Below are 72,089 nucleotides of genomic sequence, written 5' to 3' on the forward strand. Positions count from 1 at the left end.
ACGACTTGTTTCATACCAACTATAGCCGTATTCCGCCATATTTCTTTCAGATACCTTGTCTCATTGTAACGATATATACCCCAATGCGCTCGTTACACTTGAATTATTTTTTGGTTTGGGTATCGACTTGTGCACATCTCCGATGGTAAAGCATATGAGAACACATGAGGAGATCAAGACATTTCAAAACCAGAGTAAACAACATTATGTTCTAATTCGTTTCACTCAAACGAACATAAATTATTTACAATCAAAACAAGAACACTTGTCTATATAGGAATGGAAGCGCTTGCTTGCCAGTATTTATTAGACGTATACATTTACAAAACACAAGTCTTCAATGGTACCGATTCTCTACCTTCCTTCTACAATATATCAAAAATATAATTAATCACACATAAGAGTACGAAATGCATTTAAACACAATGCTTTTATATGTCCTCACTTAACTGATTAAAAAACGTAATATAATGTATGTATGAACACAATTATGCTTCCCTCGCCGCCCAGGAAAACCATAGATAAAAAACAACATCGATTTATGTTGAAAAAAACTATGGAAACCTGTAAGTCCGCAGCAAGTGCGAGGTAAACAAAATGAATGGCGGACTCATTCTCACAAACTTACGTAAGGGTCATATATTATAATGTACATTTAATTGACTAGTTTAAGTAAAACCTATGCAAAATAAATGTAAATTAGAACTATATCTGTTAACACATTTCGACTATATGTAGCTACTATGTACCATTTACACAACAATCTTACATTTATATCAAATTTTACATAAAATTATCTAAAACGACTGAGCAAATTGTTTCCCATCTTTGACAATTAATCTGTTGTGTACAAAACTTCTAATTTTATTGTAATTAAAACAATTACTTTCTTTATTAAACAAAATGCACGTAAAAGGGTGAAGTAACTAAGTGGGTGGGTGGGTGGGTGTGAATGTCGCAAAGCAAAGCCTTCGAATGAGTTAAAAACGTGATTAAAGTGAATACCTGTTCTACAGGTATCGACCTTTAAATACTGACCAATAGCCACTGTCGCTTTTATTAGCACATAATAAACAAAAGCACGTGTTCCTAGTACATATGATAAATAAATCAATAATCATATTTCTGAATAATTATTGATTTGAATCAAAAGAAAAAAATGCAAGTTTGGTGAGAAATTTAGATGCACGAGTACGTATTTTTACAGTGCGCCAATTTATGCAGAATAAACTTGAAATAAAAAGCAGTAAAATCTGCAAACACATTTTGAAATTATATCATTTGAATGGAACAAAACAACCAACGTCTTTGATTTGCAGCCCCTATGCAATTGGTGCATATCGAGAAAACGCCTCGAACGCTATAAACGTACCCATACCTGGTCATAAGATTACTGCATCGGTTCGAAGATGTGCACAAATCAAGTGATATACACCCTGAATTCCATTTATTGAAAAATGTATCACAAAAAAGAAATAAACTCCACAAAAGCTCAAAAGTAAACACACTCTCATTACTCCGTACAAACTAGCACGTCCATACACTTAGTCCGTGCTGATCAGATTTTGGTCAGGGAAAATACCACAAGTGGAAAGAGAAGTTGTTTGATATTTGCGCGGCTGAAAGGGGGGGGGTATAATTGTGCTATAATTGTGAATTGTCTATCTACATGTAGTTCTAATATACATTCTATACAAAGTCATGTATATAGTCTGCAGTTGGTTTGCGTCGCAAAATTCATTTGTCAATTATAACTGATTATTTTAGTACTAATCTATGGGCAGCGGAAAGGGCAAAAATTACCATAATCAGAAAACAAACAATTATTTTAATTTCAATGATCATAAAAACTTAACAAATGATATACAATGCATAATCAACAGACCTTTTCGCAGAACAAGTATACATTAAAGCATAACAAACGAACAAGTACGTAACAAACATACATGAATGCAAAACCAACGATCATCTTTGCAGTACAAACGTACATGTATAAAAACACGATAAACGAAAAAAACTTAACCAACGTGCACGCGGTAAATCTAGTCTTCCCCGCTCCCGGCTCCCGACGGTATCGAATTTTTTTTTAATTTCTTTTTTGTCGGTGCACAGAAACTCTTCAAACTTCTCAGGCACATTTTCTTTTTAAATGAATTCAATAATATGTAAAAACTTAAACAAATTTGCGTATTTATTACTGAATCAGCAGTATCACCTTCAAAAAGCGGTAAATGTAGTACTCCGTTATAATTATGAAAACCAAAAACGGACATCGAAACAGAGAGACGTAAGTGTCGTAGATAGTAAAGGTGCATGGACACAGATTTGAAGTTAATATTTTCTGTATAATATTACGACATGTATATTTTAATAGCATTTCACACAAAAAATATATTAAAAATCTTATTTCATCTAAAAGTTATTAAAACTTCAAATTTTTAGACGGGTTTGATTGACACATCCTTGCACTCTCACAAATTTTAATTTTATTCTTAATACTTAGGAAAAGTGGCAATCTTGTTTCAATAACTTTAAGACGAAATAAATTAACTTCAAATCTGTGTCCATGTATTTTTGAAGATATTTAAGGTATTGATATTGAGAAGATATTTCTTCTCAAAAAGATTGAATTAGTATTTCAGTGATAATTGGTGGTGTTAATAAAAAAATGAACAATTAAATTCTATAAAAATTCATAACATCAAAATGATTTGATTTCAAAAAAGATTTTTATCAAATTCTTCATAAAAATAGCTAAATTTAACATTGTACTTATGGTAAAATAATGCAAAATGAAAGTACTGCATTATTATACATTGACATAGCATCGTTTTTAAAAGGAGGGGGTAACCAAAGAAAAAAATTCAATCTAGCTGAAAAAAAGATTTTTAAAACTTAACAAGCAATAACAAAAAGGAAATTTAAATGATATAGCCCAAACTCGAAAATCTCGTGTGTGTGTGTGTGTGGGGGGGGGGGGGGGGGGGGGTTAGGTTCAACTTCTTTCAGTGCCAATTTTTTTCCTAATATACATGTAATACATAACCCTTTTTTTTTTACCTTACTCTTAAAATTGGGAATTGTTGCTACGTACCTGTCATATGATATGCCACTGTAATGTAAAGTTATCATAATAGATTCTTGTAATATTTAAAGAATTGGGGAAAACCAACTTATGCAACAAGAACAACAAAAATTGACGAAACGGCCTTCAGGAGAATGAGATATCTTTCTACATTTTAATGTAAATTCTTTTCTTTCATTTTAAATTTTTAAGATGAATTAACACCCCCCCCCCAAAAAAAGTAAAAAATTTAAGGGGGATCCGAGGTAGAACCACGTCCATGTTGTATAGCCTGGGAACATAAACATAATGTGGCAAAGAGTTCTATACAAAAAAAAATGTGGGGGGGAATTTCTATGCATAAAAATTATCTAGCATGTAAATGAGGGTTTTCATTTATTAAAAAATATAAACTGTACCTCAGTTTGTTGTTTTTAATCGCGATTTTTACGAAAACATTTGTGTCCCTTTTTCAGGGGTTTTCGCATTTATAGCTGAGTACTAGATTTACCGCTTTTGGCAGATGATACTGCTGATTCAGTAATAAATACGCAAATTTGTTAAAAATTTTATATATTAATGAATTTTTTTAAACCTAGAAATTTGCCTGAGAAGTGTGAAGACTTTCTGTGCGCCGACAAAAAAAGAAATCGGCAAGAAAAAAAAAAAAGAAACGGGACCGTCGGGAGCCGGGAGTCGGGAAGACTAGATTTACCGCGTGCACGTTGGTTAAGTTTTTTTCGTTTGTCGTGTTCCTATGTACGTTTGTACTGCAAAGATTGTCGTTGGTTTTGCATTCATGTATGTTTGTTACGTACTTGTTCGTTGGTTTTGCTTTAATGTATATTTGTTCTGCGAAAAGGTCTGTTGATTATGCATTGTATATCACTTGTTAAGTTTTTATGGTCATTGAAATAAAATAATTGTTTGTTTTCTGATTATTGTAATTTTTGCCCTTTCCGCTGCCCATACTAATCTCAAATCTAAACCAAGTCATTTGATGTACGGTAATTATATACTTCAAATCTTAAAAGCAGTTAACCAGAATACAATTTTTTTATGTGTACATAGATCTATACGTTCTTTAACACACAAACACACGAAGAAATGCGATCCCCTGTTCAGATTGACATTTAGGCATTTGATTTTTAGGCAGGGGGGGGGGGGGGCGTGCAAAAATAATTGACATGACCGTTATCTAAATATTCTTGGAAGACAGACATCTCTGCCGAATTCAATTATGAAATTTTTTTTTAAATGTGTCACTCCGACCACAAAGTATGCGCATTTTGAGGAATGTATAAATGTTTTATATTTATGCTGTTATAGAGAGTCTTTCGAGATTTCAGTATCCCTGCCTGATAGTCTAGCTATTTTTTTTTTATATAAAAATAATTTCTGTAGGAGTATTTAGAAGATAAATTTAAAAGCTAGGGTAGGGATTCTTGACACTGGTTGAATACGGATAATTAAGCGGTTAGCTTCGCTAACCGCTTTATGGCATGTGTCCGATTTTTATCGACACCGGAAACTAATTCCATAAGGCGCTACCTATCGACAACGGAAACTTCAACAAAGCCTCTACCTAGTACCTATGATTTGTTTCTAACACATATAACATATGTTAAATAAAATCAAGACTATCAAAACAACATAATCTTACGGTTTTTTAATTTTTTTCTGATTTTGTTTGTCAATGAAATAAATTTATAATTGTTGTATTAAAAAAAGTTTATGTATAGGAGCATTTGGTGTCGAGATTAAATTTCCGTGACATCAGCTGATGGCGATCGGGCCCTGTGACGAAATTCGAAGTCAGCATGAAGTTTAGCTGATAACATTATCAACTAGGGCTGTCACGGGTACCCGAAATGACCCGGAACCGCGGAACAATTAATTCGGGTGGGGTACGGTTCCGTTTTTCTGGAATTCGGTTCGGTTCCGATTTGTATAATAGAGTAGATTTTACTATAAAATGCGTCAAAAACGAGAGTTTTGTTAGTAAATTGTCATTAAAAGGCAGGGTTTCAGATTGGCGTCGGCCATTTGCCAATAAAAGTTTACCTGCCATGTTGGCCTATAAGTTTGACATTGAACAGACACAATAGCCGATTATCTTCTGTATGTAAAGGCCAGTCGTATAATATTTTTCCTCCATTCAGATCCGATTGTTTTTCTCTACTTTCTGCAACTGCCGATTCAATCAGCCAATGACATTTTGGTATAAATAGATCTTGACAAAATACTCTATAATTTTATTTCCAAACCCAACTGCAAGGAGCATAAAGTAGTGATGAATGTTTCAAACATCGAAGGAATCCATGCCATGTTGTTATTTTTACCGCCATGATTGAATATGGGGTCGGACTAATAGCAGGAAACTGACAATGTTGCAAGGTTTTACTAAGGGAAAAAAATAGTCTAGGTAATCTTTAAACGTAATTATACATTGAATATCATCAGAGATACAAGTCTAATTTTTGGATTACTATTTTTAAAAATTGTAATCCCAAGAAATAAATAAATTTACATGTAATGAAAGGTGGGACTAATATAAGTTAAATACCCATTGAATGGAATTAAAAAAAAACAATTACCATTCTGTTTCAATAAATTAATTTTGTTTAAAAGAAACAAAATAATATTCCCACCTTATTAAAAGGAAAATTAATATACAAGTTTGAATATTTTATGTAATAAAATGACTATTTTGTAAAAGTCTGACAGAAATCTGAGTTAGTTTAACTTTTCTATTGGCCTATAATTTTAGGAAGTTTAGGACAGAATGGCCTATAACTTTTCTGGTAAATATGCCAGATGTCCTGTAGTTACTTATTTCAATCTGAAACCCTGAAAGGTGATTTAAAAATAATTTGGTACAGTTGTTGTCTAGTCAGGAGGCTACTTTAAACTAGTTATAATGTTGCAATTTCTAAGATTAAATGAGAATATTCTTTTTATTGTTGAAAATAATACAAATCATGAGCTTTTCTTCCATTACCTACCCGACCCGAGAAACCCGAAACCGAACCTCAAAAAATCAGAACCGACCCGACCCGAAAAATTTTGGAACCGTGACAGCCCTATTATCAACGCGTTAGATTTAAACTTTAGGAAGAAATGTATAGCGAGAAATATCATATTTGAACCCAATGTTACACGAAAACCAGTAGGCATTTCCGATTTATGTGTTAAATTGAAGCCTGAATCGAACAGGTGGTCAAAATGGCGTTGGACACCTTGTGTATTTATATATAGAGGGGGTAGAATGTTTCGATATTTGGCTAATTTAGAGACTTACTGATAAAAATTCAGGTGCCTGTGATTAATTATAAGGCACCCCTCATGAACAATAAATATTTGACCGAATTATGCTACTGGGCACAAGAAGGACGGGTTAATTACTGGCTAAAGGGGTTGAAGGTTATTACCGACTGCAAAACATCGGAGAATCTCTCGATCGAGTTTCATTTTCCAAAATATTTAGGCATCCCTTTAATTAACTTAAGTAATACTAGTACACGAAGAAAACCTTTATATAGAAATACTGAATACATCTGTAAGTTGTACAGCTATGGATTACTTCCATAATGAAACGTTTGTTTTCTTCTCCTTTTTTTCTCAATTGAAATTATTTGAAAGATGATAAAAGCTTTGTTTCCAGTGATAAATTCTGTACTCAGTCTAATTATTACAAACGATTTTAAACGATCACATTTTTATTTTAAAAAAAAATAATGGGAGCCTGAAAATACTAAAATTAATTTTAAAAAATTGGAGAAAAAAATTTAATCGGCATTCGATCCTTTTCTAAAAATCAGCCGATATAAAATATGCACAGAAAAAAGAGGCATGAAAAATCTTGACGATAAGCACAAATTGAAAATTATATCTAATGAATGATTATTTTTGAAAGTTTGCTAAATTCCTATGCAAGGTATAAGTTGTTAAAATACTTTTTAAATTTGAGTTTGTCCAATTCGTTAATTATCATTTTGAGCCTTTGAGAAAAAGTAAAAATTAAAATACAGATGCTTACAGACATATTGATAGAAATTCGCATACTTGTTTTTACTAAAAAAAAAAAACCAATGTATTGCTTATGCGACATATTGAAGAAAGTGACAATGATACCTAGGTAATTCTTGCAATGGACAATTAAATTGTTTGTTATACACTGACTTCTAGTGAACCTTTGAATTTTTAAAATACTAGTATTGATGGATTAAACAACAACTTTCCTTTTCACACGTTTTTTTTTTTTTTTTTTTTTTTTTTTTGATATACAATATTTCATGAAAAATATTTGCCAAATACTCAGTATATGTTCGTTTATACATATCGTGCAAGACTCTTTTTTAAATAATTGTCATATACCATTTACTTATTCGAACATTTAATTGTATGAAAAGTCAATAATGTACATTTCTTAAAACTTTATTATCTTGTTTACTTGTCTTTCTTCCTGTGAGAGAAATAGTTCATAATATTAATAAACAGATGTACTCAGTGTCTGTATCAAAATGCAGAAAGAACAGTGATCGGTCTCAAAAGAAAAACGGATCCTTGAAAGTTCCGGTGCCTAGGAGAAGTAAGCATCCCCAATGGCAGGTCACACCTGCTGACCCGCAGTGAGCCTACGAAACTGAAGCTCTCTGAAATTAATTAATTCTCTGCTCGTCCATCCGTTTTTCTCAGACTAGCCAGCTAAAGATCTATGTACAGTACTCCAAATCAATTAATCTAAAGAATTTGAATTATCATTTTATTTTATTTTTGAGTTGTTTGCTATAGTAGCCTTTACAGTTACCTAATTTCAGAATCAATAGAGCATGAAAGCCAATTAAATTTGCAACATCAACATAATTTTTTTTTCGTTCTGAGCACTTTTGGACGCCACCAATGGAGACAATTAGGGAGAAATTTTTGAAATTGAACAACCTGTCTTTCAAACTGAAAATCTCAGGTTGATAACATTTGTGACATCAGTCTGGGATCTTATTGGTTATACCATTTAGTTAAGTACTACAAAAATTCAGTGTGTCTGCTTCTTCGCTGATGACACTGGAAAAAGATATGCATGCCTACTTTAATATCATCATTCAATGCATTTTTTGTTATTGTACACTGTACATATTCGATGAAAGCATGCTAACCGCTTTTCAGTACTTTCAGTACTTTGATTTTTATTTACTCTTTTGTATACTGAACTCTCTCTCTCTCTCTCTCTCTCTCTCTCTCTCTCTCTCTCTCTCTCTCTCTCTCTCTCTCTCTCTCTCTCTAACCATCCCTTAGGGCAATAATAGGTATAAGATCCTACGCACTTTGTGCTGTACCATTTATTAAGCCTTAGGACAGATCAAGGATTTTTTTTCAGGCGGGATGTCGAAATTTCATAAATTGAATAATAATTTTAATTTGGACAAGAAGTTAATCCAAACGGCCAAATTGAAAGAGAAACTAGAGGTATTGTGAGCAATGAGCTCACTAAATGATACCCCCGCCTCCCATATGGTTATAATGGCAAAGTCCATATTTTGCTGTTGTCGCTTAAACCCAAAATACGTGTCGGATCAAAAAGTAAAATAGGAGGTGCACAATGGTAATATGTAATAAACCTAGGATTCTGTGAAAGTTATATTAAATTTCACTTAGTGGTATAAGAGGATTTGCGGATAAGAGATGGGTACCCCAAAGCGTAACAGACCGACGGACGGACATAACTATTACCACATACCCTCCCACTTTTCAAGCGGGGGATATAATAAACGTGAAATATACATCACAGGAATGGGTACATTGGAAACTTTCTCAAATACCTTCTCAAACGCATTGGCCTCGGAAGCAAATTGAAAGTGGGGGGGGGGGCTAAGTGCAAAGAAATTTTTTTATACATTCAAAAAATCTGACAAGCTTAAAAAAAGGGGGAAATGTCCTTTTCCAAAACACGAATATCCTATTTCGTGTGGAGGAAAGGGGGGAGGTAGGTTCGAACTTCAGTAACAAAATTTTTCTCCAAACACCCAACACTTTCCTCTTTTTTAATCTATACTGCGACTTGTCTGTGGAAAGTGGGGGGGGGGAGCTAAACCTAGGCAGCAATGCTCAATGTCTATACTAAGTATATATTTGTAAAAAAAAAAAGCCACCGCCCGGTTCCGACACCTATGCTCAAACGTACGAGTCGAACCTGGACCTGGACAGCAGACAAGAGAATTTTTAAAAAGCTAATTGTAGGTAAAATGTGGAATTCTCACGGGGGGTTTGCTCTCTCTTTCTATCTGCTTTTTCTAGTAATCATTAATAATTTATGTCTAGAAATTTAATTCACATTAAATTATATTTTCATTATCATTGTACCACAGAGTCAAACTAGTTTATTATACCCCTAGCAACAAGTTGCGTGAGGTATAATGTTTTGGACCCATCAGTCAGTCCTTTTTTTTTTTTTTTTTTTTTTTGGTCAGCGCAACTTCTTATAAACCACTGCACAGAGTTTTGTCGAACTTTCGAGATATTTATAGGAGTCAATGTGTGTCTAGTTTGCACATCACCAGGAAATTCCGAATTCATTTTTTCGGGAATTTCCGCACTTTTACATTTAGATTTTGGCCATGTCTTGATTATAAAGATGAGCAGTTTGTCAGCGCAATTCCTCATAAACCGCTGCACACAATTTCGTCAAACTTTGCAGATATTTAGGACACAATGTGCATAGATGTGCATATAACAAGGAAATTACGATTCCGTTATTTTTTTCTAGGAATTTCATCACTTCGACTTTTGGGGGAGCGTGGGGTATGTTTTCATTCATTGTGCATAAAATTATAAATAACTTTAAATCAAATTATATTAGGTTTAATAAAGCCAATACACAGTATTTATTTTATAATAATTAATCATAAAGATATCAATCTGTTTCAGATGTTTTTCTTAAATTATTTTTATGAGTGTTAATATGCATGCATTTTTATTACACCCCCCTCCTATCACAGGAAAATACCTTCAAAAGGTGAATGATTCGTAATAATGCATGCTTTATTATAAATTAAATGAAGTTAAACCATGTAATCATAAATTCTATTTGCAACATTTACAGACAAGAGTAATGTTTAGTTTTGAAAAAATTACTTGCATTTTTTTCAATCAAACCCACTGAGCTTTCAGCCTTTGATATTTTCCCTGACCAAATAAAATGATCGGCATGGGCCACGTGTGTCCAAGCATCTTTTACTGTTGAGTTAGCAATGGATTACATGACTTCTGAGATGCATTTTTCAATAAATGTAAAATAGGATAATTCTTTCGACATGTGCACATCCCTGTAACGATAGCAGTATATTAAGTTAAATGTTTTATCACTGCGTTTGACGCGTTTTCTCGACCTGCATGGATTGTTGCTGTACATGAATGTATTCTGTGTTAGTGTATTTTCTATATTGCAGCAAATTCATTCAAAAATAATTTAATTCTCGGTTATAGTTATATTTTTTTTTTGTTGAATTCTTACTTTTCAAACATGTGTTTGGTCAGTTTATTCAGTTTATGGACTTCTAAAAACTATGCTATCGGAGATGTGTACATGTCGACAGCCAGGCTAGAAAATCACTCAAGTGAAACAATTCTACAAGGCTATATATAGCAGGTACGGGTGGTCAAAAATCTTCGATAAAATATGGCGGAATCGAAGAAATATAGCGGACAAAGGCGTACAGGAATGTAGTAAGTCGTACAAAGATGAAAACTGTTGCCTTTTTAAGAGTTCATGTCAGCTTTAAAGTCTGCATAGAGAAATAATTTATGGTTCTTATATTGAGATGTTTTTTGTAAATATACCTTTATATTTACATTCGCTGTTTTTTACTACTAAGCGAACTGTGGAATTGATTGAAATACCATTTTCGTTTAGGCCTATACTGACGCGTAGAAATATACATGGAGAAACGCATGCTAACGTGACGTCACAAAGAGGCAACAACGACGTTAGTAATGAAAGTACTGAAAGTACTGGGAAGCGCTAAGCATATTGAAATTTGAAATTCATCAGATTTTATTTAATTCAAATTGCCTATTGTATTGGAATTTAAGCAATATCTTGAGAGTGCAGCTGCACTAGGGTGAGCACAGTTGTTTGATACATAATCAAACATGCGAGTCTTCCCGATGAGATATGAAATTTAACACGTGCTGTCTTATGCTTTTTTTTTTTAAGATTTTACATTTTCTTCTTCTGTCAAAAGATCAATCAATTTTACATACATGAAATTACAAGAAAACATGTTTCCGTTTCTTCAAAAAATATATACAAATGACAGAAAATTTTCCAAATATGTATTTTTCAAAACTATTTACATGTACAGAAAAAAACATATTTTCTTTCTCCATTGCCTTATAGGAGTCTATAAGAGGTTTATTTGAGTATAAATCGACGAGTTTTCCCACCAAATTAAGACTATAAAATTAATGTAGCATCTATTTGCTGGAAAATGTACACGTCTGTATAATATAAATTATTTTGAACACTAGAAAATGTCGCTGAAATTCCTCTAATTTATATGCAACAACAACTAAAATGTTCTGGTGATAATTTTTAATAATAAATTAATTCCGTGTTTACGAATACTACAAATTTAAGATTGGCTGTTGGTGACTGTACTTTAATTTGAGAAACTGTACTTGGAAATTAAAGATTGATTAATTGATTGTATTCTGTTTTACGTCCCTCTCCAGAATATTTCAATGATATGGAGACGTCACCATTGCCGGTGAAGGACTGCAAATTTAGGCCTATGCTCGGCACTTACGGCCTTTGAGCAGGGAGGGATCTTTATCGTGCCACACCTGCTGTGACACGGGGCCTCGGTTTATACGGTCTCATCCGAAGGACCGCCCCATTTAGTCCCCTTTACGACAAGCAAGGGGGTACTGAGGACCTATTCTAACCCGGATCCCCACGGGATGGAAATTAAAGATGTTATTTGTTTATTGCGTCGATGAAAAATTCCTTATTGATAACATTATTATACCCCCCGCTTGAAAAGTGGGAGGGTATATAGTGATCGGGATTTCCGTCCGTCCGTCCGTCTGTTACGCTTTTTCTCTTATCCGCAACTCCTCTTATACTACTGAGTGAAATTTAATGAAACTTTCACAGAATCTTTATTACATATTGCCATTGTGCACCTCCTATTTTACTTTTTTATTCGACACGTATTTTAGGTTTCCCATAGCAAAACATGGACATTGCCATTATATGTTTACCTAGATGACGTCACATAGAAGCTTCTGGATAACATTTGATAGGACGAGTTATTCCTCTTTACACATTACCGTAAAACAATATTTAGCAACACATGGATATTATGCATGGGAGGCGGGGGATATCATTTAGTGAGCTCATTGCTCACAGTACCTCTAGTTATTTATTACAGTTATGAATAAAACAACTCAAAAATATCGAATACTAGTATTCTTACTAAATTGTTCTTAGTATATCTCTTTTTTTTTTTACATATTCAGAGGCGATTTATAGATTTACGATTTTATAGAAAGGATTTTACAAGAAATACATCAATGGAGTGTGTAAGATATTCACACAATCGCTACGAGCATCCAGTATTTATTAATGATAAATAAAACTTAGACTATTATAACATTTTGTTTTGAATGGCACCTGATCCTACCTCTGATGTTTTACAGGTCCGTGTTTGCTCTGGTTCTATTTTGTATTGTTTTATGGACATTGGATCTTGAATACTGATCGCTGTCTCCATATCATTTATGCTAAAGCTGTGAATTATACATTCTAACACTTTCACATTCATCGCACTGTGCAGCATACTTATTGTCGGCATCATGTTTGTAACAACGTCATGTGACAAAAAAGACTCTATGTCAATAAAATGAGCATCTGTATCTAGTTAACGTCCTTTTTAAGTATAAAGATAATATTTTTATATTTGTCTTTTTCGTTTGGTGATAAAACATTCAGTTCTATCCTTTTATCTTTGATTTTTATATACATGATTTATAATGTATTTGCAACAAAAATTGTCTTCTCTGTTGATCGCACAATATGTGTGCATCTGATTTGTAAATATATATATTTTTTTAATACAGATTTCGTGCTTTTCTTGTTTGGATTAAAAATTATTATTAAAACCCGTAAAAGTATCCCTGGACTGTTGCTGAAATACTTTACAATGCTTCAGTATTTTTTTTACGGACGTTTGATGCTCGACACAATTATATACCTGTTTATGTAAGCTTTTAACTACGACACAAAACGTGTTTAGAGGGAGAAAAGTATCCAGAACACTGTTGTGTAAATTGACAAGGAATACTGAAAATAATTGCGGTAATTTTTCTGCTATTTCCATGATAAACAATTCAACAGCCGAGGAAAGAAAATACTGTATATTAATCTCAAGTATCAATAAATCTTGAAGGTATACAACATTGTTTTATTCCGTTTTGTTATTCTTATGTAGTCCTCATTAAGTTGCTAAGCAGTCAAATCGGCAACATGCACACAACTTTACATGAACTATTTATTCCTAGTTTCCAAATACATTCCTAATATCACCGGGTACACTATTTGCTCACAATTTCGTCGGCGCTATCCATGCCCATTGCTTAGAAAGTTTCAAGTTTTTGCATTTTCTCCGTATATTGCGCACCGCACACACAATTTTAAAGCACATTATTCTGAGAAATTAATTTTCCTATCGAGGAGATTCGTTTAAAACACAGCCACCACGTGCCCTAGCTACATGTACCTACATGTACAGCTGCAATCTGCCCTTCTTTGCGAATTATTAAGGTCTTCCGTTTCCAACGGAAGACCTTCTACTGATTCTGCTGATTAAGATTATTAAGGTCTTCCGTTTCCAACGGAAGACCTTCTACTGATTCTGATGATTAAGATTATTCTTATTATTCTTTTTTTTTTTTCTTCCTAGACGCCAACTTTGAGACCTCATATCTTACTTATTTCTCAATGGATTTTGCTCAAATTTTCAGACATTATAGACGATAATAAACTCTATCAGAATGCTGTCTAAAATTTCAAAAAGTCACTTCCGGTTTTGAGTTATTTCCCTTTAAACGAAAATTTATAGGCTTTCATTTCCAGACAAAGGCTCAGAGACCACAAAAGCTGGAGCAGAAATTTTACTGGTTTTAGATAACAGAAGGATTGAAGTTGTGCACATCGGTTTTTGTTTTTCGATTTCTGTATTCAAAATGGCGCTATACAGGGGTCAAAAATTAGAACGCCTAAAAGAGCGAAAATTAACACATATTTTCCTTTTTATCTTGAAAACTAAAAATATTTTGTTAAGACATGTAGAATAAAAGTTGTGCATAATTGCACGAGCTTTCATTTAATATCATTTAAAAGGGGCTGGCCCCTAAAATTAGGGATCTAGGGCCCTTGAAAATTTTTGCTTTATAACTCAAAAAAGGTAAATATTTCGGAATGACTGTCGATTATGAAGGTTTGCTTTAACATCTTATTATCTCATGAAATTGTTTTGTTCGAGTCTTGTTTTAAATGAGCTAGATACATGACCCATATATGTACAGGTAATTCTTTTCACTCAGCACGTAAACGCGAGCTCCTCAAGCGTGTAAACCAAAACAAACTTACTATAAATGATAAACATGGCTACATTGGATGCTTATATTTTTTAGAATAAGGTTCTTTAAGTGTTTTGTGTTTTTCCCCCAAATTATGATTATTCACTGACAATTTTCCCTTTTATTTCATTTTTTTTTTAAATTGTATAAATCAAGTCTACTAAAAATGGAAGAAAAGATAATCTTTTCTTCTTATCATATAAAAACAAACAATATAGTTAGAAAATAAAACATAACTGTAAAGCATATACTATTCACAGCCATTAAGTGCACGCCTTTTACATTCACCTTGTTTGTTTACGATTATATAACGCGCCTCCCTCGATAACGCGGGGCAAAGTCGGTCACCGGGAATCAATCAGCGTGTTATCCAGCGACCCCCAGTCATATACACAAAAGAAACCACAGAATGGATAAATTTAATTAATGTGTTGAATCTTTCAGATTATTTCATAGTATCTTTGACTGATTATGTCGCTAGTGCATTTCATTCAATAATTTATTTGCTGAATTAAATGAAAGTTGCATATAATTATTTTTTTTTATAGCAAATGTTTTTCTCGATATCGAGGTCATGATCTGTTTCACCTCAAATACCATCGAAAATATGCTCCTTTGATTAATTTCTACTAGTGATAGATTTTTTGTATCTTAAGTTAAATGTACATGTATGTAAGTCAATATACGTTCTTTTGTCGGCGTCCTTAAAATGTACAACTGTATACGTCCCAAATATACAAATATCGAGCGTTTTATCAGAATACATCAATACAAAATCCCACATTCACACGCGCGTCCAAAGTATGTAGATTGAGACACACATGCGTAACTTATTCCATTGGACAACTAATTAACCTTGAACAAATAATTATTTTCTATTAAACTTGTAATTTTTTGCGAGCAGGTTTCCGTTTATTTTTTCTTATCAGCTCTCGTAATGCTTCATTAAGGTTTTACGGAGACATATAATGTACATGCATGCAAGTACAGAACATGCACATTTTATAATTAAAGTATTATGCATATGCAAGAGTGCCCAAATATAGGCATGTAGAGCCTAATCTGCGTTTGAAATACAGACATTAGAGTGAACTAATTATAGGTCCGCAGAGTTGATTATGAGTTGTTTTTATAACGGGTAGCCCATCCTGTCCAGTCATCGTCACGGTTTGTAACCTCGTAATTACACAGGTAAATACTAAGGTGTCAATCTATATATTTTCACCTATATTTTCCCCCTAAAAAAATAAATTACCGACAGATGTATGATTTTCTCCTATCATATATTAATTGACAGTATTTATGAACAGCTGTTAAAACACAGGCCTGTGTAAACGGTAAATCAAAAGAAAGGAAATCTGGGGTATGAAAAACAGAAAATATATATAATGCCTCATTCTCTGAAGATTACGTTGTCTTCAGATAACTAAAATACATGTACCAGTAAATTAATGTCCGTCGAATTTTATCTTAATGATAACATTTACTGGTGTGTACCTGTACACGCAGTGTGTCACTTTTTCTAAGCCTTCGCCCAAACGAACAATTGAGCAAATCTTGAATGAATTAATTTACACTATCCCTTCTACATATCCACACACATTCGCCTATACCTAAAATCTAATAAAAATCAGATTTGTGACCATTTCTTTATTTTATCAAGATCGGTTGTAATTAAGAGATCATGTAGGAGTATTAATATTAGTGTCCACTATTGCAAACAGTGATGTATCGTCCACGAATCGAATTTCATTATGTATGCCCTGTTACGACGCACTTTGAAAAATTACACACTTTGAAAAATATTTTCAAAGTGCGTTAAATTTGGGACCAAATCAATGCACTTTAAAAAAATAAAATTTCTTTTCAAAGTGCGTTAATATCGACCATATAAATGCACTTTGATAAATGTGTATGGCTTGGTCAATATTCTTGCAAATCTTAGATATGATATAAATAATTGAACCTGTTTGATAACTCTTCGGTATGGTCACTTTACGATATGAAAGTGAGCGATTTTGATTTTTCCTTATATGTACTTTGAAAATTCTTTCTCCCTTAATTATTTTACTGAACTAATTTTTTTTTTTTTACAGTTTTCATGCATTTTATGTAAACTAAAATTTACTGAATAATTTTAACGTCATACCAGTTATATTGTTGTGAAGCATAAGCATCTGTACGAGGGGGGGGGGTGTTTCACACAAATGTTTTGCAAATACATTATATAGGCATTAAAAATTGGGGCTTACCTTGGGGGTGTATCCTATTTCAATTTAAATTATTAAAATCTATAAGTCTAGAATTTGTTTTATGCATTTTTTTCAAAGTGTGATGCCACAATGCCCTCAGTTATGTCATTACAGTTTACATCCACCTCTGTTGCCTTGTGTCAAAAGACTCAAAACGTTTTGCACCCGAGTCCTCGTTCACACGTGCGTGGCCGCAGAGAACCGCGGGCATGTCGGTGTTAAAAATACATCGTGTACTCCGATAGTTAAAAATGGAAATAATTGTAAGTGTACCAGTAAGTGACGTTTCCAACTCAAGGGAAAAACCCGAAAAGAATATTTCAATTGCAGAATTTTACGGGAATATGCTTGTACCTGCAAGTTTAATTATATACATGTATTCATTTTTACATGTACAAAAGTGGCCAAAATATATGCACACTTTTGAGAGATATTTCCAAACCTTAGTCTAGAACAGATGATCTAACCCCTGTGCCACATGGGCGGTGCTCAGATTTGAAGAATTAATTCAAGACATTTTTATCAAACTTTAGTATGCTGATACACTTTAACCTTGCACTTTCCTGTGACCTTTACCTCACTTGTCTTTAATTTGCATTTTTCTTAGTATTAAAGAAACCATTTGAGATATTTTTATGTAAGCTTATGCATTATTTGAAGGGGATTTTATAATCTATATCCATTTTTTAAGATTTCAATTTTTAAGAAACTATTCAAGATATTCTCAACAAATGTCATACATTAATACAGATTTTAATGTTGCATTATGTACTAATATACACTTGGCGATGCATCCATGTCCTGTAGACATATTTCTAGTTAAATCCTTAGCTAAATCATAGTGTTGAACCTTATAAATTCTTCCGATTTGATACTGTATATGCTCAGAAAAAATAAGGCTGAACATATCCATTCATTCAGACAAGTCAAGGTTACTGACAGAGAAACTGTAAATTCGCTACAGTATTTGAACCTGTGAAACATTGTTGATACATGTATAATGCAGGGTGGGACATGATCTTGACTCAAGTTCAAGGTCACTAATGATATGATGTTTTGGCTGGATTCATGGACTAAAAGAATATATAAAAAACATGTGTGTACTTTTCCAGTCGGTAATACACATACCGTATGATCCCTATTAACCACCCCTGCCCCCATAAGCGCCCCATAGGTCTTTTTTCAATTATTAGAAAAACAAGGGCCCCCTCTACAATGATTAAAATAATCTAGAATCGTATCAAAAGTCTGCCAAAATTTGAACAAAGTGAAAATGTAACTTGTCTATTATCCAATTTCTCAGTGAAAAATGAATCATATCGCATAAATTGGGTAGATTATCCTCACTTAAAGTAAAGTTCGACATTATTTTAGCTGTTCTTTAAAATTTTTGAAGTATAAGAATGACATTAAATATTAATTTGAAGAGAATACCAAAATAACCACCTCCTTCTCGAAATTTTCTAAGCGCCCGGGGCGGTTAATAGGGATTATACGGTATTAGATTTTTATAACAGAGTTTGTCATTGCATGACGCAAGGTCATTTAGAAAGTTCAAGTTCACATACATTCCTTTACAGCATTTTTCAAGGCGAAACATTGCTTGACGCAAGGTCATTTAGAAAGTTCAAGGTCACATACATTCCTTTACAGTGTTTTTCATGGTGAAACATTGTAAGTTTCTTCCTTTACAAGCCTTTAGGTTGCTTACTTGTATAACTTTATAATGTGGCTTGACCTAGACTCAAGGTTACATCTTCCTATCCGTAGCTCCAACGGAAGACCTATTCGTTGCTTTGCAACGAGCTCGGCTCTAGTTCTTATTATTCTTTTTTTTTCCTTTTCCTAGACGCCAACTTTGAGGCCTTATATCTCTCTCATTTCTCAATAGATTTTTGGCTCAAATTTTCAGAGTTTATAGACGTTACTAAACTTGATCAGAGTTCTGCCTAACATTTCAAAAATTCACTTCCGCTTTTGAGTTATTTCCCTTTAAACGAAAATTTATAGGCTTTCATTTCCAGACAAAGGCTCGGAGATTGCAAAAGCTGGAGCAGAAATTTTACTGATTTTACACAACAGAAGGATTGAAGTTGTGCATAGCGGTTTTTGTTTTTTGATTTCTCTTTTCAAAATGGTGCTAGATAGGGGTAAAAAATTAGAACACCTAAAAGAGCGAAAATTTACACATATTTTGCTTTTTATCTTCTAAACTAAAAATATTTTGTTAAAACATATAGAACAAAGTTTGTGCAGAATTACAAGATCTTTCAAATGATATCTCGAAAAAAGGGCTGACCCCCTAAATTAAGGAATCTAGAGGGGTCAAAAGTTTTTTTTCAGATATCTCAAATTGTATTGAGAATTTGTGATACGTCCAAGAAGCAAAGTTGTTCAAAATGTCGAGTTTAATCTATTGAAGTCGTCAAAATACGTCCGGGGACGTCACTTCTGGTCAAACCGGAAGTAGTAGGAAAACGCGTTTTTTCGCCGTTCTTGACAAGTTTTTGGGTAACATATGTCACTGGAAGCATTAAACTTAATTTTCTGTCCGTCGACATAACTTCCGGTCAAACTGGAAGTTGCTAAAAATAGCTTATTTTTAAGGTTTTGATGCAAAATTGAAATTATAAAGTGACTGGAGACGACTTAGCTCATTGCTTTCTTTTGTTGACGTCACTTCCGGTCAAAACAGGACGGAAGACCTACTCGTTGCTTTTCAACGAGCTTTGCTCTAGTTTACATAATATTTTTTTTAAACCCATATTACAAATATAGAGTACAACACAAAGTGTAGACAGTCCTTAAATGCATTCCAGTCTGTTATTAATTGATACTGAGATGCGAAAATCAACTTCATTGATAGCTCTCTGCATGGTGCAAGGGTGATAACAGGGAGACTTGTTTTTAGTTACATTGATTAAAATTAGCTTCTACGCGTAGAAGAAATAATGGTTTATTTGGATATACGTTATATAGAAGGTACATGTGTAAGGACATTGTAAATTAATTTTGTGCGAAATTTTCTACTAAATAACTAAATTCCAGTTCGAGTATTCAATACTTATCAAAATATCATCTCGGTTTTAAAAATATGTATACTTAATTGATCACAATACATTAAATGTACATGACATATAATACATGTACACCGTTTTTGATTACAGTGTATAAGTATTTGCGCCATAGTTGCAGCAATTGTTAGAACTTTACATGGTACACATGTGATGAGTGCCGACACGATTTAAAATGAACAACAATGTAGAGATCAACATGAGAAAAACCGTCCTCATCTACTTACAGCGGGTTTTCATACAATGTACATGCATATATTTACCTACTAATTAACTCCTATTGTTAGAACTGCACATAACTCAGTACTACACTTAAATAGCCAAAAGAGAGACGAGGATTTCCAGTTGCATATTTTTAGAAAAACCTGAGGAGTTATCTAACTTGCTTAATGGCGCTGGATCGCGAACGGAAGTAGATTTACGCTGACAGATAGCGCTTTGCGCTGCGCTTAAAAATGCAACGATATAAGGCAGCAAAAATTCAAACATTGAGCATATTTTTGATGCTTTAAAACATGTAAAATGTAAATATAAGGAATGTTTCTAAGTTTAGTGTGAATTATTGATATGTAAATCACATGCATCGACTTGCAAGTAGACTAGCATGCTTCATGAAATTTGCCTACGTTACAATGATTCAAACCAAACTTGAAAACAGGGGATTTTTGCAATTACAAGGTACCTAATCCCCCTATAGTACGTCTAGGGATCCGATGTAAGGGTTGGTGGTGTTGTCTCTATTTCCCATCCTTTTTCCTGCTCATGATTTGTATTTTTTTTTAATTTTCAATAACACAGTAACATAGATTTAATCTTATCTCCGTAACCCTATAAAGTTTTACTTATCTTTCAGGGTATTATGTCAAATTATCCGGTGAAAACTATAGTAGATCCAGGCGAGGCCTTTGACAACAATACTAGTATCTTATGTTACTCTCTAAAAAGAGCGCCGAGGGAATACTGCTAAAATATAAATACAAATAGAGGATTACGAATGGCAGGGAATTAGCTTCAAAACTAATGCACGGAGAATTAGTCCATTAATAAAGTAGACGGTACAAAAGGAAAATCTAGAGGATTACGGATAACCGGGGAACTAGCTTCCGATGCAGGGATTAGCTCATTTAACTAACGGACGGGGAATTAGTCCATTCACTGAGAATTCTAGGGAATTATTTTTATATAGGAAGAAATCAGTAGAGGTATAATAACATTATTTGAAACTATGTGTATTAAAACATGAAACCGGAAAACATTAAAAATATATAAAGAGTTAAATGAAAACATGACATGAAAGGAAATTTTGGTCTCCAACTCGGATAACTAAATATAGCTAAATAATTTTACCACTGCGCTACGAAAGCTAATTTGCTTTAACATGTACTTATCTCAAATGCGCTTTAGGTCTGTATGCTTGAAGTAATATAGCATTGAAAATAGGTTTCTGAAATAAAATATGGAGACAACGAACAGTTTTTGAGCTCAAAAGTCCATGACACATAACACATCAGATTCCATTGAAACAATACACATCAGAAGTAGAGCGAACGCGAACCTTTTAAAAATAAGTTGACTGGTAAAATAAATAAATATTATTATAACAGTAACTTGATCTGAAGGGTTGTATCACGTCGAGTTGACAGGCGCGGATAATCGGATCTAACGAGACGCGAAGCGTCGAGTTTGATCTGATGATCCGCGCCTGTCAACGCGTTGTGATACGGCACTTTTGATCAAGTTACTGTTATAATGATAAATTTATTATATACTTCCTCATAACTAGGAGAATATATCAAAATAAAACTTTAGAGATCCATTGTAATACATTTATCCATAAAACAAGGCAAAATAAAAAGGGACTTTTTAACGCGCAAGAAAAATGTTATGTTTCTGTGTACTAAGTCATCAGTTTCAGAGAGTGGTGATATGGATTCAGAAAACCACAGTGTGGTAATCCAGAAAGTCGGATCACAACGTCACGTGATTGAATAAATTCAACAGTAAAATTGAGTGATACACATTAGGTATATAATAATGTGCTTTATTATAAACCTAACGTGTATCACTCAATTTTACTGACGATTTTATGCTTTCACGTGACGTCGTGATCCAACTTTCCGGATCCCAAAACTGTGGTTTTCTGAATCCATATCACCACTCTCTGAAACTGATGACGTAGTACGCACAAACATGACGTTACTTTTCTTGAGCGTTAAAAAGTCCCTTTTTATTACGCCTTGTTTTATAAATAAATATGTTACAATTGAACTCTAAAGTTTTATTTTGCTATATTTTGCTAGTTATAAGGGGGTATATAATATATTTATCATTATAACAGTAACAGTAACTCGTTGACAGACGCGGGTCATCAGATCAAACTCGATGCTTCGCGTCTCGTTAGATCTGATGATCCGCGCCTGTCAACTCGACGTGATACGACCCTTCGGATCAAGTTACTGTTATAATAATATTTATTTATTGTCAATAGCTTTCCTTGTTTCAGAAATTGTTTGTACGTACCTGAGTACTCTCCCTGACAAAATTTTACTTTATATAGAGGATATTCAATGTTTTGTACTTGAATATGGAATTTATTTCACGAGGGGACAGGATTTTTGATATTTTCACGAGTGCGAAGCACGAGTGAAAATATCAAAATTCCTGTCTCAAGAGTGAAATAAATTCCATATTCAACTACAAAACATTGAATTTTCTGTTTATTACATTTTTAAAATAAAATTCTTTGATTTTTCCTTTGCCTCTGTCTTTTTGTTATACAGTCATAGGCTCGTGACGTCATAGTTGAGCGGTTGAGACGTCATAGCTATGTGAAGTGAAAACACTATAATTTAATTTTGATTTTATTCTAGTCTTTCATTGGTTGATTACCAAAAAGGAACGCAGATTATTTCTTAATAACCTGGTTTGGTATGGGGACACACCCACTTGACAACCAGCTGAATCTTCTGTATCCATACAATCCCCCATTTCCAGTCCTTGGAATTCATGGGAAATTCTAGATTTAATAAATGTACCTTTAACTTCAAACAGTAGCTCGATCTTACCTCGTGTACACAAACATCATGGCTGCTAGATCTGTATATCAGTTATTACCTCCCCTTGTTTCATATCACTTCCTTTACTAGGGATGTATTATTGAGCGGCAAATTTGAACTCATAAAAAAGCAACACAATTTTACACCCACAGTTGTTTAATCATTTTAAAATTAAATTATAAGGAATGACCCTAATTCTTGGCCAAATTATTCGATGATAACCTAGTTTCGGTCAGTTTACGCTTTTTTATAATCCGCTTCGCGGATTATAAAGCGTAAACTGACCCAAACTAGGTTATCATCGAATAATTTGGCCAAGAATTAGGGTCATTCCTTAAGTAAACATGGATTTAGCAACATATTTCTGGTAATTTTAACAGTTTTATTCGCTGTTAGAGTGGTTTATTTATTTTTATCTATCTTATATTAGGTCAAGGAAGATTTTTTTACAGCAATCTTCGCTATGGGAAGGGAAATCGAAAGTTTTCCCGCCGTTCTGATATTCATCACACTGTGACAGGATATCATTTTGATATCCTTTCACAGTGTGACAGAATATCGTTTTTATTCAATGAATAAATTACAGTATTTCACGGGTAAAAATGTAATAAAATTCATTATTATACCTCTACTGTAATTACTCTATATAAAATTAATACCATAAAACTGTATAATATTTCCCCGATAAAAGACTATTTCCCTCAGCTGAAGACTACTCCCTAGAAAATCAGGGCTATTCCCTTGGACTTTTCCCTCATGAATATTAATAAGTAATTTTAACCAATCAAAGTGTTCAGTGGGCGGAGCGTTCAAGGAATCTCTAGTCTGTGACGCAATGTTATTAGCAATGTAACTATGACGTCAAAAAAATTCGGCATGTGACGTCAAAATCATACTCGAATTCTAGTAATATGATGACGACGAAAATTCTTCGAAATGTTAGTGAAACTACTTTTAATTTTTTTTTGTTCTCGGACACGATACATTAGTTATCTTTTAAACTGCATGCATTGTGATTATGCCTCTACAGTGTATTATTTTTTATGTCAAAAAATCTGCTTAAAAATTAAAGATTTCGCCTGTGATTGTTTCGATGCAATAAAACAGATATGGAATGGGTACGAAGGAAATTTATGGTCCCCCGAGGGAGGAAACTATTTCCTATAATTTTCTATAATTTAATACTCATCATTATTTCTTTTCATGTAAAGAGTATACAGAACTATAAAAGAACTTTTTTGACAAATTAAAATATATTTTATTCATTAAGAAATGGATTGAACAGCAGGCATAAATGTCTATGATAATTTTCTCCATAAATTGAAAAATTTTTGAGAATGAGTAAAGTACTACGAAATCTAACTCTTGATTCCCGCCTACATTCTGCACCCATTAAATTCAATTTTAATGGCAATTTGGTAATTAAATCTTTGTTCAATACAAAGAACAGTTCTATGGTAATTGATTAATCATTAATTTTTCATTTCAGCGCTAGATAGTAAATTATCATTAATTCCAGCTCTTGAAAAAAGGGGGGTAAACGATATTTTCTAGTGAAATCGAACTATCAAGAATCACCATATTTTGAAATAGTCTTAAATATGATAAAATGTATTTCATATCTTTTCTTATGTTTTACGCAAAAAAATAAAACATATATAAATTAACTAAATACAATTATTTAGTTGTAAATAGCTTTTAAATTTGTAAAAAAATCATAGGTTTTTTTCGTTGTTTTTTTTGTCTTTGTCCCCCCCCCCCCCCCCCCCCCCCCCCCCCGTGAAACACAAAAAGCTTTGGCATAAATTTGTAAAATGACAGTCCATATTACCTGTAAAAAGGAATTTTTGTTTCACGGGGGGGGGGGGGAGATGTTTTAAAAATATTTTCCGTTTTCCGTTGATTTCTATAGTGAAAAACACAAGTTTTACCAAAATTATAGAGTTATCTCTCTTTGGTATCCCAAATAAGTAACGTTTTGTGAAAATTCATATAAATATCTATAAAATTTTTGAAAATCATTCGAATATGTTAACTTTTGAGAATTGACTTAGAGGTAGGCGGGAGAACAATACTATCGTTCGTAGTTCTTACATACTGTCGATACTCACGCTTTACTATGGGGAGATGAAACGTTAAAAGATGTTGAAAATGATTGCCTATTTTCTACTGTACAAACTTTTCTTAAAAAGTCAGGACGATTTGGTTGATACAATAATTACTTCTTGCAAATTTTACAGAGCATTTGTATTACATAAGGAATGTATATTATTGAATGAGTATTGCTCTGATTTTATACTATGCTTTTTTGTATAAATTCATTTTAAGATGAAACCCTTGTATGTAAAAACATGTACGTTTGGAATGATTCATATGTAGGGAAAGGGCGTATTAAGTTTTTAGAACTTTTGCCCAATCCCAATTGTAAAGTATATACTGTAAACAATAAATATGTTCAAATCAATGTAATAAATTACTGTAATAATTGACATTCTCAACATTATAAATCATCACATGAGATGATTGGAGGTTGAATTTTATTTTCATTTTCTAAAGAAAAACTTTTTTTCTTTTTATAACTGATTTGTTTATCCTGTCGACATGTATATGAAATTTAATTGGAAAAAATGTTTAACCACCTACCTACCGACCATTTATTTTTACTCTGAGTCGGAACAGGGCAAGCAAACATTATCTTAAAGATTGCTTTGGCTTTCTCAAAGGTAAGTCAACAATTTTGACAGAACTTTTATTTTCAGCTGACATAGAGTACCACGACGTTGCAAAAGAGAGGAAATTCCCATTAAAAATATGTTGGAAAAATAAAATGCTTTGAATAATACCTTTTTCAGCCATGGTCAATGGTTTTGGCACCCACTGGCCTCGAAACAAGGTCTGTTCTTTTATTTCTGACAAAGCTACAAAAATTATGTTGACAAAAATCATTGAAGCAAATAAAAAAAATCCTTTTTCAATTAACATTAGTTAAAATTTATCAAAACTTATCAGTATAAAATACCCAGCTCGCATAAAGAAAAAAACTTTTAATGAAGTATTATGTGAAAATGATGGGAAAAAAAATTATGCTAAAATTTCAATGAAACAATAACAAGTTGTAATCAGAGCAAGAAAGGATATGGAGATAACGAACAGTATTCGATCTCAAAGTCCATTAAACAATACAAAATAGGAGCAGAACAAACACGGACCTACAAAACATCATAGGTGGGATCAGGTGCTATGGAGGAGTGAGCATCCTCTGCCGACCGGTCACACCCGCCATGTGCTCCTTGTCATGATTAGGAAATAACGGAAAAATCCGTGATCAATTCAGTGTATAAATAATAGAATTACAATTACTATAAAAAATGTCAGTCAGCATTTCACTCAATGATAAATTGTATTTGCTGACAAGGTTATTGTATCGACCATAGAACTTACGAAATGATTACTTTAAACGAGACTGCTGATATTCTTGTTTCATCAACTTGCTTATCAATAATTTACCTCGTTTTAGAAATTGTTCATACTTAGCGCATGCTCTTGCGTATCGAATCAACTGAGATATATAAACTCCGTATGCAAGTGATGAAGGTATATAGCTGCATAAGTAAGGGAAGTTCACGAGCAAAAAAAAAAAACCTCTGGGCCTTAAAACAGAGGCGGAATCAGAAGCCGTTGAGGAATGAACATCCCCTACCGTTCGGTCCTACCTGAGTTCTTGTCAAGATTAGGTAAACGGAAAATTCGTTACAATTCATTGTGAAAGTAATGACATATCGATCAATATTTGTTTGGTGGACACCATTAAAGAACTAACTTGAGAACAATGACAAACAAACATGCTCTGATTGGGTACATTTTGGACCTTTTTAGACTATAAATGATGCAAATGATAAATTTTCAAATGCTAAGAAATTTTCTTCAATGCTCAAACCTCTGCCTCTCTGCAATTATCCTTCCTAATCTTTACAAGTTTTTTGTCACTTTTGATCCAATTGTTGTGAAATTTGAATGAAAAATTTTAAGTCATGCAGTCAAACTTATTAATTTTACCCAATATATAAACATGAGTTTAGTTGTAATGATTCTATTTCGAGTTTAATGAAATACATTTAATCAAATGATAAATGAAAATGAATACATTGTAATAATATAAAATGATGAAACGTCAAAATAAATATCGTAAACTTCCTTATTTTATGAAGTTTAATGACTGACTACTGACGCTAGAGCAGGTACTGAATACAGTGTATGATAACCTTTAAACCCGGACATTACTTACAGAGATTAATTTCAGTTTCCAGTATATAAGTCCACATAGAGAATTAATTTATGGTCCTTATATTGACATTTTTTTGTAAATATACCTAAATATTTATATTCGCTGTGTTTTTCTACTAAGCGAACTGTGTAATTGGTTTGAATACAATTTTCGTGTACATTGACGCGTAGAAATATACACGGAGAAACGTATGCTAACGTGACGTCAAAATGAGGCTACAACGACGTTAGTAAAAATGCAACTATATAAGGCAGCAAGAAATTCAAACATCGAGCATATTTTTGATGCTTTAAAACATGTAAAATGTAAATATAAGGAATATAAGGCATGTTTCTAAGTTTGTGAATTATTGATATGTAAATCACATGGATTTGCAAGTAGCGCGTCATGAAATTTGCCTACGTTACAATAATTCAATCCAAACTTGAAAACAGGGAATTGTTGCTATTACAGGGTAGGGGAGATCCGTCTAATTCTGGACACGGGGTTTCCGGACAAATAATACAGTCTTTCTCTTTTTATTTTTCAGTAATTCTGTATGGTTGATTATAAATAAATGAACTACATTCGGAGAGCAGATTGTTATTGTTATCTTTTTTCAGAACATTATAATGATTCTAAGGTATTCTGAATGCTATGATTATGTCAAAAGTTAGACTTTGGACTTTTAGTTCCCTGGAATCCATAAGGCGGCAAAATTTGAACAAAATAAGGGCAATTTGACAAAGAATTAAAACAACATCAAAGATAAATATTTATTTCCATTTATTATTTTAATTTTTTTTTTCATGTAAAGAGCATATGTTTAAAAAGAAAAAAATATTATGAATAATACAAAATAATGTAAATTTTTTCATTAAATTTTATCAAACAATGTGTTTTGATTTCCCCCACTGATTTTTTTTTAGGTGGGGGAATTCTGGACGCCCGGTTTTATGGGTAGACAGACATCTCGGCCCAATGACACTTCGGCCCGTGACGGTTGACTCAACCTGGACAGGTAGGCCCACAAAATTATTGACACATCGGCCCATATAAAAGACCCAAGAAAAATAAGTCCAGTGTCTGAATTATTGTTTTTATTTAATAAAATATTCTTTCTAACGATTAAACGACTTTCTTTATAAAAATCAAATTGGGAAGGGGAGGGGTCTATAATATCATTTCTATGCAAGTCCCTAAACCGCATCTCTCTCTCTCTCTCTCTCTCTCTCTCTCTCTCTCTCTCTCTCTCTCTCTCTCTCTCTCTCTCTTGTGAAAATGTGCAATATGCATGCTAAGTAATGTAAAACTGAAGCATGCTTGGTCTATCAAAGTGACATGCTGTTTAAATGCATTTCCTCACATAAAAATTTGTTCGAAGTACATATTGCTCTATTGTCTGGATTTACCCCGTCTCTGTCTGGACCCAATGATGTCCGGACTAACACTACATCACCACTTGGATTCATTCTGTTATCAACAAAAGATATTTCACTGTGTTTCTTTATGATATTCACTGCATTTTGTTGCCAAAAAGTGATTCCATACTTTACCACTTGAAATCAGAGTGTGTTGAGTGTTTATTTTTGTTTGCTGGTCGTTACATGTTAAAACAGGACAAAAGTGTCCAGAATTGGACCGATCTCCCCTACATATGTTAGATTATTCACTACTTTATTTTTACATACCACGCATGAATCATTAATAATTGTAAAGCCGATTTTTAAAAAAAAATACATTAATTATTTGAAAAAGTTAATCAAATGCCTAGAAGTATACACCATAAATTTAACTTTATTATGGATCAAATTACATTGCAATAAAATATTGTGATTTATATTAATATTAAATCTGTGTATGGGTTATGATAACTTAATCGTATTTGGTAAACGTCATTCTTGAGTATTTATATAGCGGGGATATCTTTTTTTTTTTACCTGTTAACACAAACAATTCATGAGAGAAATTGTTACATGAACTGGTTATTTGTAGATTACTTTCCTGCAGTCAGTATATTATACGTGTCCTATCAATAAGACCACTATCATCATATTTTCAGTAGTTCAAATCGAAAGTATGAACAGAAATAGTTCTAATTTTAGGGTTCACTTACTTAGGAAAAGTTAATATATCTACACACTTTTCAGCTTTTAAAAAATACTTAGTCATAAATATTAAATCCACGTAAGAAAAAAGAAAACATACTTTAGACAATTGTTTGTTCTCCCTCTGCCGAACGACTGGCTAAAAATAGCCCAACACAATTTTTTTTTAACTTAACAATTAAATTTTATTAGATCCATTAATATGAAAACATATTTAAAAAACAGCATTGAATGTTGAAAATTTCAATGAAAAAGGAAAACATTTCCCCACCTACGACACAATTTTTCTATTTTGGGTATGGAGAAGGCAAACAAACATTATATTTAAGTACGCTTTACATATTTCACTTTACCTTTGATGTCTCCACAATGTGAGGTATTATAGTAGTATAGCTGTGCATTTTAGCACCAGCCTAAGCACCATCTCCATTGCGCATGCGCCAAAGTTCTGTTACCTTCTACTTTCATTTTCACTGTGTCGAGGGGAGTGTTTACATACCTGTATCTTTATATCACGAATTCACCACTGATATATGTAATTGAGCTTTATATTTTATGAAAAAGGACGGATAGAAGCACCCGTGTATCTCGGCTTCTGCCATGTTATTGATTTGGGTTTCACCGGGCAAACCACGAGCAGACAAATGCTGTAACATAGGTAAGATATTGATCATTTTTTAAAAATGTTTGAATTGAAATATAATAAAATTAGACCTAATTTTAGTAACCATGGCAACACTGTTAACCAAAAACTGTAGGAGGAGTAGCATTTTGAAAAATTGTTTACAGACAGATGGACAGCTAGACAGACGGACAGCCGATGGACACCTTACTATCACATAATTAAGCTCTTCTAATCTCTGACCATTTGCGGAGATTAATATTTGTTAAATTCCCGAATATTTAATGCACATGGCCACAAATAAAAGTTGGTTTACAGTAATTCTTGAAGCACCTTAAAATTATTTCCATCCTCTCATATATATCATAATCAAACCCAAAATGAATATTGTTTACAGTTTTCTACAGACCAATTGCCATATTTATGTTGCAAATTCACCTCTGATATGTATAATTAAGCTTTATATTTTATGAAAAAGGAAGGGATTGATGACCCGTGTATCCCAGGTTACACATTGATGCCATCCATATACCCATCATGAATTTGGTTTCACTGGGAAGTGTGCATACCACAAGCAGAAAAAAACTGATTAGTAACTATAAGGTAAGATATAGATTAAGTGTAAATGTAATTTAATTCATTTTAAACAATTTTTTCTTCAGCATGGGATTTGAATGCCCTGGAATTTCCTTATAAAATATCAATTCTCTAGCATGATCAAATCGAAATATATAATACTTCAAGCACTTTTTTCCAGCGTCTCATATAAAATCAGACCAAAAATGAAATATCAGTTTACCGTTTTCTACCGACCCATGTTGAAAATTCACTATACTAACATATATGTATGGCACTCCAAATTCACAAAAATGATCTAAACCTAGTTTCACATTTGATAAACTAGCTTTATCGACTGTAAACTATAGTTTACCGACTGTAAACTATAGTTTACAAACCGTAAACTATAGTTAACGATTTGTTAAGTATAGTAAATTTGTTAAGTATAGTTTTCATCTGTAAAACTATATTTAACGGTTGTTAACTATAGTTTACGAATGATGATCTAAGTTTGTCTGTAATAAGCGTGAACAATAGATTTTGTTGATAAACATAGATTCACGTTTGTAAACTATAGTTTACAATTGGAAACTATTGTTAAGAGTTGTAAATAATAGTTTCACAAATCGTGAAACTATATTTATCAGATCGTTAACTATAGTTATCGGTTTCGTGAAACTGTATTAATCAGATAATCTATGTTTTGCAATCGCAAATGATTGTTTTTAGAGTTTTGTATAGTTTACGGTTGTGAAACATAGATTATCGCATTAACTATGGTTTACGGATGTAAAATATAGATTAACATTGTTAACTATAGTTTACAGTCCGTAAACTATAGTTTACAACCGATAAACCTAGTTTATCGATTATGTGAACTATGATTTGCTCATTTTTGTGAATTTGGCGTGCCATATCTGTCTGTTATAAAACATTAACAATAGATTTTGTTGATGAACATAGGTTTACATCTGTAAACTATAATTTACGATTGTAAACTATAGTTAAGAATTGTAAACCATAGTTAACATATCTTGAAACTGTATTTATCAGATAATCTTTGTTTTGCGATCGCAAATGATTGTTTTTGGTGTTAAGTATAGTTTACGGTAACCATTGTGAAACATAGATTATCGTGTTAACTATGGTTTACAAACGTAAAATATAGAATAACGTAGTTAACTATAATTAACAGTCCGTAAACTATAGTTTACAACCGATAAACCTAGTTTATCGACGGTACCCAACTTTGGCACGCTAAATTCACAAAAATGAGATAAACCTAGTTTCACAATTGATAAACTAGGTTTATCGACTGTAAACTATAGTTTACAAACTGTAAACTATAGTTAATGATTCGTTAGATATAGTTAACGATTCGTTAAGTATAGTTTTCATTTGTTAAACTATATTAAACGGTCATTAACTATAGTTTACGAATGCTAATTTAAGTTTATCTGTCTGAATATAGCGTTAACAATAGATTTTGTTGATAAACATTAGATTCACGTTTGTAAACTATAGTTTACATTCGTAAACTAGAGTTAAGAGTTGTTATTTATCAGATTGTTAACTATAGTTTACGATTTGTAAATTATAGTTTACAAATTGTGAAACTGTATTTATCAGATAATCTATGTTTTGCAATCGCAAATGATAGTTTTCGGTGTTAAGTATAGTTTACGGTTGTGAAACATAGATTATCGCGTTAACTATAGTTTACAGATGTAAAATATAGATTAACCTTGTTAACTGTAGTTTACAGTCCGTTAACTGTAGTTTACAACCGATAAACCTAGTTTATCGATTGTGAAACTATGATTTGCTCATTTTTGTGAATTTGGCATGCCATAAACTATAATATGATTATCATTAGCTCATATTTGTGAATTTGGCATGCTTAACATAGTTTCACAATTGATAAACTAGGTTTATCGACTGTTAACTATAGTTTACAAAATGAACTATAGTTTACAATTCGTTAAGTATAGTTTTTATCTGTAAACTATATTTAACAGTTGTTAACTATAGTTTACGAATGCTAATCTAAGTTTATCTGTTTGTAATAAAAGGTTAACAATAGATTTTGTTGATAAACATAGATTCACGTCTGTAAACTATAATTTACGATTGTTAACTATAGTTAAGAGTTGTAAACCATAGTTTACAATCGTGAAACTGTATTTATCAGATAATCTATGTTTTGCAATCGCAAATGATTGTTTTCGGTGTTAAGTATAGTTTAGATTATCACGTTAACTATAGTTTTCAGATGTAAAATATAGATTAACTTTGGTAACTATAGTTTAAGTCTGTAAACTAAAGTTTACAACCGATAAACCTAGTTTATCGACTCTGAAACTATGTTTTGCTCATTTTTGTGAATTTGGCATGCCATATATATGATTAAGCTTTATTAATTATATTTTATGAAAAAGGAAGGGGTTGACCCTGTACCCCATGTATCTCCATGCAGTTTGTTCACTTATGCTAAGTTGGTTTCACCAGGAAGTTGCATGCATACCACAAGCAGAAAAATTTGATTTGTAACTAATTAAGGTAAAACATTTAGCATTCGGTATATTTTAAATGAAATATTATAAATAACCATGCAGGTTTGCTTCAGTGTTAGTATTTGAATACGTACTGACTGGAATTTCCCTCTAAATATTCTCTAGCACTATAAGCATAATTCTTTAAGCACTTTTTTTCCTGCATAGCTCATATCATATACATGTATATACATGTATATATACAGAATATTTTACATACATTTTTTATGATAAGGCCTTTTATTGGTACATTTTTTTGGTAAAAGGGTATTTCTTTAATTTGACCCTTTGCTTTGAGTTTGGCCCACACCCAAAAAACTTGAACTTTTTCATCCTTTGACCTTTGAATTTGAGAAACTTCAACCCTCTCCAAAAGCTGTCCTGGACATCAGTGTTACACATACATGTCTTGTTTTTGTCCACAATTGTACCAACTTGATTTTAGCCGTCACCTCTGAAAAAGGCTCCATGCTTAACATGTAGTACAATGATCTTAAAACTTCAGTACCCTTTATATGTCATATTAAAACAAGCACCCCTACTTTTTTGTTGAATTTATCTTAAAGGAAATAAAAACTCTCTCTTGAGTTATTTATAAATTCTTCTCTAGTATCTAAATGCATTTATATCTTATATAATAAATTTAACATTTTTATACAAATTATATTATTAATAGATCAATAGACAAAAAAGGATTACATACTGTTCACAGAAGATTACAATCTCAAATGGATTCTGATGATGTTAAGAAGAAGGTATGATTGGATTTTATTTTTCAAATCTTGAAGGTATAGTGTGTAATTTAACAAAGTTATGTTTAGTTATATGTAATTTTTTATTCAATTTTTTTCTTTACAACAGAGGGTTCAACCTACAGTAGACAAGTGGAGGAAAGGGTTTATGGTGCAGGGAGAATGTGGGTTGGACTTCTCAAAACTGCCAGTAAAGAGACGCCACTCGAAGTCTTCAAGTGGTTCAACCAAAAACAAAGTCAGAAAAGCTGTTAGGTTTTCCTTTCATGAGATAATTCTCTTACTTTATAAATACACTGTGCATTCATTTGCAATATTAAGTTGTGAATTAAAAGAATGGAAAAATTAGATAAGAGTTCTTTTATTTAAAAGTGTTTTTATCCACATTATTAGGGCACAATTGGTGGAACTTCAACTTACATCCCTGCGGCAAATAACCAGCAAAATGTTGAACAACAAATCTTAAATACTGATGAAAATCGTGAAGAGCCCCTCAGTGGTGCTGTCCCCTTAAAATTTGATGGGGAAATAACAGAAGATTGCAAATTATATTTATTTGCAATCTTTCAAAGCAGGGGGTGTGTTTTTTTGGACACAGAATTGGAAGTGTGTGCCCTAATGGACTGGGATTCCAATGAAAAATCACTAAGTGTAAAGATTCCAGTTTTGACTTTTTTTAATTCACATTTTTTAAACAGATTTTTAAATCTAGTTTTGTATTTCCTAATGTTTCCATGATATATGAATCATTTAATCTTTACATAAAATAAAGACACTTTGTTCTCTATTTTGATTGCTGCATGCAGATTGAATACAAAATATAAATGTTTTTTTTTTCAAGTTAAAAATTGTTTAAATTCAAATTTTAGAAATTCAGAACAATAATTGTCCAAAAAATGCCACACTTGGGATATGCCTGCTCTTGTGATATAGACAGGCATACTTTCATGAACAAAGTTTCATCTTGCACCTCTGAAGGTATGATTCCAACTCGCTTGTTTCTAAAGTCAAATTATTTATTCCATGTTGAAAAGTGACAGAATAAACTAAGTTTTACTGCAGTTCTAATAAAAGAAATTTACATCATGAAGGCCAGAACTTGATTAAAAAATAAAAGGTATAACAAAGCATTTCTGTACTGTCTTCTTAAGTAAAATTGGTTTGTCAACCTCTCGATCCAAACTCTTTGCCTTTGGTTTATTATGGCCAAAGGCAAACAAACAGTTTGGTTTTTGGGTCCAATTAACTTTAATGCATAATGCCCTTGAAGCCATTTTCAATGTACATTATCATATTATTAGGCCTATTATTATGTATATCTATTTAGATGTAGACGAACTGTATTCAGGATGTATACATGTTGAGGCAGCCAAAGAGTTTTGCAGAAAATTCAAAGATCTTTACGGCATTGAAGAAAATTCTGAGGAGATGACTAGTTCAGGTTGGTTCATTCATAATTACATATTTGAAAGGCATAAGGAAACTCTTAATATTGAAGAAGATTGCTTGTGGAAATTTGGAAAAGTACCTGGAATTAATATGATTATGGTTTATATGTTGAGTAAATTAATTTAAATTAATTTAATTTATCTATACTGTACAGTTTACAGTACATTTTTAACATAAGTTACCTTCCATGGCAAGTCATTTTTTTTTATTTGAAAAGTAAAATTCATCTTAAAATTATAGAGATATTTCTTACCGGGTATTTTAGAGAGATATTTCTTTAAAAATATAGATATCTCTCAACTTAAAAAAGAGATATATCTCTGAGAAAGAGATATCTCTTATACTTAAAAAGATATCTCTTTCCCTTACTAGTGAGATATTTCTTTTTCTAAGAGAGATATTTCTTCCACTTAAACAGTCTATATCTCTTTCTCCTTGAGAAATATCTCTTTTGTAAACACAGATATCTCTGAACTTTGAAGAGGTATCTCTTTCACCTAGAGAGGTATGGCCGAAATATTGCTGACTCGATCAATTTTAAACAATAATAATAATGGTCAATCAAAACAATGAAGACTGTTTTAATATTATATATTTACTAAGAATAATTTATGCAATCGATTTCTAACATTACTTTATATATATTTATCACTATGTGTTATCTTAATGTGTCTGATTGTAGAGGATCATCGTTACAGTGAAGAAAATTCCTGTACGCAAGAAAAAGTATGTTTTAAGCAAATTAGTATTACAACACATTCCTGTATATAAATATGTGCTTTAGTGCCAATAAAGAATTGAATTGAATTGAACATTATAATTACAATCATTAGACTCAAATTTTTAATCCATTTTATAGATTTAATTATGTGTCTCTACATCAAATATTTAGGATTGCAGATTGTAGTTAATTTTTACACATGTATTGTATACACACATAATTTTGCAGTGTAATTATCTCTTAAATTAAATACCCCCGGTAATTTAGTTTTTGATAGTAATCACTATTTCTCAAAGATCTATTCTTTGAAGATAAACTGAAATTGTTATCTTTTGTCAGACACTTTGTCAGAAGTTGAACTGGGGAATGGAGAAAACATATGCCATCAGGACAGACAACCTTCATCCTCCATATGCCATCATTGGGTTTTCCTATGGAAAACTTAGATGCCTCTCTTGTCAGAACAAATGCAAGCACTTACAGGAATTAGAAAAAATATTCCAGGATGCAGACTTTTTTGACAATTCTGATATGTTCGAACTATTTTCAGAATTGTCAAAAACACCAGAGGCATCTAATATATATTCATTAAAAACCCTTTCCAGCTCTGCAATTTCTTTTACGTTAACAACAGCACAAAAAGAGAATTTTTGTAAGAACATTGCAGATATCTTTATTGAAGAAGATGGGGTACTTCAAGTCATTCCGACAGAAATCTCCTGTTGTCAACATTGTAGTGCCTCATCCGATCAAGGGAATTTAGTTCCCATGAAAGAGATATCATGGATTGTCTCAAGATATGGATTCAGGGAAGCTCAATGTAAGTTTTTTTAGTTTATGTCCAATGATTTATTTAAGAAATAAGGTATCACTTTTAAACATCTATTGGGATATAAATACGGGTTGGTCAGGAGATTAAATTCCATATAGCCCGAAGGGCTTTATGATGAATTTAATCTTGTACAGCAACCTGTATTTATAGCCCGATAGATGTTTTAAAATGATACCTTAATACTTATATTTACATTTGTGAATTATTCATACTTTATATTTGCACTTTTGCTTTGTGACTTTTAACGTATGAAATGCGCTATTTTTCAAACCAAACGCCATGTATGTAATCCACTGAACACGTGTTGACCCTTTATGACATCACAGAGAAATTACGTGGAACATTTATCCACACACACATCTATGACCTCTTGACCCGTACTTGTCTTTATACAGTTATAGAAACGCATTGTTTTCAGTAGTGTTATATAAAGGAAAACATTTGCAAATGTAAATATTAGGATATACATGTTTATTAGACAGTGTCTAATGATGAAATTTATATCAGTGTAAATACATGATTACTGTTACTTAAATTAATAATTTTTCTTTGTCACACAGGTTTTCATCAATGTTGTTCAACTTGTGGAAATCTTATGCCATATGATGGCCAGGGTAATTGCCTGCTGAACATGGGAAGATTTCTTGTTCATTATGAAGTGCTCAGAGACTATATGTTCCAGTTTTTTCATTCAAGGTATAATTGAAAAATTTGTGCAATTTTGGAAGAGAGTAAAAATGGGTAATTGAAATTATGCTCCTCGCAACACATATACATTTATATCTATGTGAATGTCTCTATATGCATGACTGTGTTTTTGTTTATTTGTGTTGTTTGTTTAATATATATACATATTTTAAGCTGTATTTGTTTTGAAATTAGTAAGATATAAGCTATATGCTGTATAATTTACATGATACTTTTTTTTTATTAATTTTTGTATAACTTATTTTGCAGATCGACACTCTCAGCATTTTATAAAACAATGTCATGTCATCAAGAAGATGTGGGAAATCAAAATTTTACTACTTCATTTTTGTATTCCCATTTTCGATGGAGTTGGTATTGTTTCATGAGATTACTAGACATTGAATATAGCAGAGGTGATGATTTTCATATAAATAATGTATGAACGAAAGAACTTTTATAGAATTTTCTTTTCTGAATATTAGAATATTTCCTGTTTTATTTTCATCATTGATATGCAGGTATTGAATAATGTTGACCAAGTTTTAAAAATTGTTATCAATTGAATGACTACTACATGTATTTTACTAAATATATAATATGAATATATATATACTTTATAAATATGATTATTATTTGATGAAAAGAAAGGTTATTGGGCTTAAGTTATACAAAATAGATTTTTTTATCATCACTATATGATTGATTTTTTTAATGAATTCATTATAGTACAAATACATAATTACATGTAATATTTGTTTTCTTTATTAGCATTTGTGTGCAAGGCTCCATCGTGTGGGAAACAGCCAAATATTTTGCTCTTTGATGGAACATCTTTGGCCTTTCAAAGAGCATCTTTGCCAGTTGTTTTTGAATCTGAATTGAACAGTGATGAGCCAATTTTCAAAATATTAAGATAAGTATCACAATGAAGTAAAGCTAGTTAAATAAGCTTTTTCCTATTTGTAAAACTTTTTTTGTGATTTACAAAAGAATGAAATTTAAATAATTGATGTTTTGTTTAACAACAATTTGTTTCTTTTTTCTTATACTAGATACAATGACCGAATGCTAATCCCAGACAAGACAACAAGGTCTTACCTAAGATCCTTTGTCAAAAGTGATGACATATCAAGAGAAGAACTGGTAGTTCTGAGGCAGAAGATTACTGATGTGTCACCTTGTCTCCTCCCTCTTCTTCCTGATGCAGAGATACATGATAGGGAAGGTGAAGCCTAATATTATTATTATTATTTGTAGAAATAACTTTACATTTGAAAATATTTTCTCTTGGTATAACATGATTCAAGGAAAATTTGATTACCTTACCTATCACATGTTTTCTGATTTTCAAATTTGAAAAAAAGTTTTGAATATCATATCTTCGTCAAACTTTATTCCAAACTCAGAAAATTTTCTTGTAAGCCTGTACATGATATGTTTTTATTATTAAATTATTATCTATGTATTCATACAGCAAACCTTGTTTAGTATGAACACAGATATAGCGAAATCACATATATATTCCTTATATACGAATTCCTTATCCTTAATTTGTTATAGCCTTCTTATATGGATACATTGTATAACGAATTCAAAAATATAGCAAATTAATTTTATTATCTCGGTGACTTCGTTATAACTGAGTTCTACTGTTAATAAGACAATGAAGGGGGTATGATGTGAATGAATTATTATGTAATTTAAATTTAAATACTGGTATACATTTCTTAATTTTTTAATGTAATTTCACAGGTGAAAGATTCAACTGCAATCCAGAATTCAAAGATTTTCTTCTTCTTCTCTCCTGTGACTCACCACTGTGTGCTACATTCCATTATTCCAACCTTCATTTAATTGCTAAAATTCTTAAACTAAGACCAAATTCTGAATTACCATCATCTTTGTTAAACCAGCTGCAGCAAAACATTCCTATCTTGTTTGAGCTTTTTACCAATGTTGGATACCTGACAGAGTCATTAATTCCAATTTTGGACATTATTCAAAAGCGTGTTGAGGCTACGTTTACTGGAAATGTGCAGTCATCACAGGTTTCAGATCAAGAATCTTTGCCACTAGCTTGCTATCCTTCTCTTCTTGCTGTCCGCAAGAGGGGTAGATATGAAGCTGACACCAGAAAACCACTTGGATCATGTAGGAAAACGGGAGCACGACATCCCTCATTGCTACCTGGGATTTTTACAGTATTTTGTCCTCATGGTATGACCTACAAATATGAGTTTGGATTTAGCTGATTCAAAACACTAAATTAAATACAATTTAGTCAAGCTCTGTTGTCTTGAACTTGATAAGAAATAAAAGGATTCAAATGTTGAGTTGACTATATGTGAAGAATAAGAGGTTGCTACTTACATGTAACAACATGTATAACATATCCTTTGAGTTGAGATATCTAGGTTCAGAAAACAGAGTTTGGCTGTATATATGCATAAGGCATATAACATGCACACTTATTGCTCACTTTGGTATGAACAAATGTCCTTACATTGAAGACTGAAAGATTATTTAATGTAAATATTTTGTTAAAACAGGTGTATGCTATGGTTTTGAAGTAATGGTGACAGCTGAGTCTCCAAACGTCCCCTTTACCTTCTTGAAGACAAGATTTGAACGCAAGTTTTTTTTCGATTATCATTTTAATTTGAAAGCTAGTCTATAGATAAATGCATTGCAAATAAGTTAATTGAAGTTATATTAATTTAGAATATGAAAAGAATAAATTGTAAGTGGCATTCGGAAAAGTGATGGAAATGACCTTGACTGGAATATCATTTTAATTTGTGGAGGTGCATGTGTTTGTGGGAAATCAAAACTTTATTGATTCTTGAACAATTGTATGCCAAAGACAGTGATGATTTAATTCACAGTATGTTGAATGAAGCAAAATGAGTCAAATTTAAATGTTAACATTTCAAAAGTATGAATGAGTTTGAATTTTCATTTATTAGATAGTAGATGTATTTGATTTCAGAACCCCCCGAAATTGTCATTTATGACAATGCATGCAACCTATTTCAATATGCACTGAATCGGGATCCTGCATATTTCAAAGATACAAGATTCCTCATTGACAGTTTGCATTGGCCAAATCACAAAAGTATGTGCATTTTTATTCCACTGTTATTAAGCTTGGCAAATAAAATGAATAATAAAAAGATTATGAAAAAGTAAAATATTTATGAATATTTGGTTCAGAAAAAAATGTCTTTCAAATATCGTGAAATGAAATTATATGTTTTCAAAAACTACTTGTGGTAAGAAGTTAGATGATATTTTGAATGCTGTGGACAATGTAATTTCAAAATAAGCAAAATGAAACCCTATTGAAAAAAAGTTTGGCAGATAATTTTTTTTTTCAGAATGTGCAGCGGGGTATGAAGCTCGCAGCTATCCAAGATTGAAAGGGATTAATACTCAAATTGTAGAGCAGAACAACGCGAAAATCAGAAAATTAAAGAGCTCCCTGTCTTACATGAAACCAGAGAATTTCATGGATACATTGAAATTATTCCTGTGGTACAACAATGAACAAATCAACAAGAAATATAGTTAAATGTGCTGGGGTAAATGCCAGGTTATGCAGCAGTTATTTATTAACAAATATGTATATTATTTTGAACTCTTATTTGAAGTTTTCTTTGCATGATATTTATGTGATATTCATGTAAAATTCATATGAAATTCATGACAAATTCATGAAGTTTTCACATAAATTTTCTGTCTTGTTTTTTTGTCTTTTTCATATGAAGAATTCACATGAAATTTATATGAGCCACTTTTGCCTTTGTAGACCATGAAGAATTGTGCAAAAACATCTTGCATGCTGTTGCCCCTCTGTCAAAATAATTTATTTTTTGTTTTGTTCTTTTCTGCCATATGATTTGCTATCTTGACTATATGCCAACAGGAGATGTAAATAAATTGAAAAACTTTTGATAAAGTTGTATGGAAAACATGACATAATATGTTTAACAGAAAAACAGTTAAAAGCCTCAATAAACTCCAATTTTCCCAATCTTGTGTGCATATTTCAAAACAATTTTTTAAAATTTACATATATAAAGAATGCAGGAAAACAAGCACAAAGTTTATATAATGTGTACACCACTAGCACCAAAAGGATGTCTTATGATGTAGCCTAGATATATTTAATGCTTAGTATCCTAAAACCAAAATATATTTCAACACTAGCACCACACATATACAACCTTGATAACACTAGCACCACACATATACAACCTTGATAACACTAGCACCACACATATACAACTTCTATTACACTAGCACTAAACATTTATAGCCTTTATTTCACTAGCACCACACTTGATACAGCCTCTATTACACTAGCACCACACATACACAGCCTCTATAACACTAGCACCACACTTATACAGCCTTTATTACACTAGCACCACACATATACAACCTCTATAACACTAGCACCACACATATACAGCCTCTATAACACTAGCACCACACATATACAGCCTCTATTACACTAGCACCACATACATACAACCTCTAAAACACTAGCACCACACATATACAGCCTCTATAACACTAGCACCACACATATAAAGCCTCTATAACACTAGCACCACACTTATACAGCTTCTATAACACTAGCTCCACACATATACAGCCTCTATTACACTAGCACCACACATATACAGCCTCTATAGCACTAGCACCACACTTATACAGCCTCTATAACACTAGCACCACACATATACAGCCTCTATTACACTAGCACCATACATATACAGCCTCTATAGCACTAGCACCACACATATGCAACCTTTATAACACTAGCACCACACATATACAACCTTTATAAAACTAGCACCACACATATACAACCTCTATAGCACTAGCACCACACATATACAGCCTCAATAACACTAGCACCATACATATACAACCTTTATTTTACTAGCACCACACATATACAACCTTTGTAACACTAGCACCACACTTATACAGCCTCTATAACACTAGCACTTCATATATACAACCTCTAAAACACTAGCACCACACATATACAGCCTCTATAACACTAGCACCACACATATACAGCCTCTATAGCACTAGCACCACACTTATACAGCCTCTATAACACTAGCACCACACATATACAGCCTCTATTACACTAGCACCATACATATACAGCCTCTATAGCACTAGCACCACACATATACAACCTCTATAACACTAGCACCACACATATACAGCTTCTATAACACTAGCACCACACTTATACAGCTTCTATAACACTAGCACCACACTTATACAGCCTCTATTACACTAGCACCACACATATACAGCCTTTATTTTACTATCACCACGCATAAACAACCTTTGTAACACTAGCACCACACTTATACAACCTCTATAACACTAGCACCACACATATACAGCTTCTATAACACTAGCACCACACTTATACAGCCTCTATTACACTAGCACCACACATATACAGCCTTTATTTTACTAGCACCACACATATACAACCTTTGTAACACTAGCACCACACTTATACAACCTCTATAACACTAGCACCACACATATACAGCCTCTATTACACTAGCACCACACATATAAGACTTCATTAACACTAGTGCCACACATATACAACCTAAATTACACTAGCACCACATATATACGACTTCTATTACACAAGCCCCACACTTATACAGCTTCTATAACACTAGCACCACACATATACAGCCTCTATAATACTAGCACCACACATATACAGCCTCTAGAGCACTAGCACCACACATATACAGGCTCTATAACACTAGCACCACACATATACAGCTTTTATAACTCTAGCACCACACATATATAGCCTTTATTACACTAGCACCACACATATACAACCTCTATAGCACTAGCACCACACTTATACAGCCTCTATAACACTAGCACCACACATATACAGCCTCTATAACACTAGCACCACACATATACAACCTTTATAGCACTAGCACCACACATATACAACCTCTATTACACTAGCACCATACATATACAGCCTCTATAGCACTAGCACAACACATATACAGTCTCTATAACTCTGGCACCACACATATACAGCTTTTGTAACTCTAGCACCACACATACATAGCCTTTATTACACTAGCACCACACATATACAACCTCTATAGCACTAGCACCACACATTTACAGCCTCTACAGCACTAGCACCATACATATACAGCCTCTATAGCACTAGCACCACACATCTACAGCCTTTATTTTACTAACACCACACATATACAGCCTCTGTAGCACTAGCACCACACATATACAGCCTCTATAGCACTAGCACCACACATATACAGCCTGTATTACACTAGCACCACACATATACAGCCTTTATTTTACTAACACCACACATATACAGCCTCTATAGCACTAGCACCACACTTATACAGCCTCTATAGCACTAGCACCACACATATACACTATATAGCACTAGCACCACACATATACAGCCTGTATTACACCAGCACCACACTTATACAGCCTCTATAGCACTAGCACCACACATATACAACCTTTATAACACTAGCACCAAACATATACAACCTTTATAAAACTAGCACCACACATATACAACCTCTATAGCACTAGCACCACACATATACAGCATCTATTACACTAGCAATAAACACATACAACCTTAAGCTTTATCATTAATTGTATACAATCATTCATGAAAAGTTACGTCAGCTGTGTGACTACGCACTTTGAAAAATTACGCTCTTTGGGAAAAAATTTTTCAAAGTGCATGAAACTTTCGGACCAAACTAACGCACTTTGAAAAAAATAATTTTTTTTTCAAAGTGCGTTAATATTGACCATATTAACACACTTTGCATAAAATGTAAAGATTGATCAATATTCCTTCAAATAATCGGTATAATAAATAACAGATCCTGGTTTGATAACTTTTTTATGATAAAGCTGGTGTAGATCCTGACGTTTCAAATATTTAAGGTTTTGATAAAATTAAAGGGAAATTAAAGGGTCTTGAAAAAAAGGGTGACGATTGTTTAAGTTCATTAATTCGTTTCTTTTTATTTTTTTTTTTTTTTAGTTTTTGATAAGTAGATGTAAATGTGCATAGGGGGCATTAATAGAAGAAAGCTTCAAGCAACATTTATCATTATATATAATAAAAAGGGGCCAATTTGATTGTTCAAAACTATGAAAATTCTTTCTTTCTCAAAAATTTTACTGTACTTAAAAACTTCTAGTTTTCATCTATTTTAATGAACTCATTTATTATTGAAAGTTTTCAACGTCATACCAGTTAGGTAAATACATAATTATATGAATGCTTTGAGTATAGCATAGACATCGAGACTGGGCGAAGGGCCAGGGGAGGGGATGGGGGGCTAAGCCCCCAACTTATTTATTAAAGTTATATACATCGTATAAGCATTGAAAATGTAGCGTACCCTTTTTAGGTTTATTGCTTCCCTTCCCCGTTTGTTACCGACACCTATGTATTAGAAAGATAAAGATTTGGGCTGAGGGATCTTATACCCGTCTTCTCCTCTTTTTGACGGGAGTAAATCAGTTCATTTCTGAGGTTAGAGTTAGGCTTAGTTTTTTGAAAGATAAATAACAAATAAAATCTTTCCATGACTAAAACATGATTTTTTTCAAAGTGCGTTAAGTGTCTCCATGGTAAATTATATCGATGTAGACTCTTAATGTACTTTGAAAAAAAAAATTTAAAGTGCGTTGAGTTGGTCCCAAATTTAATGCACTTTTAAAATTTTTTTTCAAAGCGCGTTGATTTTGTCCCAATTGAAATTTTTTTTCCAAAGTGCGTAATTTTTTCAAAGTGCGTCGCCACACAGCTGCATCGCATTCGTATCTATTCGTAAACTCTATCTATTACTTCTTTTTTGGATTTTGCTTTATTTCAAACTGTCTTGTATTTTAATTTACATATACGTCTGGGTGTTTTGTATTTTATGTAATTTGTGTGAATGTAAAAATAAGTTCTTTAAAAAAGGACTAGAAAACAATACGTATCGAACGCATATCAAACATATCAACTAGCACCATATCAAACATGGGCCTCTTGAAATATTAGAGGCGCGATGTCAGATGTCGTGGAGGAGTAAACATCCCCTGTAGACCGGTAACACTTTGTGCTTCTTGTCATGATAGGTCAAATGAAAGAGAATAGTCCAGACAGTGTGTTAATAATGTCCTAACGCCAGATTAACCACCTAACAGCAGTTGTTTCACCGTCGCTTAAGGAAATGTTCGTTCGTAGGACATGTTTTTGCATATTAAATCAACTAACAAAATAAAATTCCATAGGCAAGTTATAAGAGTTTTATACATATATAGCTCCAAATAAACTAGAGGTATTGTGAGCATACTTGCAGATCTGTAGCTTTATGGTTATACATATCTGTCTTCAACCATACAAATATATATAAAACCATAACGCTACAGATCTGCAGCTACTGTGAGCACTGGGATCCCCCTACCTCCCATGTGATAATGGCAAAGTCCATGTTTTTCTATGAAAGACCCGAAATAAGCGGCAAATCAATAAGTATAATAGTGGCATTACGTAAAAAGAATCTGTGAAAGTATCATTTTAATGTATTCTTAATATTGGGGGTGTTGCAGATAAGAGATCGGTACCTTTCAGTATTATAGAAAGAATGACAGTATCCATGTTTTGCAATGGGAAACACGAAATATATGTTCGATCAAAAAGTAAAATTGGAGGTGCTCAGTGACAATAAATCACAATAATATATGATAAAGATTCTGTGAAATTCTTATCAAATATGAGAGGAGTTGCGGATAAAAGATGGGTACCCCAAAGCGTTTACTTGATATGCGCCAGTAAAAATTAATGCAAGACTTTTAATACTCTCGTGGATGTTTTACTGACTGTAGACATAAATAATTAACTTAACTGTACGATAAATAGGCTGAATTTTTCCATCATCAACTTCTCTTATTAAAACATCACCTGCATATGCTGTTTATACCTACAAAATATTTCAAGGCACAAGAGTATGCTCTAAGTACTATTAGTTATAAGCTAAAGCAAGCTACTGATAAATAAGTTTGATGTTACAAGGATAACAAGTAAGCTTTTGTAAATTCTACAGTATTGTATTAACTTGTATCATAAAGCAATGAACTTTTTGCCCACTCAATAAAGGTGTAAACCTGCACTTCATTAATACTGGCATACTGAAATTTTAAGTCAAAAGTCGGTTCTGAACACTGGTATCTCATGAAGTTTGAAATAATGTTGTTTTTTTTTTAGTACATGTACCTTCATGAATAATTAGCCAGTAGGCCTGATGAAAACTTCTGTTTGAGAACTTTCTTTCTCTTATTGATAAAGGCATACCATACCTTTGTTATAACAAACCAAAAGTTCCTTTAAAATAATAAAACAAATATGTTTTGCAACTATCTAAATAATTTTTTATTAATATATTTTAACAATTCAAAAACATAATCAATTCAAAGAGATATCGCAATATTTAACAAAGCATCTATATATATATAAAGGACAAAAAGTAACACTATCTAACATTACATTCACATAAGAATTTTCTGAGAAAATTATTGACAGTTTAAAGGTAGAATACAAATGCCATCTTACTAAACACTAAAACAAGATATAAAATATAAAGGCCACACATGAAAGTATAAATTGAGAAACAAGTTATGTACATTTGAAACATACAACTTAATACTCACACAAGAGAATATACATGTAAATAAAGATAAAAAAAGGGAATGTAAAGGTGAAGTGGCTAATTACCGCATCTCACTTAAAGCTCACACAAAATAAAAAGAGGAAAAAAGTAATCTACTTGTGGAGCGGCCAATTACCACATCCGACTTAACACTCGCACAAGAGAATATACATGTAAATAAAGAAAAAAAAAGGGAATATAATTGTGAAGCAGCTAATTACCGCATCTCACTTTAAGCTAACACAAAATAAAAGGATAAAAAAGTAATCTACTTGTGGAGCGGCCAATTACCGCATCCGACTTTACACTCACACAAGAGAATATACATGTAAATAAAGATAAAAATAGGGAATGTAAAGGTGAAGTGGCTAATTACTGCAAAATACGTTAATGTTAAACAAATTCAATGCACTCATCTTTCAGTGACAATTTCAACACCTACTCAGACAATTTGCAAACATCACACAAAACGAAAGTTGATTCTCTGACTCTTTTCAAATTCATACACACAGTGTGATACCAAGAAATGGCACATCCATCACATTGAACCTGCAAATAAAGCAAAATGTTTGCATTATATCTTAATAATTACAGTAAAATATTTACAAAAATAAGTTTAAACAATACATACATCATTTAAAATAATCTGATTGAAAATGAAATACTGTTCATTCAAAGCTCTTAATTTATTGGACATTCAACCCATCAGAAAGTCTTACTTAATCATTCTTGAACAAATAGATTTTTATTTGGCAAGTATGCAATTTGATGTTGACAGTAAAAATATATTTTCCCCACTCAAATAAATAAATGATTATTTGTTTTAAATAATAAAAAGGTTTACTTACCCACTTGATTCTTTTCACTTTGCTGTTTGGAGGTTCATGGCGGAAACAACGTCTGCAGAAATTCCTAGTGTCCTCATCTACCAAATATAAATCTCTTGCATTATGCAAATGATTCGTTTCTTTCAATCTTAATTACCATTAAATCTTAACTTTCAAATCAAAATTAATTTTTTCCCTATTAGTGATAATTAACAATTTAGAAGAAAAGTTTATCATATGAGTTTTCTAAGTTTGAACTTTCCTTCCGCTTTCAACATGACACTATTATCAATGAAGTGGATGACAAGGACAATAAAAAAATTTTACTATTAGAAATAAATTTTCAATCTTTTCAATTATTAAGAGAGAGATACATGTGTTTCTATATTGCAACTCCTCTTTGATTGGGGGGGGGGAGAGAGATTACAGCAATGATCAAGCTCCAATGATCCCAGTCTTCCAATCAAATTGTGCAATATGTGCAATGTATGCACATATACATGTAAGTTAAAATCTAGCATATGCTATTCTAACAAATCCATAAAAAGGTTGTACCTTTATGATTCAGTGATACACTGTATGATATTTTTTTAAATATCTAGGATTACTTTTCTGAACTGAACAATGTAATGCACCTTGATTATTTATGATGGTCTTCATAATGTTGCACCTCATTTCTTGGACAGTGTCCTCCTGACTTGCGAGATGTAATGATATATTTAGTACAACTCACTCTGCAAACTGAAGAATAAAACAAATTTATTTGAGCCATAAATAAATTAAGAATTCACAATATATTATTTACTATAACATGCTGCAATGTGTATACCAAATTTTTTTTCTTGCTCCAGAATAGAGCTCTTTAAATTTTCAATTTCATAGATGGTTTAGTTTTCTTATCAGAGATACGATACAAAAATTGAACATGTTTATCTTTACATTTGCAATGAAAATTGCTGTTTGAAATCCATCCTTTTGGACATGTTCTTACTTTCATACAATAAACGCCGCAGGAAACACTGTCCTGTTGCTTCGAGTGGTGAATTGTATCAATTTTCCACCCAACAGCATCATGTCCTCTTTGTTTCAAATAATTCCTAAACAAAATAACAAAAAAAAAAAGAATTGTGATAACAATTTTATACTGGCCATCTTTATTTTTAAAGCTTGAATGACATTTTTATTATTCTTGTCTGCCATTTCAGTACTTTATGTCTTATGCTTACTTACATCCACAAGTTAAAAATCAACTGGCATGTTGTTTTGGTCTCCCCCAATGGATCGATAATTGCCAGAGATTTGTTCTGTTGATCAATAACCTTATAAAGAAACAAGCAAATATATACATGTATATACATAAACAAACACAGTCAAATCAATTCAGATGCTTGTGTCCCTGGACAAATTGTCTTAATTTATGAAGCATATCCTTTAGTAAGTAAATTATGAATTCTGTTTACAACCTTTATCTGATATACCTTTGGCATTTAATGAGTGAAGATCAATTAATATAACAGAAAAAATGTCAAATCTACTTTAATATTTTCTAAATATGATAAAATCATTTTACCAGCAAAATCCAGTGAATTTCTCTCCTATTAACAATGGCCAGCAACACCTTTCCTTTGTTCTCATTAAGGACCTGGATGAAAAAAGTTCTTGCCAGTAATTTTGAAATTTTATACAATCTAACAATTACAAATCCATATATGTGAAGCTAAAATTAAAAAATATACAAGTTTTTACCATTTTCTTTATATATTTGATAGGAAATAGATTTAAACATTGGACATATAAGACAATGAAAAGAAAAAGTGTAACATACATCTGAAACTTCGCTTTGATGCCGAGGATTAAAAATCATGGATATAACACTGCACGGCACATAAAAGAACTTGTTGCTTAGCTTTAAAGAAATAAAAATAAAAAATAGACAAACAGATGTATACATACTCTTTCTATGCAAAGAAAGAGAATACATACAAGTACATAGGTATATAGAATAAATCTGGATATCTTTATTGTCTATAGATTTTTAGCGAGTTAAAGTTCAAACACACTATATATGAACAAAAATAAGTTTGAAATAATTCAACCAAAAAAAACTTAATAAGTACTTTTGTCTTCTGAAAACCATTAATTTTTAAATTAACATAAATGTATATTATGTATATTCACTTGTGTATTAAATGCTGGGGACAATTTGTTCACATTTATCTGAGAAAAATGTACACAATGAATGCTTTTTGTAAAAGATCAAGATTTACTCATATAAAAATAATGATTACGATTCTGACCCAAATTTTCAAATTAAACAGATTTTACTCTTTTCAGATATTCATACACAGAGTATCTCTTTTATGAGTTTGGATTTTTTTTTTACAACTAATTGTCATTTTAAAAGCAAATCTATCTATGCCATAAACATGTCATGTATATTTTCTTAATACACATTAGTTAATTAGTACATACATTATGGCTTTTCAATGACAAATTTTGAACCAATAGTATTGTTTACTTACACCACAAATAATCCCAAGATAAGCATCAATTATCTACAAAAAATAAATTCAACAATGATTAAAATGAAATGAAACAAAAAATTAAAGTTTTTGAATATTATTGAGAGATCTACCAATAAGAAAAAGGAATGTAAATTGAAACTACAAATGAAATATTTAAATTTCTTTTGTAAATTTAGTGTGAATTTAATTCCATTTACAATTTCAAAGCACTGAATTTGCAATGCTGTCATGTCCCACGAGTGAAAAAATATCAATATTTTAAGCTTATTACATAAAAAAGATCAGTGTAGTACTAGCAGACTAGTACATCATATTTGAGCAGTTTTTAGACATAAGCAATAGTTAGACTGATGATTGTAGACAGGAATTTAAAACAATTTGGAGAATTCTTGAAAGTTTAAGTATCTGTCAGCATGGTTTATTTAGGTTTGCTAGTTATTTTATAAAGCCTAAGGTCTTTCTTGAAGGGAAGGAAAATCTCAAGTTTTGTCAAACTTATCATTTTAGTTCATAGTGGAAAAGATTATCACTTTGATATCTGTTCACAGTGATAGAAGCCTTATTCAAAAATACCACGAAGTTAGAGAAGGTGATATACCAGTATACTTACTTCATCTGTTATCAAACTTTTTACACTAATGAGTGACTTGTTGTTAATGCTCACACCACATGTTTTTGACAGCAGAAATGGCTCAACACTATCATTTCTCTTTTGGGACCAAATCTTGTGGATATCTGAAAGTGTTTATAAAAAAAATTACAAATTCATTGTTCAAATTGCACATAGAACTGTACATAGATTTCTTTTTCAAAGAATAGAAGTAACTGTGATAAAATGGTTTACAAAACAGGGGTTTTAGAGAGAGAGAGAGAGAGAGAGAGAAACAGTTACTTTGTTACAAACAATAGTTACATTCTTCAGATTCTTTCTTCATAGATATATTGTCAGGTTTTATAAAATCATACAATGTAAAATTACAAAACTATACAATAAGCTCATTATCTTACATTTAGTTAAAGCAACATCATCCCAGCCAACTTTCAACAGACTTTGCATATCGATGTTTTCTGTGCTGCCATTTTCATTTGTGTCACCGTCTGTTTCCTCCAGGTCTGTCCTCTCTGACACATCCGTCTTTTCCTCATCCATCTCCATCTGATATACTTTATTTTCCTTGCTCCCTGGATCACCTGAAAAGAAACCCTCTCCAACACTCAATGTTGGAGAGGCAGGCAGAGAAGAATTCATACCAGGTGTTTCATTTGAAGCACCTGGAATGACTTCCTCACTGCCACTTACCTCCTCTGATATTAGCATTTCTTTTTTTCCTGTTCTTTCCATTCCATTTTCATCTAACTGTGGTGGCTCGTGTGTCATCTCCATTTCAGACTCAGTTCTTTCCTCATCCATACTTTCTGGATCACCTGAAAAGAAACCCTCTCCAACACTCAATGTTGGAGAGGTAGGCAGAGAAGAATTCATACCAGGTGTTTCATTTGAAGCACCTGGAATGACTTCCTCACTGCCACTTACCTCCTCCAATACCTCTCCACTTCCTTCTTTAAAATCCTTACTACTGCTACCATTTGAATTCTGGAAGTATCAAATAGATTGATAATTAAAATATTTTAGTGTACATGTATTATACACATACATAAGGATGTTTTGTTTTTTTTTCTTTTTCTTTTTTAAATTTTATTTTAGTTGGATGTTTTATTGTTTAATATATCACAATTTTAAGCATATTTATTTGACATTTATATAAAATTTATGTGTGTTTGCATGTAATAACAATGCACAATCAACATTTTCAATCCAAAGAACATATATTGCATGCAATTATATGTGAAGCATTATGCATGCCATTTTAATAACATCTTAATTCATTCTGTCTTCAAGCATTTCTACACTGTATTTCAAAACTTTATCTGTATATCACATTATTTAAGTATATACTACATGCAAATTAGGAAACCTGGAAATCTTAGAACTCTTCAATTGGAACTTATACCCCTGTGGATGTTGGGTCATCAATATGATAAAATATTGTTAAGGCGAGTTCTGTAAAATTATATTACCTATGTCTGATCAACATTATACTGTATACAGGAAATATAAGATGAAATAGCATAAAACTGCATGTATATAGAGTATAGACAAATGGACAAAAACTGCCCCACTCAATATATATGTATGATGCAAAGAAAGATGAAGTGGGGATGCATTTACTCAATGGAGTCAATTCTTAATACATGTATATTCACTGTCAAGTAATAATGACTTCTGCTTCTGGCTTTCCCCTCTTGAGGATAGTTTCATTATTCAGAAAGTAACAGTGATTTTATTATAAAGGTTTCTTGATGAATTATATCCAAGATATTTAAAAGAAAGTATAGTATTATAAAATATGGAACAAGAAATTTTATAAAACAGGACATGCACATTAGTACTGACAAGGCAAAAGCTCATGTGATATTAAAATGCAGGTAACTTAAGTGCACAAAATTCATTTTGACTAAAACAATAACATTATTTTTGGGATGTTAAAATTTAAAATACATGTGTCACCGGGCTTGTATGTGGAAAAAGTGTCATTAGCTTGGTGCTTAGAGAATATGCCACAGACTCTAGGTTGAGTCCTGGTTGAGAAGGCTTCTTTGGCCATTTTGTAACACATGTATTAGATGTGATTTCATGTTGAAAATACTCCATTTACATAGAAATTTCAGTTAAAATAATCTAAACATGTATCATAACATGTAAACAAACATGTGTAATTAAACATGTATGCATATGCATTGCATATGCATTGCAGTTACTAATAAATACTATAAAACTTCAAATAAATTGTTTTCACTTAAACATATCTGATAAACTAAACTACTTGTAATAAATTACAATTTTTTTTTTCAAAAGATTGCAAGATAATCATGCCAATAACAAAAACATACTAAAGAATGCATCTTTAAAATCTAGATTATTTTAGGACTAAAATTGTTTGTTTTCAACAAGTAATTTTTCCCTTAATTATAACATCCCACCCACCCACTATAAAGATTTGTTATATCCTGATTACCGTGCAATCACGTTGCTACAAACTAGAAATTCTAAACTTTCAGAACAGTTCAACTCTCAAAATCATCATTCCAATACCTTCCACTCTACGTATGAATCAAGAATCTGATCCATCTTAATATTACTCAATGGTTTGTCTAAAATCAAGGAAAATGTGATGTAAGTGAAATATGTGAGATTTGAACATGAATTCATGTTTCTTACATTTGTAATTTTTGCCTCATGATAAGCAAACAACTGTAACAACAAAGGACAACATAAAAATATACAAAACAGGTATAATGTACATTTTTATACCTAAAAATAGTGAAGAGTTGTAAAAAAGGTGATGAATATTGCACACCAGTAAAGCAAACTGATATAATTAAACATATTACCAACAGTCCGTCTTTCATTTGGGGAAATGTACTCCATTTCCTCTGGCCACCACTCTGGTTTAAGGGATGGATACCCCCAAATATCCCTCTTCCTATCATACTTCAATTCCACTATAAAAAAGGTTTTGAAGTTAACAAAACAAAAACTAACCAGATATAGAAATAGAATATAAAACAAATATGAAATTCATACAACATTCACATATACAATTATTATATGTCTCTAGATACACAAAAATATTTCTGTCAAAAAATACTATAAAACATTTTTATATCTTACACAAATACAATTCTATGGAATTTTTTTTGTTTTACTTACTATACTGCCTAACCAAGTTCGAGATAATGCACCTCTTCACCTGCATTGTCCATGGTTGAATGACGATGTTCGCCATCTCTGAATAAAATAAAATACAATCAGTAACAATTTTGTTAAAATGATGTAAGATCTGATAAAAACTGATGAATAAAAATCTGCCCTGGTTTGTGGTTGGATATAATTTTCATCCATAAATTTTGCATAAATGCATTTTTTTCATTCCCATCAAATTTTTTTTTTTTAATTTTAAAGTTTAAAATACAATGTTCTCTTCTTCTATTCTCAATGAATCCCATTCTTCATGAAAGAATATCCTTTTGTTCATGCATTATTTACCATCTTTAATTGATTTCACTGGAGGGGGAGGACCAGTACATGCCAAGCTGATGGCACTCTTCACTTCCTCAGATTCAATCACCCCTTTCAGCTTCCTTGACCCTATACATAAGCATGGCAAATGTACATGCATTTCAAGTAAAATGTAATACATGTCCATTCAAGGTAATTATTAAAATAAATGAAATAAACTTCCACAGTTTATTTTGTCAATTATCAAAAGTGCTCATTTCTTTCACATGGTATTTACATTTATATCTAATATATAAATTACAAAATCTACTATTTAGACATTCACTTTTTATATATCAATAAATAACAGAATGACAGATTCTTAATCAATATCTTGAACAGAAAATTTGAAAATGCCATGTAAACTCTTGATAATAAATACATATTTAAAAAAAAAACTACCTTCAAACTTTAAAGTGGGGATAGGATTACGCTTTGTTGGCTGTGGAATATATAAAACTAATACTGCTGCATCGGTTTTCTGAATCCAATCCTTAACCTAAAAAAGTATTTTGTAGTGACCACAAACTCAATATGCTTATGGTTATTTTGAATTTAAGAAATTCTAGATTTATAAGTATTTTAGAAACACTGTGCCCCAAGTGATGACATCCTGTCTGTAATTCTATTTAGAGCTAATAAATTAATTCTTTTTCTTTTAATTCAATGTATTATAAACTGTGACAACAAATTTCAATTAAAAATGAAACCTGTAATCATGGTAATGGTATATTACAAATAAGCTGGACTTACCTTGTTCTGAACTGAAGCCCAGTACTGGTCATTTACTTTGGTTAAACCTTGTTAAAATAAAAGAAATATAAATAATCTGTGCCTGTGCAAACAAATAAATATTGACAATTATATAGAAACCATTACATACCGTAACATAAAAACTGAGCTATAGAGATTGTATAAATGTAGTGCTATTGATATACAGGTTCGATGAAATTGTGTTATAGAGGTTGTATATGTGTGGTGCTTGTGTAATAGAGGCTGTATATGTGTGGGGCTTGTGTAATAGAAGTCGTTTATGTGTGGTGCTAGGGTAATTTAGGTTGTATAAGTGTGGTGCTAGTGTTATTGAGGCTATATATGTGTGGTGCTAGTGTTATAGAGGCTGTATAAGTGTGGTGCTAGTGTTATAGAGGCTGTATATGTGTGGTGCTAGTGTTATAAAGGCTGTATATGTGTGGTGCTATTGTTATAAAGGTTGTGTATGTATGGTGCTAGTGTTATAGAGGCTGTATATGTGTGGTGCTAGTGTTATAAAGGTTGTATATGTGTGGTGCTAGTGTTATAAAGGTTGTATATGTGTGGTGCTAGTGTTATAGAGGCTATATATGTGTGGTGCTAGTGTTATAGAGGTTGTATAAGTGTGTTGCTAGTGTTATAGAGGTTGTATATGTGTGGTGCTAGTGTTATTGAGGCTGTATATGTGTGGTGCTAGTGTTATAAAGGTTGTATATGTGTGGTGCTAGTGTTATTGAGGCTGTATATGTGTGGTGCTAGTGTTATAAAGGTTGTATATGTGTGGTGCTCGTGTTATTGAGGCTGTATATGTGTGGTGCTAGTGTTATAAAGGTTGTATATGTGTGGTGCTAGTGTTATTGAGGCTGTGTAAGTGTGCTGCTAGTGTTTGAGAGGTTGTAAATGTGTGGTACTAGTGTAATAGAGGCTTTATAAGTGTGGTTCTAGTGTTATAGAGGCTGTATATTTGTGGTGCTAGTGTTACAAAAGCTGTATATGTGTGGTGCTAGTGAAATACAGGCTGTATATGTGTGGTGCTAGTGTTATAGAGGCTGTAGATGTGTGGTGCTAGTGCTATAGAGGTTGTATATGTGTGGTGCTAGTGTTATAGAGGCTGTATAAGTGTGGTGCTAGTGTTATAGAAGCTGTATATGTGTGGTGCTAGTGTTATAGAGGCTTTATATGTGTGGTGCTAGTGTTATAGAGGCTGTATAAGTGTGGTGCTAGTGTTATAGAAGCTGTATAAGTGTGGTGCTAGTGTTATAGAGGCTTTATATGTGTGGTGCTAGTGTTATAGAGGCTGTATATGTGTGGTGCTAGTGTTATAGAAGCTGTATATGTGTGGTGCTAGTGTTATAGAGGTTGTATTAGTGTGGTGCTAGTGTTAATATAGAGGTTGTAAATGTGTGGCACTAGTGTAATAAAGGCTGTATATGTGTGGTGCTAGTGTTATTGAGGCTGTGTAAGTGTGGTGCTAGTGTTATAGAGGTTGTATAAGTGTGGTGCTAGTGTTATAGAGGTTGTATTAGTGTGGTGCTAGTGTTAATATAGAGGTTGTAAATGTGTGGCACTAGTGTAATAAAGGCTGTATATGAGTGATGGTAGTGTAATAGAGGATGTATATGTGTGGTGCTAGTGTTATAAAAGCTGTATATGTGTGGTGCTAGTGTTATAAAGGCTGTATATGAGTGATGGTAGTGTAATAGAGGATGTATATGTATGGTGCTAGTGTAATAGAGGCTGTATAAGTGTGGTGCTAGTGTTCTAGAAGCTGCATATGTGTGGTGCTAGTGCTATAGAGGCTGTATATGTGTGGTGCTAGTGTTATAGAGGCTGTATAAGTGTGGTGCTAGTGTTCTAGAAGCTGCATATGTGTGGTGCTAGTGCTATAGAGGCTGTATATGTGTGGTGCTAGTGTTATAGAGGCTGTATATGTGTGGTGCTAGTGTAATAGAGGCTGTATAAGTGTGGTGCTAGTGTAATAGAGGCTGTATAAGTGTGGTGCTAGTGTTCTAGAAGCTGCATATGTGTGGTGCTAGTGCTATAGAGGCTGTATATGTGTGGTGCTAGTGTTATAGAGGCTGTATATGTGTGGTGCTAGTGTAATATAGGCTGTATATGGGTGCTACTAGTGCTATGGAGGTTGTATATGTGTGGTGCTAGTGTTAAAAAATGCTGCATATGTAGTGATTGTTTTATAAAGGACGTATATGTGGCAATTGTGTTATAGAAGTTGTATATGTGTGGTGTTAGTGTAATAAAGGTTGTATATGTGAGGTGCTAGTGTTCCAGAAGTTGTATATGTGTGGTGCTAGTGTAATAAAAGTAAAATATGTGTGCTGCTAGTGTAATAAAAGTTGTATATGTGTGGAACTAGTAATATTGAGGTTGTATATGTGTGGTGCTAGTGTAATAAAGGCTGTATATGTGTGGTGCTAGTGTTATAGAGGTTGTAAATGTGTTATGTTAATGTTATAAAAGTTGTATATATGTGTGGTGTTAGTGTAATAAAAGTATATGTGTGGTGCTAGTGCTATAGAGGTTGTATATGTGTGGTGCTATTGTAATAAAGGCTGTATATGTGTGGTGCTAGTGTTATAGATTTTGTATGTGTTATTTTAGTGTTATAGAGGTTATATATGTGTGTTGCTAGTGTTTTAGAGGTTGTTTAGTGTGGTGCTAGTGTTACACAGGATTTTTATGTAATTCACTAGTGTATCAAATGCTGGATGTGTGATTTTACATGCATTTTTTGTGTAATAAAGGATGTAATCTTTACGTATAGTTCTAGTGTAATAAAAGCTATATATGTGTGGTGCTTGCGTAATAAAAGACGTTCATACGTGCTATCATTATAAACGTTTTATGTGTGCAGTACACTGTGTTAGTGCTATGGAGGTAAATATCATATTTTTGGTTGCTTACTTGAAATATGACATTATAAACAACTATGTTTACGGTTAGGTGAAAATTGTAAAGCATGGCTCTCAAAAGAAACTTTCTCGCTTTTATTTTTCTTAAGCTGAATTCCATGTTAATTTTCTTGATCATATCTCGATTAGTGAATTATTCTTGTTGTGATTTGACATCATTATACAAAGAGCCAGACAGTTTGTGATAAGAAGTTCTCACATTAAATTAAGCAGTGACTTCAAGTGAAATTGCAAGATAAAAGCTTTTATATATTCTCTTAAGAGAAGTCGAAACGCTTTTGCCTACATCCACACGTAGCCAGGTAGAGCTTGTATGGTGCTAGTACAGATGAAAATTTAGGATTGTACAGCTTAATGGATAAAATAAACAACTTACTTGCATTGGCCATTCTTTTCCTAACACCACGTACAACACACTGACTTAGTCTTTAATCTACAACCTACAATGCAGACATTTCTTGAGTAGTGCACTAAATAGAATGAAATAATTAGATGTACATGTATTAACATTATCAATACCACACCCTTAAAAATGCTTGATAGCAAAAGTATTATTTCGTCAAAACTCAAAACCCAAGCCTTTCTACTTTACACATTTTTTTTGGGGGGGGGGGGGGGGGGGTATTCTGGGCCGTGCTATTGGCTGGGTACCGAATTCAATATTGTAGGTATATAAAGACTGTAGTCGAGACATTTTCCCCTTTCAAATTTGAGAAAAATTCGGGATGGGAATCAATGATTGGGTTAGCATGGTTAACATTAGCTTATAAACGAAAGTAAAGGAGTTATGTATGTGATTGTATTCTCATTTTTCCTATTACGATAATATAACGTTAAATACTCTATTATCATTAATATAACAAATTCAAAAAAATATACCCTTTCGTTTGAATGGTACATTTCAAAAGTGAAAGAAGGAAGCACGCATGTCGCATGACCCACTTGGGCCTTTACTTCGCGCATGCCCTATGGGGATGGTGCTTAGGCTGGTGCTAAAATGCTGAATTGTACTACTATAATAACTCCACAATGTATGACAACAGAGTCTGCGCAGAATGAAAAGTAATCTACGGCAGGCCGATAGAGTCAAAATAACTTTTTGAAAATTCATCAGTCACAATATATATATACATGTATAAGGAAACATGAGTACATGTAGATGTAAACATACATGTATATCAACAAGCTAATTCAGAGAATTTGTGTCCCCCGCTTAGGGAAAAAGTAAACAATGCAGAGTTCGGGGGGAGGGGGGAGTCGGATCCCCCTGACTGAATTTGTAGAATTATTAAATGCATACATGTATACTGAAGCAAATAAAATATGGCAATATGGATATAAAGATTTGATTGCTTATTCTTTAATATGTGTATAGAAGATTCTTTTTATATGGAATATTTAACACACTGTAATGATGATCGTATGAGTTTGTACAAGCCACACCTCATAAATTTTTCATTTCACAAGCTGAATATTATTATTTAATTAAAAAAAGTATATCGGGAAAAAAAAAAATAATGAAACGTCTGGAAATCGAACCCGTTACCTCTCACATGTGAAGCGAGAGACATACCACTAAACCACGGGGCCGCTCTACAAAAACGCAAATTATATGCAATCATGAAGTCACATACATGTATATATTCATGTTCGGTATTGTCAAAATTTTACACAATCCACGGTGTTTGTTTTATTTAGCCTTAATCAAACAGTTCTAATAAAAGTAATAAGAACATAACGTCCGACGAGAACCTGTTTTATACGCAATAACTCTCCTCATGCCCCTGTGCTAAAAATAGCGACATGTAATACTATTAATACTGATAAAACAAACGGGGCGGGGTACTTTGAGAGGGATGAGAGAGGTCCTAGGGAGTTTTGATATAGAATTACGTTGCATTAGCTCAAAATCTTCTTGAAATATCGTCCGGAAATGATAGTGTTACACACAGACAGAATGTATAAATTTACGACCTTGAACTTTGATCTTTTGACCTCAAAATCAATAGGGGTCTTCATTAGGCTACAGGGAGTTGTTATGTAAAATTTCATTGCAATAGCTCAAATGGTTCTTGAGATATCGTGTGGAAACGAAAGTGTTATAACAGACAGAATTTGCTTATTTATGACCTTGACCTTTGACCTTTTGACCTCAAAATCAATCGGGGTCTTCTTTAGTCCATAGGGAGTTGCTATGCTAAATTTCATTGCAAAAGCTCAAAGGGTTCTCGAGATATCGTGTGGAAACGAGAACGTTACAGACAGACAGAAAGAGGGACGGACGGACAAACCCAAATTAATATCCCCCACTTTTCAAGCGGGGGACAATTAAGTATATTAAACTTCACATGGCATAGGGATAAGGTTATATGTTTTATTTATTTATTTGATGTAATCAATCGATTGGCGTGCGTGATAATTTGCATAATGTATATGCATAAAATTATCATGCAAGCAAATCGATTGATCAACGTCATGTTATAGAAAAAAAGAAAAAAGTTATTCCTTATATTAACATGGTCTTGATTCCGCCAATCCACGTGCTACAAGCCCCGCTTCTTGTCTCTATTTGTCCCGCAAGTGATTTTTTTTAACCGCGCCTATCGATTAACCAGTACATTGATGGAGAAATAAAGTACATTAACTATTTGTGTGTAATTTTTTCTAGAACAAGGACATTAGAAATGTAAATATAAAGTCATATAAGATGGAAGAAGCAACAATTTTATTTCTATTCACATATATTTCAAAGTTATAATTATAATCAGTCAGACACTCTTTAAGGTACTCCAATCCTCAGGTTCTGAAAATCAGGCATTGACTAATTGAAAATGCTCACAAAAATGTCTGAATTCTTAAAGTAACGTGTTTTACCCACGATAATTCCCCAAACTTTATCTGTAAAGTTAATCATATTATATAGGGAAAATTAGTAAATCTCGAATAAATCAGGAAATGCGAATAAAACACCTACTATGCATTGTCCAATTCAAATTTGATCAATTTATATGGCAAAATAAATATTACATCTAATGTCAGAGATGCACCTAATTATTCCCCTTCGCTTGAAAAGCGGGAGGGTATATAGTAATCGTTAAATCCGTCCGTCCGTCCGTCTGTTACGCTTTAGGGTACCCATCTCTTATCCTCAACTCCTCTTAAACCACTGAGTGAAATTTAATGAAATTTTCACAGAATCTTTATTACATATTGCCATTGTACACCTCCTATTTTATTTTTTGATCCGAAAAATATTTTGGGTTTCCCGGCCACCGCATTACATGGACTTTGCCATTTTAATCATATGGGAGGCGGGGAGTATCATTTAGTGAGTTCATTGCTCACAGTACCTCTAGTTTAGAAAAGATGTCTAAATTTTGGAAGAAAAAAAAGCTCGTTTATGTTATTTACATGGAGTTTGGTGTCTCAACAATAGAGTTAACCAGAAGTCTCTGTCGAGACTGTAGGTCTACTGGTTTGTACTTATAATAAAGGAAGAGAAAAGTAGCCATTAAGACTTGAAACTTTACAATAGTAATAAATATAATAATAATGTTTGATTAAATCTCTTGTTGGGGCAACTTGTGTGCCAAATTATATTAAAGGAAGGATATGGAGATAACGAACAGTATTCAGTCTCAAAGTCCATAAAACAATACAAAATAAGAGCAAACATCAGAGGTGGGATCAGGTGCCATGGAGGAGTGAGCATCCCTTGCCGACCGGTCACACCCGTCGTGTGCTCCTTGTCATGATCAGGAAATAACGGGAAAAATCCGTCGTCAATTCAGTGTATAAATAATGGACTAACAATTGGTATGAAAAAGTCAGTCAGCATTTGACTCAGTGATAAATTGTATTTGCTGACAAGGTCATTGTATCGACCATAGAACTTACGAAATGATGACTTTAAACGAAACTGCTGATATTCTTGTTTCATCAACTTGCTTGTCAATAATTTACCTCGTTTTTGAAATTGTTCATACGTAGAGCATGCTCTTGCGTGTCGATTCAACTGAGATATATATGCTCCGTATGCAGGTGATGAAGGTATATTGCTGCATAAGTAAGGGAAGTTGACGATAGAAAAGTTAAAGTCATCACGTTTATCATATAGCTTGGTTTTTAGATTACCATTAGTGTTTTTTTAAATAAAATATCCAAGTATGAAACAGAAGTGTCGGACTCTGTGGTATCTTTTATCTCAAGCTCACCAGGATATATCGTATCGACGTAGGAATGGAAATTACCATTATTAATTGACAATACGTCATCGATATATCTGAATGTCGAGTTGAAGGCCGCAGCAAGTGTTTTCTTCTTTTCACGCTTTAGATTCTGCATAAATTCTGCTTCATATGAATATAAAAATAAGTCTGCTAATAACGGAGCATAATGTGTACCCATGGGAATTCCAATAGATTGTTGGAATACCTGGTCTCCAAAAACCACATTGATATTATCAATCAGAAACTCAAGCATCTTCTTGATGTCAACTTCAGAGTACTTATGTGTGCAATCAGAATCTGTTTTAACAAAATAATTTTGCAAATGACCAATGACGAGGTAAGTAAATTTACGACTTCCATTTTTATTGAAGAAGCAGCTGTCAATGATATCAAAAAGCCTGGATTTTAATTCATCGTGGGGAATTGTTGTGTATAAAGTTGAAAAGTCGTAAGTTTTTTAGCTGTTGATTTTTGTAACGTCTTGTGATTTCAAATTCTCCAAAATTTCTTTAGAATTTTTTAGTATCCACATCTGATTCACACCACTTCTTGAATATATAGTTGCACAGTACTCCTGAAGTTTATCCTTCACTACTGTCAATATCTTAGTGAGGAGTAACGAAAGAGGCTTGTTTGAACATTTACTGGAACCTGCAATGTATCTTTGTTTGTAAGGATTCTTATGAAGTTTCGGAATCCAATATATACAAGCTGTAATTCAGAGAATTCGTGTCCCCCGCTTAGGGAAAAAGTCGGCTCCCCCTGACTGAATTTGTAGAATTATTAAATGTATACATGTATACTGAAGGAAATAAAATACATGTATGTCAATATGCATATAAAGATTTGATTGCTTATTCTTTATTATGTGTATAGAAGATTTTTTTATATGGAATATTTATCACACTGTAATGATGATTTTATAACCTCATAAATTTTTCATTTCACATGCTCAATACTATCATTTAGTAAAAAAAAAAAAAGTTTAAAAAAAAAAAAAAAAAGGAAGGATCGACCGAAATTCGATCCCGTGTCCTCTCACAGTTGAAGCGAGAGACATAACCACTAGACCACGCAATCGCTTTACACGGTGTGAAGTATATGCAGAACTGAAGTCACATACATGTATATATTCATGTTTTCATGTTCGGTATTATCAAAATTTTACACAATCCATGGTGTTTGATTTATTTAGCCTTTATTAAACAGTTCTAATAGATGTAATAAGAACATAAAGTCCGCCGAGAACATGTTTTATACGCACATAACTCTCCTCATGCCCCTGCGCTAAAAATAGCGACATGTAATACTATAAATACTAATAAAACAAACGGGGCGGGGCACTTTGAGAGGGGCGAGAGACGTCCTAGGGAGTTTTGGTATAAAATTACATTGCATAAGCTCAAAATCTTCTTGAAGTATCGCCCGGAAATGATAGTGTTACACACAGACAGAATGTATAAATTTACGACCTTGACCTTTGACCTTTTGACCTCAAAATCAATAGGGGTCTTCATTAGGCCACAGGGAGTTGTTATGTAAAATTTCATTGCAATAGCTCAAATGGTTCTAGAGATATCGTGTGGAAACGAAGTGTTTTAACAGACAGAATTTGCTTATTTATGACTTTGACCTTTGACCTTTTGACCTCAAAATCAATAGGGGTCTTCTTTAGTTCATAGGGAGTTGCTATGCTAAATTTCATTGCAAAAGCTCAAAGGGTTCTCGAGATATCGTGTGGAAACGAAAGCGTTACAGACAGACAGAAAGACGGACGGACGGACAAACCCAAATTAATATCCCCCACTTTTCAAGCGGGGGACAATAAGGTAGTTCAAATTCATTTTGGCTCTTTGGAATATTAAAAGTATTCAAAACTGACAGGTTATTTTGAAGAATTTCTTCCTTAGAAAGGGAAGTATGAGTATAAGTAGAATTACCACCTGTAGAATTAACTCCAAGTTCTTCTAGAATGCAATTTATATAATGAGCCTTACAAACAAAGACAATGTTGTTACCTGCTTTATCAGCAAGAACCAGTACGTACTGATCGTATAATCTATCTAATTCTTTTGTCAGTTCTGGTTTATTGAACACAGAAGGATAGATGGTTTTCATATTTCCCCTCAATCTTTTAATACGTGACTTTAACATGGATCTGATCCTTTTAATCAATTCTGACAAGGTGTTAACGTCTTCTTTTTCATATCCGGCCCATCGTCTGGCGTAATTTTCAACAGAATTCATCCATAATATTTATGAAATTCTGACGCCAGTTGAAGGATCGGGATTCCCTATATTTAGGACCTTTTAGAATAAGTGAACTAAGGTCCTCATTACGAACTATATTTACGTCACCTGTAATAACGTGTCCAGCAGGACTATAGTTATAGGGCGAAGAAGAACATGAACACGAAGGAGGATTATGTTTCAGATAGTCGGTATTCAGGCCATGTAAAGTTTTTTGTAATTGAAAAGTTTGGTAGCAATGGTCGATGTACATATATATTGTATATTTGTAGGAAATACAAGGTGTAGTCTTTTACTTGAAATATGGTGGAATACAAGACTGGTCCCTTTTGTGATTAAGAATATTACTTATATTAACCGCGTCAATTCCTTTATTGCATATTGAAGTTTATGGAAAAGACGGATTGTTTTAGCTGCTTTTTCTTCCGTGAAACGTGCGGGTTTAAAAAGCCTATGATATGCAATATCTATAATCACAGATCCGAGTCTATATTCAGGTAACGAGGAATCTAAAATTGGATGTTCCTTGGCCTTTTCAAGAAGACTATTTAAAAGTTTCAAAAGGACAGAGTAAAGTTTTGTTCGAATATGATGTAAACCTAAATGTTGATTTACATAAGTTAGTAGTGAAGCAAAAGAGACGTCGTGTACTGCAAAATTGTGGGAGGAGTAGCGATTTAAAGGAATTTCACAGAAATTTCTATTTTTAGTAACCATGGCAACACTATTCATTGAAATCAAAAACCGATGCACAAAATTATTTATCTTAGTGTAGTCTACTTGTATGCCAAGTTATATTGCGTAGCGTTTTAAAGGAATTTCAAAGAAATTCCTCTTTTTAGTAACCATGGCAACACCGTTCATCGAAGTCAAAAACCGATGCTCTAAATTATGTATCCAAAGCCAAAATAAAATTATAGTTTGTTTGGAATTGACTCTAGCCTCATTGAAATGCCCCCTCCTTAAAAAAATTTATTGACCAAAAGTAGGAAGATTTTGTTTATTTAATCAATTTTTTTGCCCTCTACATGTATCACATGCACCATACAAAACACCGAAATTATCAGATTAGAATGAGTAATTTCAAACAAGCTGTATAGAATTTTTGTTAATTTTCATAATTTTACATTTATCAAAACACATATATCTGTATAATTTATTTTTTTTTTTACAACAGAAATGAGAACACAACAAGAGGCCCATGGGCCACATCGCTCACCTGAGCAATTGGCTAGGAAAAAGCACATATCAGATCAGATCTGAAAGTTTACTGGAGGGGGGGCTTGAATTTTAACCCCCAGGGGTCATGATTTGAACAAACTAGAATCTACACTACCTGAGGATGATTCCCTATAAATATCACTAAGCATGGCTTTGAAATACTTGAAATGAAGATTTTAAAAGGTTTCCCAATTTATTCCTATGTAAAACTTTTATCGGTCATTTGGCCCCACCCTACCCCCGGTGGGTCATGATTTGAACAAATTTGAATCTACACAACCTGGGGATGATTCCACAGGAGTTTCATCTTTCCTGTCTCAATGGTTCTTGAGAAGAAGATTTTTCCTATATATTCCTATGTAAAACTTTGATCGGCCATTTTGGCCCTACCCTACCCCCGGGGGTCATGATTTGAACAAACTTTAATCTACACTACCTGAGGATGATTCCACATGAGTTTCATCTTTCCTGGCACAGTGGTTCTTGAGAAGAACATTTTTGAATATTTTTCCTATATATTCCTATGTAAAAATTTGATCGGCCATTTTGGCCCCACCCTAACCCCAGGGGTCATGATTTAAACAAATTTGAATCTACACTACCTGGGGATGATTCCACATAATTTCATCTTTCCTAGCCCAGTAGTTCTTGAGAAGAAGATTTTAAAAAAAAAATTCCTATATATTCCTATGTAAAATTTTGATCGGCCATTTTTGTCCCACCCTACCCCCGGGGGTCATGATTTGAACAAATTTGAATCTATACTACCTGAGGATGATTCCACATGAGTTTCATCTTTCCTGGCCCAGTGGTTCTTGAGAAGAAGATTTTTTAAAAATGCCATTATTTTTTCTCTAATTCATGATTATCTCCCCTTGGAAAAGGGCGTGGCCCTTCATTTGAACAAACTTGAATCCCCTTTATCCCAGAATACTTTGTAGCAAGTTTGGTTGAAATTGGACCAGTTGTTCTTGAGAAGAAGATGAAAATGTGAAAAGTTTACGACAACAACGACGACGACAACGACAACAACAACGACAGACGACGGACAAATTTTGATCAGAAAAGCTCACTTGAGCCTTCGGCTCATGTGAGCTAAAAACTTCGTTAAAACATTCATATACCATTAAATTAAACATTTCTCAAGCCCCTGTGAGCAGAGAAAAAAGATATTATAAAATGTGAGCCATAAAAAAATCATTGTTTTCCTCATAAAGTTTCCATTACATTAATATTTTTATAGTCATATGTATCTGCTATAAACTGACAATGCATTGATTTGGTGACAGTAATTAATACACATTTTACAAAATAAAACAATCACATATCACGGATCAAATTAATCAAAAAACACCTTTATTCTGTAGGACGTGATTATTAAATAATGCAATTTAGATAAACGCAAAATTAAAATCAAGCTATGAAATTAATAATAAAAATGGAAATCAAAATCATAATGGAAATGACTTAACTTTATCCAGTACTCCCAGACTTAATATTTTGAATTTCCTCATGAAGTTGAAGTCCTCTGTATCTTCAACTATCATTCAGGACATTGTCAAAAAAAAATTAAAATAATCCCTTCCATTAAACAAGAGGCCCAGGGGCCTTATAGGTCACCTGAGTATCATGAGACAACTTTCCAACAATTGAATTTGATTCATGTTTTAAACTAAAGGCCATGAAATTCACAATTTTGAAAGAGGCACCATTGCTTATCATAATTATGCACTCAGCATGCTTATTTTGGTTACTTAATACCCCGAGGTAGATCAGAGTAACACAGAGAAAATGCATTTCCACTTTTAGTGAATTTCAGGGCCCCTGGGTCAGGGCTACATGTGTCAGGGTTGGTAGACAGTTTATATCCACAGGAACCATTGACCCCGGGGTCATATCTTTCAAAATTTTAGAAATGTTTTGAAATTTAATTTCACAATGCTTTTGATTAATACCAAAGTGCAGATTTCAAAGCATTTAATTATAATTTCAGACTATGTAAACCCCCACCACCACCACCACCCTCAAAGTACCTCTGTCCCAGGGGCCAGGAAATTAACCATTTTTGGAAGAACCAGGCTTTTGTCATAAATATATACTAAGATCATTTGGCATTAGACCCAACAACAAAGGAAAAGATTTTTAAAGGATTCATGCATTTTCACTATATAAACATTAGAGTCCCGCCCTAATACAAGAAGCCCTTACCCAGGGACCCTGAAATTCAAAAATCTCAAAGAGGCATCCTTCCTCTTCATAACTATGTGCATAGTTCATTGGTTAAATACTCAGGTGCAGAAAAGAAGAGTTTTAAAGAATTTATGCATTTTCACTATATAATCAATAAAGCCCCGCCCTAACACCAGAACCCCCAACCCAGGGGCCATGAAATTCACATTTTTGGAAGAGGTAGCCTTATTCAACATAACTATGTACTTGGTTAGTTTATTTAATACTCAGGAGCAAAGAAGAAGATTTTCAAAGAAAGAATTCATTTTTTACTAAATAATCTATACAGCCCCGCCCTAACACTAGAACCCCTGAACACTAGAATGCCCATGAGCAGAGAAGAAGAGTTTCAAAGAATTTTTGCATTTCACTATATAATCTATATAGCCCCACCCTACCACTAGAACCCCTGATCCTGGGGGGATTAAATTCACAATTTGAGAAGTGACAGTCTTATTCAACATAACTATGCACTTGGTTAGTTTATTTAATGCCCACAAACAGAAAAGAAGAATTTCAAAGAATTTATGCATTTTCACTATATAATCTATATAGCCCCGCCCTAGCACTAGAACCCCTGACCCTGGGGCCTTAAATTTCACAATTTTGGAAAAGGCGGTCATTTTCAACTTACCTATGCACTTGGTTAGTTTATTTAATGTCAGCAGGAGCAGAAAAGAAGAATTTTAAAGAAATAATGCATTTTCACTATATAACCTGAGTAGCCCCGCCCTAGCACTAGAACCCCTGACCCTTGGGCAATGAATTTCACAATTTAGGTAGAGGACTCAATGCTGATTACAATTATACAAACAGTTTGACTGCTTGATGTCCAGGAGAAAAGAAGAAGATTTTTAAAGATTGCACTGATTTTAGTGGTTTTTGCCCCACCCCCAAGGCCCCAGGGGGGCAAGGACCATGAAATTCACAATTTTTGTTCCCCTTCACCCATAGATGCTATATGCCAAATTTGGTTGAAATTGGTTCAGTTGTTTCAGAGGAGAAGTTAAAAATGTTCAAATGTTAACGCACGACGAACGACGCACGACGCACGACGAACGACGACGGACAAAAACAGATAGCAATAGGTCACATGAGTTTACTCAGATGACCTAAAAAAGCGAATCAATTTTCTAATTTTTCTTCATTACTTCAATAGAAAAAAGTGTATTTACTACAAACTATGCTATCTTGATAGAAATATTGTATTTGAACTATGAACAGATATGGTAAAAATACAGTAATATACATTAGATTTATAGCACATTTTTTGCTAAGGCCATTTTAATGATGTAAAAAACCAGTGGGCTACCGGTATCACATGTGCAAATGAATTTATTTTTTATCAAGTGCAGTTGATTTATATTTTATAACTTGAAAGAATGAGTGGACTTAACGCCCTACTTTGGATCTTTTTGCGTCTCCTCTACCAAGCTGTAAATGAAGTGTATCCAAAATATATTACGAGCAATGGAAAGAGCTACATATACTTGGTTATAATAGGTGAAATATTTGTGGAAAAACAATACCATGCTGTCATGTATCAAAATTGAAGCAACGATACATAGGTATCGTCTTCCAGAATTGGACAAGTACCCGGAGTGGTTTTTATGTCACACAATCAATATTTATAGGGGCGGGGCTATCGATCGGCGTCATTGTTGACATCTCTCTCTCTATCCCTCTCTATCCCTCTCTCTCTCTCTCTCTCTCTCTCTCTCTCTCTCTCTCTCTCTCTCTCTCTCCAGAAATTCGAATACGTGTTAAGCATATTACAGCCATATCATTATTTTAAAAATGTGATGACACGCAAAATTAAAACAATATTCATTTTGCTAAATTTTGAAAACGGCAACAAAACACGCTCAAAGACATAATCTAGATCAAGGTCAGGTTGAAGAATACATTGTAACTGTTTTCACGAGTACAGTTGCAGGTGGACATCACATGATGAATTGTAATATTAAACAGGTCAATCGAAGACATAACAATGGAAGCAAGAAGTTTCTTTCGAACATGTTTTTATTACATTAAGTGTGAGCACACGTTTGTTGACTCTTCTTCTTTTAATATAACATTATTTTGTTCAATATATAACTACAGTTTCCTTAAGAACAGCTGACAAACATGTGCTGACTATGTATTCAGACGATGAAAAACGCGTGACCCTGATTATCCATTGATATTCAAGAAATCTTCAGGCACCATGCCTTCAAAAAAATTTTAAGTTTATCTCGAAAAAAGCGTTTAAAATTCACAGCCTTACCATGAATGCACGGTTAAGATATTGGGGGTTATTTTCAAATTGCGGCTTATTATCAGTACAAAAAACTGGTAAGCGACGAGAGCATTATCACAGCTTATTATTATCCTTCAGAATTATACAGTCAATCTGATTGGTTTAAAGCATGTCACGTGAGGTGAGACAATTCGTGATGTCTCCCTCATGCGCAGGGTGACAACTGTTGTCACCCTCCAGATGACAATGAAATAGCGTAAATGAGTAAGCAAGGTTACAACTGCGTTGTCGCCCTTTGAATGAAATTACGGTGGTTTAAGCGAGATAACTCTTATTTATGATTATACAGTGTACATGTAATATAGTATTACTAATATGCGGGATCGGTAAGCAATAAATTCTAACGATGACGTCAGATCGAGTTGTCTGTTGACATATTTTAAAAGTATGGAATCAGAGCAGAGACGGAGACACAAAATTAAGGTTTGATTACTATTTTCTACTCTGTCTAATTGATAATTAGATTCTTCAGGATAATAATACTATTATGGACTGTTTAGACGGGAGACATCACCAGTTATCAGGTCTGAGTAGGGTTGTCACCCTCGGGCGCAAGCGCCCTCGGGTGACAACCCTACTCAGACCTGATAACTGGTGATGTCTCCCTTCTAAACAGGCCATAACTGTATATTATCAATACAATAAATTGTAATTGATATACGGAGACTTGTTGAACTCTTTCTAAAAATAAAATATCCTGGTAAACTTCTATAAGAGTTAAGTACTCAAGTGTCTTTATAATTCCCTTTTTAAACCATTGAGCTTTTAGCAATGACGACTGATAGGCGTACCCCTACTCCAAGAAAAAGATAGAATTTAAGCTTAGGATTAAGCTTTGAAAAAGAAACACATTTTAGCTTACCTTCTTTCCTAAATGGCAATGTCATGACTGGCTTATTTTCAAAACAGGCTTATTTTCGAGTATTTTTCAATGCAAGATATAGGTTGCTTATTTTCAAAACCGGCTTATTATTAAATCATTTAATTTCTATGAAATACTTGATTCTGATTGGTTAAAAAATTCTTTTGATACCTGCATCAATAAAATCTAGAGTTCGCTTGCACTAAGCAGCCGGAACTACTCGGCAGTCTCTACATGTATATTTCCCGCTTCCAGGTTACTCACTTCTTGAAGGAATAATTAAATACTTTTACTTTTATAAATATTTTCCTGAACTTCGAAATCTGTCCGTTATGTTCCTGACTTATTTTCTACTTTCGTTTCTTGTTGAATTATCGCCGTTTGCTAAACAAATCAAATCGTCTGCATAACAACAATACAGTTTTGGG

At 32.9% G+C, this 72,089-nt stretch overlaps 2 protein-coding genes across 4 annotated transcripts; one reads left to right on the top strand and one right to left on the bottom strand.

The window, feature by feature from the left end:
- Positions 1–29,837: 29,837 nt before the first annotated feature.
- Positions 29,838–41,857, top strand: LOC134254100 (uncharacterized). 3 transcript variants are annotated; one of them, XM_062736654.1, is made up of 18 exons: positions 29,838–30,116; positions 30,559–30,683; positions 33,077–33,197; positions 33,867–33,945; positions 34,052–34,192; positions 34,336–34,593; positions 34,812–34,920; positions 35,270–35,383; positions 36,074–36,117; positions 36,452–36,932; positions 37,505–37,640; positions 37,902–38,047; positions 38,403–38,547; positions 38,684–38,859; positions 39,387–39,851; positions 40,184–40,264; positions 40,624–40,749; positions 41,012–41,857. In XM_062736654.1, exons 4-18 carry the CDS (start codon positions 33,919–33,921, stop codon positions 41,203–41,205), a joined length of 2,643 nt encoding a protein of 880 aa, XP_062592638.1. In that variant the 5' UTR covers positions 29,838–30,116; positions 30,559–30,683; positions 33,077–33,197; positions 33,867–33,918; the 3' UTR covers positions 41,206–41,857. The 3 variants fall into 3 exon arrangements, with proteins under 3 accessions (XP_062592638.1, XP_062592639.1, XP_062592637.1); XM_062736655.1 differs by lacking the exon at positions 33,077–33,197 and having other exon boundaries at positions 30,559–30,701; positions 33,884–33,945; XM_062736653.1 differs by lacking the exon at positions 33,077–33,197.
- Positions 41,858–47,115: 5,258 nt separating this feature from the next.
- LOC134254102 (uncharacterized) lies at positions 47,116–59,569 on the bottom strand. Its single transcript, XM_062736656.1, has 18 exons — positions 59,451–59,569; positions 58,948–59,011; positions 55,642–55,688; positions 55,291–55,387; positions 54,877–54,978; positions 54,541–54,618; positions 54,222–54,332; positions 53,923–53,981; positions 51,777–52,362; positions 51,379–51,503; positions 50,766–50,798; positions 50,069–50,149; positions 49,814–49,885; positions 49,474–49,562; positions 49,235–49,340; positions 48,879–48,984; positions 48,265–48,341; positions 47,116–47,965 (listed from the first exon to the last, which is right to left on the bottom strand). Exons 2-16 carry the CDS (start codon positions 58,958–58,960, stop codon positions 48,973–48,975), a joined length of 1,611 nt encoding a protein of 536 aa, XP_062592640.1. The 5' UTR covers positions 58,961–59,011; positions 59,451–59,569; the 3' UTR covers positions 47,116–47,965; positions 48,265–48,341; positions 48,879–48,972.
- Between the last annotated feature and the right edge of the window lie 12,520 nt (positions 59,570–72,089).

The sequence above is a fragment of the Saccostrea cucullata genome, unplaced genomic scaffold (genome assembly GCF_032062105.1).
Source record: "Saccostrea cucullata isolate Sc308-1 unplaced genomic scaffold, CSIRO_AGI_Scuc_v1 ctg4206, whole genome shotgun sequence".
In the NCBI taxonomy this organism is placed as follows: Eukaryota; Metazoa; Mollusca; class Bivalvia; order Ostreida; family Ostreidae; genus Saccostrea; species Saccostrea cuccullata.

What these genes read in the sequence shown, in the direction of transcription:
- LOC134254100 (XM_062736655.1), top strand. Translation starts at nt 33,919, where the DNA reads ATGGATTCTGATGATGTTAAGAAGAAG. An exon ending in AGAGATACATGATAGGGAAG is followed by an intron (nt 38,860 to 39,386) that starts GTGAAGCCTAAT and finishes GTAATTTCACAG; the next exon opens with GTGAAAGATTCAACTGCAAT. An exon ending in CTTGAAGACAAGATTTGAAC is followed by an intron (nt 40,265 to 40,623) that starts GCAAGTTTTTTT and finishes ATTTGATTTCAG; the next exon opens with AACCCCCCGAAATTGTCATT.
- LOC134254102 (XM_062736656.1), bottom strand. An exon ending in GAACTTGGTTAGGCAGTATA is followed by an intron (nt 54,333 to 54,540) that starts GTAAGTAAAACA and finishes CCTTTTTTATAG; the next exon opens with TGGAATTGAAGTATGATAGG. An exon ending in AAATGAAAGACGGACTGTTG is followed by an intron (nt 53,982 to 54,221) that starts GTAATATGTTTA and finishes CCTTGATTTTAG; the next exon opens with ACAAACCATTGAGTAATATT.